Here is a 72089-nt window from a genome sequence, read left to right as displayed (position 1 = left end):
TGAAGTGTTTCTGGCAATATTATCTGCTCATATTCAGCAAAATGCTTCAGAACTCATTGGACGGAGCTTCACAGTGTAGATGGACAATGACCTGAAGCATACTGCGAAAGCAACCAAAGAGTTTTTTAAGGAAAAGAAGTGGAATGTTATAAAATGGCCAAGTCAATCACCTGACCTGAATCAGATTGAGCATGCATTTCACTTGCTGAAGACAAAACTGAAGGGAAAATGCCCCAAGAACAAGCAGGAACTGAAGACAGTTGCAGTAGAGGCCTGGCAGAGCATCACCAGGGATGAAACCCAGTGCCTGGTGATGTCTATGGGTTCCAGACTTCAGGCTGTAATTGACTGCAAAGGATTTGCAACCAAGCATTAAAAAGTGAAAGTTTGATGGATGATTGTTAATCTGTCCCATTACTTTTGGTCCCTTAAAAAGTGGGAGGCACATATACAAACTGTTGTAATTCCTACACAGTTCACCTAATTTGGATGTAAATACCCTCAAATTAAAGTTGAAAGTTTGCAGTTAAAGCACATCTTGTTTGTTTCATTTCAAATCCATTGTGGTGGTGTATAGAGCCAAAAAGACTAGAATTGTGTCAATGTCCCAATATTTATGGACCTGACTGTATGTGTGCACTGTATGTATTGTTTACTGTGTACACCACCAGAAAAGTAGTAGCAACTGCACTATGGGTGCACGGTACTGTGTACACCAACAGAAGAGTAATAACAACTATTACTGTGTACTGTATTGTGTAAACCACCAGAAAAGTAGTAGCAACTGCACTATGGGTGCACGGTATTGTGTACACCACCAGAAGTCTAATAGCAACTATGGGTGCACTGTATGTATTGTGTACTGTGTACACCACCAGAAAAGTAGTAGCAACTGTACTAGGGGTGCACGGTACTGTGTACTGTGTACACTGCCTGAAGTATATTAGAAACATTAAATATACTGCAGCTAACTGAATCACCTGCCTGACAGAAGTATATTAGAAAGAGTACACCAGGAACGGCCTGCAGTGAGATATAGTTAAACTGTATGCAGTGGATATATAAATATATATATACGAGACTATCTGTATATATATTAAATACACTGCAGCTAACTGAATCACCTGCCTGCCAGAAGTATATTAGAAACAGTACACCAGGAACGGCCTGCAGTGGGATATAGCTAAACTGTATGCAGTCTATATATATATATATATATATATATATATATATATATATATATATATATATATATATATATATATATATATGAGACTATCTGTATATATATATTAAATACACTGCAGCTAACTGAATCACCTGCCTGCCAGAAGTATATTAGAAACAGTACACCAGGAACGGCCTGCAGTGAGATATAGCTAAACTGTATGCAGTGGATATATAAATAAATATATATATATATATACAGTATATATATATATATATATATATATATATATATATATATATATATATGAGACTATCTGCATATATATATTAAATACACTGCAGCTAAAAGAATCACCTGCCTGCCAGAAGTATATTAGAAACAGTACACCAGGAACGGCCTGCAATGAGATATAGCTGAACTGTATGCAGTGGATATATATGTATATATACGAGACTATCTGTATATGTATATTAAATACACTGCAGCTAACTGAATCACCTGCCTGCCAGAAGTATATTACAAACAGTACATCAGGAACGGCCTGCCATGAGATATAGCTAAACTGTACGTAGTGGATATATATGTATATACACGAGACTATCTGTATATATGTATTAAATACACTGCAGCTAACTGAATCACCTGCCTGCCAGAAGTATATTAGAAACATTACACCAGGAATGGCCTGCAGTGAGATATAGCTAAACTGTATGCAGTGGATATATATATATCTACTTAAACCCCCGGAGGATTTGGCTGCCTAAAGACCAGAGGACTTTTTACAATTTGGCACTGCGGTGCTTTAACTGGTAATTGCGCGGTCATGCAATGTTGTACCCAAACAAAATTTGTGTCCTTTTTTTCCCACAATTATAGCTTTCTTTTGATGGTATTTGATTGCCTCTGTGATTTTTATTTTTTGCCATATATACGGAAAAAGACCGAAAATTTTGAAAAAAAAATGATATTTTCTACTTTTTGTTATAAGAAAAATCCAATAAACTCAATTTTAGTCATACATTTAGGCCAAAATGTATTCAGCCACATGTCTTTGGTAAAAAAAAGTCAATAAGTATATATTTATTGGTTTGCGCAAAAGTTATAGCGTCTACAAACTAGGGTACATTTTCTGGAATTTACACGGCTTTTAGTTTATGACTGCCTATCTCATTTCTTGAGGTGCTAAAATGGCAGGGCAGTACAAATCCCCCCCAAATGACCCTATTTTGGAAAGTATATACCCCAAGGAAATTGCTGAGAGGCATGTTGAGCCCATTGAATATTTACTTTTTTTGTCCCAAGTGATTGAATAATGACAAAAAAAAGTTTTACAAAAAGTTGTCACTAAATTATATATTGCTCACACATGCCATATATGTGGAATTGCACCCCAAAATACATTTTTCTGCTTCTCTTGAGTACGGGGATACCACATGTGTGGGACTTTTTGGGAGCCTAGCCATGTACGGGGCCCTGAAAACCAAGCACCATCTTCAGGATTTCTAAGGGCGTAAATTTTTTATTTCCCTCCTCACTACCTATCACAGTTTAGTTTATGACTGCCTATCTCATTTCTTGAGGTGCTAAAATGGCAGGGCAGTACAAATCCCCCCCAAATGACCCTATTTTGGAAAGTAGACACCCCAAGCTATTTGCTGAGAGGCATGTTGAGTCCATGGAATATTTTGTATTTTGCCACAAGTTGTGGGAAATTGACAAACTTTTTTGTTTTTGCACAAAGTTGTCACTAAATGATATATTGCTCACACATGCCATGGGCATATGTGGAATTACACCCCAAAATACATTTTGCTGCTTCTCCTCAGTACGGGGATACCACATGTGTGGGACTTTTTGGGAGCCTAGCCACGTACGGGGCCCCGAAAACCAAGCACCGCCTTCAGAATTTCTAAGGGCGTAAATTTTTGATTTCACTCCTCACTACCTATCACAGTTTTGAAGGCCATAAAATGCCAAGATGGCACAAACCCCCCTCAAACGACCCCATTTTGGAAAGTAGACACCCCAAGCTATTTGCTGAGAGGCATGGTGAGTATTTTGCAGCCTTCATTTGTTTTTGAAAATGAAGAAAGAAGAAAATTTTTTTTTTTCTTTTTTCAATTTTCAAAACTTTGTGACAAAAAGCAAATAGCTTGGGGTGTCTACTTTCCAAAATGGGGTCATTTTGGGGGGTTTGTGCCATCTGGGCATTTCATGGCCTCCGAAACTGTGATAGGCAGTGAGGAGTGAAATAGTTTATACCCTTAGAAAGCCTAAAGGCAGTGCTTGGTTTTCAGGGTCCCATACGCGACTAGGCTCTCAAAAAGTCTCACACATGTGGTATCCCCGTACTCAGGAGAAGCAACAGAATGTATTTTGGGGTGTAATTTCACATATGCCCATGGCATGTTTGAGCAATATATTATTTAGTGACAAAAAAAAATGTGTCTTTTTCCCGCAACTTATTGACTTATGTCAAAATATAAAATATTCCATGTACTCGACACACCTCTCAGCAAATAGCTTGGGATGTCTACTTTCCAAAATGGTATCATTTGGGGGGGTTTGAACTGTTCTGGAATTTTATGCACAACATTTAGAAGCTTATGTCACACATCACCCACTCTTCTAACCACTTGAAGACAAAGCCCTTTCTGACACTTTTTGTTTACATGAAAAAATAATTTTTTTTTGCAAGAAAATTACTTTGAACCCCGAACATTATATATTCTTTTAAAGCCCTACAGATTAAAATGGTGGGTGTTTCATTTTTTTTTTATCACACAGTATTTGCGCAGCGATTTTTCAAACGCATTTTTTTTGGAAAAAACACACTTTTTTCAATTTGAATGCACTAAATAAAAAGATGATCTTAGGTCGAGTACATGGATACCAAACACGAGATGCTTTAAAATTGCACACAAACGTGCAGTGGCGACAAACTACATACATTTTTAAAAGCCTTTAAAAGCCTTTACAGGTTGCCACTTTAGATTTACAAAGGAGGTCTACTGCTACAATTACTGCCCTCGATCTGACCTTTGAGGTGATACCTCACATGCATGGTGCAATTGCTGTTTACATATGACGCCAGACCGATGCTTGCGTTTGCCTTTGCGCGAGAGCAGGGGGGGACAGGGGTGCTTTTTTTTTTTTTTTTTTTTTTTTTTTTTTAACTTATTTTTAAACTGTTCCTTTCATTTTTTTAATCATTTTTATTGTTATCTCAGGGAATGTAAATATCCCCTATGATAGCATTAGGTAGTGACAGGTACTCTTTTTTGAAAAAATTGGGGTCTATTAGACCCTAGATCTCTCCTCTGCCCTCAAAGCATCTGACCACACCAAGATCGGTATGATAAAATGCTTTCCCAATTTCCCAATGGCGCTGTTTACATCCGGCAAAATCTAAATCATGAAATGCTCATTGTTCCGGTTTCTTAGGCCATAGAGATGATTGGAGCCATTCTAATCTCTGATCAGCACTATGGTCAGCTGGTGGAACCACCGGCTGCATTCTCAGGATCCCTGTTGGGACAGGAGAGCCAGAGAAAACCATGGAAGACGTGGGGGGGGACATTCCCTTCCGCTGCTTGTAAAAGCAGTCTAGATGCTAATTAGCCACTAGGATTGCTTTTACATGAAAGCCAACCACTGGCTGAAAAGAATGATACCAAGATGATAACTAAACCCCCAGGCATCATTCTGGTATAATCACTCAAAGTCCAGCAACATACCAGTATTTTGCTGGTCCTTGTTGGGCATATATTGTAATCTTTTTTTTTTTATGCAGCCTGTAGGCTGAACGAAAAAAAAGAGATTGATCGGTGGGTATGCCCACCATTAGAATACCTCCCTTCATCCACCCACTTCTAATGATGGGCATACATGCACCATTTTATTTTTAACTTTTATTTTAAATCACCTCCTACAGCATTGGAGTAACGGCTTTATGTATCGTGGGAACAAACGCTGTTGCTGTCAAGATAAATAAATCAGTGCTGCAGCTGAATGGCCTAAAAAATATAAGCCGAAGCATGGGGGCATCTGCCCCAAAAGTAAGGAGCAAATCGCTCCTCACCCCTGCTGCCCTCATGCTTCAGCATATATGCTCTTTTTTTTAACTGTGGTGGTGAAATCACCTCCGACAGAGCTGGAGCCTCAGCTTTATGTATCGTGGGAGCAAAAACTGTTGCTGTCAAGATAAATAAATCCGCGCTGCAACTGAATGGCGTACCTGCTAAGCAAATGATGGTTAACAATAAAACAAAATAATATTACAGTATAACAGTAATGCCCCGTACACACGGTCGGATTTTCCGATGGAAAATGTCCGATCGGAGCGTGTTGTCGGAAATTCCGACCGTGTGTGGGCTCCATCGGACATTTTCCATCGGATTTTCCGACACACAAAGTTGGAGAGCAGGAGATAAAATTTTCCGACAACAAAATCCGATTGCGTCAATTCCGACCGTGTGTGGCCTGTTCCGACGCACAAAGTGCCACGCATGCTCAGAAGAAATTCCAAGACGGAACAGCTCGTTCTGGTAAACTTAGCGTTCGCAATGGATACAGCACTTTCGTCACGCTGCAATGTTAAAAATGGTTTAATACAGCACACTCTCTTTTTCTTTATAATGTGACAAGAATTAAGTAGTTTTGCTGCTCATATTCACACACACTTCTCACAAAGTTTTATTTTTGTTTTTTTATTGGGATTCCCTGAATATATTGTTATTAGTTGTCACATCTGACAGAATTTTTTTTTTTTATTTAATTTTTTTGGGGATTTTAAGCCTTTTTTTTAATTTAATGTTTGGATTTTTTCAAAGGCTGATCTTTGTTCAATGTTATTTTTATTTTTACTCCAGAATATTTTTGTGTGTGTTTTGTGTGTGAAGTTACCCCAACACCATTGATATCTTTTATTATTTAATCTCAAGGAGATTGTTTGGTGTTGGTGTCCCTTGTTCATTTCACATTGTATATTTGAAAAAAAACTGTCCTTTTTGAAGTAAAACACATAGGAGAGTATAATTCAAAACAAAAATCCTTTATTAAGGGATCAGAACCAAACAAAGAGGAAGGCAACACTGGCTCAACATGAGAAATTAGCGAAGCCTGGGACCCCCACGGCAGACATCAATTCTTGAACATCAAAATTGGTGGCCTGAGGAGTCCATATGTAAGGGAGGGCAGTCTGGTCCAGAATTCGCAGAGATCCAGATAGAAGCAGATGACATCTGTGTCCCCAGGCTGTGGTACCACAAAAGGCTGCATTTTTTGGCCGACCAGACTGGATCCAGGGTCCTCACTTTCTGGTCTTCCTTTCACGCTTCCTTCCCGGCTGTGGCTGTGCAGTTGGAGATGTGGCAGGAGGAGGAGTACGACCTGGAGGAGGACTGTGAGGACCTGGAGGAGAGGGAGGACGAGGAGGAGGACCTGCAGGAGGAGGAGGAGGACCATCGCAAAGGTGTGTCTGAGCTGTCATTTGGCCCCTCATACCTTTGTTAAGAGCCTCCAATATGAGCGCCTCACACATGACTTGTTGTCCCTCCTCCATCCTCAGCATTTTATAGGCAATGACGGCAGCAATGTCATCCTCCACGGTCTGTCGTGCTCCCAGGACCTCTGTAGCCCTCCAAAAGAGTCCTCCGGTAGCCTCCTCTAGGGCACTCCTCCTACTGCCACTTTCTCTTTTCAGGGGGGGTGGAGGGACCTGCAGATCAGCCAGCCGGCTCGGCCCGGCCACCTCCTGGCTGAGACTTCCCTGTGTATGAAAAAGGGACATGGTTTTAGTTGTTGCTTCATCAATCACAATCCTAAATTAGTACTCCAAACTAACATCTAGTTAACATCATTGATTGGACAAGCAGAAATATTTAGAGGAATGCTATACCTGGCTCAATCTGGGCTCCTCCACATGTGGCCTGGAAGGCCCAGGTTGGGCGTCAGAAGCCTCAGCCGGGGGGGAAGGAAACGTGGAAGGAAGACTGGAGAGGGATGACCTGGGTTCAGTCTGGTTTGCCAGAAAATGCAGCCTGTCGTAGTACAACATCCTGGGGACATAGATGTCATCTGCTGCTCCTGATCTCTGTGAATCCAGGACCTTCTTGCGCTCCCTTAGATATGTGCTCCTCAGGCCACCAATGAAAATCTTTAAATAGGTGATGTCTGCCGTGGGGATCACCTGCTTCACAATTTCACACAATTGCACCAGTGCTGCCTTCCTCTTTGCTTGGTTCTTGAAATGGGGGTGTTTAATCTCCCACAGACAGGGCAGCTCCCTTAAGATATCTATGAATACTGACATGAAGTCATTGTCTTTCACTAAGATATCCATGTTCACTGCAAGACACAACACAAGACAAAGCCTAATGTCAGACAAAACTCTCCTAATCTTGTTACAATATAGGCTTCAATGTAGAAGCAGTATAGGCACAAGTTTGTCTCTTACCTTCGTTCTTACGATCGGAGCGTCCAATGCTCCTTCCTCCGCTCACAGATCGTACGTAATACGCACGCGTGTTACGCTTTATACACACTGCGCATGCGTGTAACTCCGCCTGCCCCTGACGTTCTTTCTAGTCTATTCCCCGCTCCTTTTCGTTCGGCGCAGTGGGTGAAGAGCACATGGCAGAGTTAGAGCAGGTGTGTGCTAATTATAGCAACGAGGAGGAGGAAAGCCCGGATCCGGACACGTCACGATCCAGAAGGAGACGTTTTAAGGCCACAAATATGTCCTTTGGGGAGATGTTGGAGATGGTCGACATCATGAAGAAGTCCGACTATGACGGAAAGTATGGGCCTTACCCCAACCCCAACATCAGAAAGGCAAAGATCATGGCGAAAGTGGTCAAAAGCCTTCACAAGAATTTCGGGGTACGAAGATCGAAAGATCAGCTCAGGAAGCGGTGGTCGGACCTGAAGTTAAGAGAGCCAGAGCAGTACCGAAAGATCCGGAGAGTGCTGCAAAAAAGTAAGTAGTTGTGCTGTGTTCCTATTCTTTCTGTCTTTATTCCGTTCGTATATAATAAATGTGCCCGCGCTAGTATAGTGTCACATATAAAATATATAAAAAATATTTTCACATATAAAACACATGTAATGTGATAAATAAAACCATACAGGTAAAATATAATGCAAATAACTATAAATGATAAACCACCAAGTGCATATAAAGTTGCAGTTGTGGTAGTAACTAATAAAAGTGCAACGTGCTAAAAATATAAATATCAAAACACTTTCCAGTGACAAATGAGTGTATATCCCAATTAATAAATACAAATCACAAAAAACGTGAATAAATAGTGTCCATAAAATGAATAAACATCATGCTTCTTCTGATGGGTGTATAAATCACAACACGTGAAAACTGTGCTCTCCCGTGACACCCCACATGTGCTTGCGCTCACCTTCAGTCCTGTGACACAGTAATTAAACGGTGTCAAAATAAGCATTGGGGCCACTCCTAGGCTCACTCAGGATACAATGATGCAAAGACACTCCTCCCAGGTGAAACTGCTAGGCTCACTCAGGTTACAATGGTGCAAAAACACTCCTCTCAGGTAAAACCAAGATCCAAAATCATAGAAAAAACAAACAGAGGGACTCCATAGTGCAATATAGCCAGGACATTTATTAAAGAATAAGCCCTCCAAGAGGGTACTCACATTGGATGGGTGCTAGAGTGCACCAGACTGTACAGGTAAAATAATAAGCAGCTGATCGTATGGCGTGCGGTATGGCATGTGCAATCCTCCTCCTCTGCTGACAGCTCCGTCCTACCCCTCTCCGACGCGTATTCGGCACAGGGGTTTCGTGCCTTCCTCTGGGGGATAAGAGCCTAGCAGTTTCACCTGGGAGGAGTGTCTTTGCATCATTGTATCCTGAGTGAGCCTAGGAGTGGCCCCAATGCTTATTTTGACACCGTTTAATTACTGTGTCACAGGACTGAAGGTGAGCGCAAGCACATGTGGGGTGTCACGGGAGAGCACAGTTTTCACGTGTTGTGATTTATACACCCATCAGAAGAAGCATGATGTTTATTCATTTTATGGACACTATTTATTCACGTTTTTTGTGATTTGTATTTATTAATTGGGATATACACTCATTTTTTCACTGGAAAGTGTTTTGATATTTATATTTTTAGCACGTTGCACTTTTATTAGTTACTACCACAACTGCACCTTTATATGCACTTGGTGGTTTATCATTTATAGTTATTTGCATTATATTTTACCTGTATGGTTTTATTTATCACATTACATGTGTTTTATATGTGAAAATATTTTTTATATATTTTATATGTGACACTATACTAGCGCGGGCACATTTATTATATACGAATGGAATAAAGACAGAAAGAATAGGAACACAGCACAACTACTTACTTTTTTGCAGCACTCTCCGGATCTTTCGGTACTTTTTATCTATCCACACGCAATGAAACGTGGTTCAGTGCTTGCAGCTTAAATAGTTTACTTCTTAGAGGCATTAGTCCATCTGTGGCTCGCAAAACACCTATATTTTGTTTATTCCGTTCGTGCTGCTCCATATGCTTTTCTTAATTGTACAGTTTAAAAGGGCAACTTTAATGTTCATGGGCCCATTATTCGTTCGTATCAAACATTTTTCTTTTGGCCTCTAAAACACCATTGTTTAGGCCATATGCATTTTCCCACATTTTTTTGGGGTTTGTTACTAGAATGAAATGCCAACTAGATTCTGTGTAAGGAGAGGACACTCAGCAGCTGTTTTCACATCTGGACACTGGAGCACTAGTGTGGGACACAAGAACACCATTTTTATTAGGGGGCCACACAGGTGCTCCAGTGCATACTATAGGGGGGTCTCAATCTGTGAATCTTGTACTAAACAGGTAAAGTATTGCAGCTTGACAAAGGCCAATAAAAAAAATACATCTTGGAACTTGGCTAAAATAGACAATTGTACCCCACTTCCAAGCAATGTTTCCTATTTCTAGTTCTGCCATCAAATATCTGTGTGCTAATTATACCATTTTTGTTTTACATAGGGGAGAAAAGACTCGGAGGACACCCCTCATCCGAGGAGACCATAGACCATCCACCTCTGGAAGAAGGGGAACTAACACCAACACAAGAAGTGCAGGAGGAAGAAGAAGATGTGGTGGAGATTGGCACCACAACAGGTGAGTGTCTGCGACCACAGGCTCAGGTAAAAGAGATGGATGGTGGCAGATTTTTGAGACCTGTTTTTGTTTTCTTTCTCTCTTTTTAGGTGATCGTGATGTTGTGGATCCAGAACGTTTCACATCAGAAAGTGCCTAGATCCTGATCGGGGAGATCATGGGGTGTAATGTCGAACTGCAAAACATACAGCAAAAAATTAATGATGTTATTAAAAAAAATAATAACATCATTGATGTTTTGGGGCGAATTTAAAACCCCACAAAATCACTTTTTGGATTGTGGTCCAATCTTTTAAATTTTTTTGCAATGTTTTGAAAAGCCAAATTTGGAGGATGCACACAGTGTGCCAACATGTGCTATCTGCCATCACGGGAGATCAATGGACGCGTTTTGGGGGTTCAACCCCTTCCTCAATTATAAAGTAGCGTTGAGGAAGGGCTTGCTCCCCCAAAACACGTCCCTTGATCCCCCTGATGGCAGATAGCACATGTTGACATTCGTAAATTGGTGTGCATCTTCCAAATTTGGCTTTTCCAGGGGTGATTTCCCCCCATCTGAACGCTATATCAAACCCAGTTCCTAAATACTGATGTCTGATATAGCCTTCAGGTTTTACCTAATGTGAACTTTGTAAGTTCAAGTTTTTTGGCTTTCTTGTTGGTTTTACACAGGCCTGTTTTATCTGAAATGGACATTTCGATTTTTGATAATGCTACTGCAAAAATTGTTATACAACAAACATGTTGGTTTGTTTTAAAAACCTTTGGTAAATGCACATGTGATTGTGCAGGTATAAAAAAGTTGCTTACTCAAGAATGTGTGGATTATTGTCTCAACACTACAATACAACACTTTTGGGGTGATGTAATTGCTGTTTTCTGCAAAAATGGGTGTTATTTCCTAAGGGCAAATCCTCTTTGCACTACAAGTGCAGTTTCAGTGCAGTTGCAAGTACATTTGTAGTGAAATGTGTTTTTGCATTTAGGAAATAACAGCCAACAGTGCTTTGTATAAGGTTACACAATCACGACATTTTCTGGACTCAACACATTTCTGTCAGGGTCAGCTAAAACAAACACAAGCAGTACATGTCCACCAAGAATTTCTTTTTTTTTTTTATTATAAAAAGGCTTCACAGATTGTGTGGCATATTGATAGCCCCCCTACCCGCAAAGAACTCCAGGTAGCGTAACCGGACATCACGGGCACTCAGGGAGGGCAAGCCAGGACGGCCACTTTCAAGCGCCGTCAGTGTGGTTTGATGTAGGTTTCCGGCCTCAGGCCCAAATGAGCCAGCATAGTTGGCCGAATGTTTCCTTAAAAAGTTATGGAGAACACAGCACGCCAGTATAATATGGTTCAGTTTATACTCCGCCATATGGATGGGTGTCATAAATAGTCGGAACCAGCTGGCCAGGATTCCAAATGTGTTCTCCACCACTCTTCGGGCTCTGGCCAGCCGGTAATTAAAAACCCTCTGTTCCGGGGTGAGGGTCCTCATTGGGAATGGCCGCATCAGGTGGTCCCCCAGCGCAAACGCTTCATCAGCAACGAACACAAATGGGAGTCCTACCACATTGTCCTCTGGAGCTGGCAAGTCCAAGCTGCCATTCTGGAGATGCCTGTAGAACTCCATCTGGGCGATGACTCCACCATCGGACATCCGGCCATTCTTCCCCACGTCCACATACAAGAAGTCGTAATTAGCCGACACCACCGCCAACATCACTATACTATTAAACCCCTTGTAATTATAATAGTACGACCCCGAGTTGGGTTGTGGGACGATGTGGATGTGTTTCCCATCAATTGCCCCTCCGCAGTTAGGAAAGTCCAACCGCTCGGCAAAGTGGGAGGCCACAGTCTGCCATTCCTGTGGCGTGGAAGGAAACTGTTGAGGAAAAAACAATAAACATTACTATTTTTACTCTGAAACATGGCAAGCAGATTATACACAAACATTATGGGGCAACCTCCAGATAGCATTTACTAAGGGAAATTTAACAACGCCAAAGTATAAGGTACACCTATCATATTCCCCCTCCCCCCCTCTCATGGGCCATTTCTAACATTATAGGGGGTGTGTGTAAATCTTGGACAGGTAACCCTCTTCACTTCATTGAGAGATGAATGCCTAAATAATGGGTATTACTTTGAACAGCCCCTCCTTAGTTACGCTATTGGCAGACCACTGGACAGGTAAGAAGTGTCATAATACAAAGATATAAATACACACTGTACACATTTGAGGACATTTGGACATTCTGCTGTTACCTATCAAGATAATAATAGGATACAAAAACTAAACAGTACCATTGGAAAGTATACAGGCAGGCCCTTGCACTACATGCTTTGGGGAATTCATCCATAAATCTGAGCACAAAAGAGATGGGTATAGTGTGTGTATGGGTTTGGCAAAGTCAGCAGATAGATGATTGAGGATAGAGAATTGGGATCAGCTGACTTAGCAGTTGGGGGAGGGAGGGTTACTAAAAATTATTTGGGGACACCACAAAAAAAAGCCTCTGCCACTCTGCCTGAATTTAAATCAAAAATAACATTTCCAAACATTTTAGGGGGTGTTTGGGGTAAAGCACTACTATGGAGCTGATAAAATACATTGTTAAGTGACTACATGAGGTGAATATAGGGCCAGGAGACACCATGCTGGGGAGGTTAGTGAAGGGCAAATATGTATGAAGGACATAAAATAATAATTACATAAAAATCCAGCATGCATGAGGACAAAGGGGACATTCACAGCATATTACAAGCATGGTAATTAGGTTATGAGGAAAGAAATACAATATATTAGCAAACATTCAATACAATAAAATGTGATATAAAAGGATAAAAATCTTACCTTCATATACTCCTTCTGCAGGACCTGGATGATGGCAGAACAGGTCTCTGGGATGATGATACCCAGAGCCTGGGGGGAGATGCCTGTCGAGAACTTCAAGTCCTACAGACTTCTCCCTGTCGCCAAATACCGCAGGGTAGCGACCAACCTCTGCTCCGGAGTGATGGCTTGCCTCATGCAGGTATCCTGCCTGCTGATATAGGGGGTCAGCGAAGCCAACAAACGGTGAAACACGGAGGTCCGTCATCCTGAGAAAGTTCCTGAAATCATCAGGATTATTCTCACGGATCTCACGGAGCAAAGGCATATGAGAGAACTGGTCACGCTGAAGCAACCAATTCTTGGTCCATGAACTCCTCCCCACCCTGTTCATGGACTGGACTTGTGTCAAGGTCAGGACCCCAACACCAAGCCCCCGCACAGCACAAACTCTACGAGGAGTACGCATACGAAACATGGCTAGAAAACGGTCGGCTGCTCAGAACGAAGTAACAGAACGCACTGAAGAACAGCAAGGCCTGTGAAGAGCGACCTGAAAAACAGTAACGAACGAACAAGACACTGAAGAGCAGATACAAACCCACAAGCACAAACTGAACGGCAGAAAACGATCTGAAAGCCACGAGTCTGAAAAAGCGCGAATCGTCTCTCACCAAGCTTTTACTAACACGAGATTAGCAAAAGGAGCCCAAAGGGTGCCGCGCTTGGTTCTGAACCGGCCTTTTCTAGTCTCGTCGTACGTGGTGTACGTGACCGCGTGGTTGGCGATCGGAAATTCCGACAACTTTGTGCGACCGTGTGTAGACAAACAAAGTTTGAGCCAACATCCGTTGGAAAAAATCCTAGGATTTTGTTGTCGGAATGTCCGAACAAAGTCCGACCGTGTGTACGCCCTATAAGACATACCATACCTGCAAAGCAAATACAAAAAAAACATAGTAAAAAATAAAACATTTTTTAACGCAATCTGTGCCTAAAATATACATATGCCGAAGCATGGGGGCATCCGCCCACAAAAGTTAGGAGCAAATCGCTCCTCCACCCCTGCTGCCCCCATGCTTCGGCATATATGCTCTTTTTTTTAACTGTGGTAGTGAAATCACTCCGACAGCACTGGAGTCTCAGCTTTATGTATCGTGGGAGCAAACACGGTTGCTGTCAAGAAAAATAAATCCGCGCTGCAGCTGAATGGCGTACCTGAAGACAAAAAAATGGTTAACAATAAAACACAGTAAACAAGCTAATACTCAACTAGTGTATGGTAACGTTCACCAATGCAAAGACCAGGTTTGTCAGGACAGCAGGGACAATAATAGCGGGTGTCACGCCTATATCCACGCTTGCTGCAGACACGACATCTTCTTTGGGGGGATCGTTGGGAAGGAAGGATCCAGTCCGTCCTGAAGCTCTGTATAGCACATGAGCATTCAGCAAAGCCAATTGAAATAAATAAACAGACACTTTTTTGTACCAGCGTCTGGCCTTACGGGCAACTAGGTACGGCGCCAACAACTGGTTTTTGAGGTCCACCCCTCCCATATTTTAATTATATTTGTGGACACAGAAGGGTTTCTCCACAACACCAGTCGCCATAGGAATTTGGACCGTCGTGTCTGCATGAAGGGAGGTAAGAACGAAAACATTCTTATTATCCCTCCACTTCACAGCGAGTAAATTATTACACTTGAAGCAGGCTCTCTCCCCCAGTCTAAGACGGAAATCTACAAGCCACTGGGTAAAGCCCCTGCGATTAGGTTGCATGGAACCACATGCTCCAATCTGATGATCAAACAAGTGACTAAAAAGTGGCACGCTCGTGTAATAATTGTCCACGTACAAATGGTACCCCTTTCCGAATAAGGGTGACACCAAGTCCCACACAATCTTGCCAGCGCTCCCTATGTAATCTGGGCAGTTCGGTGGCTCTACTTGACTACCATTTCCCTCATAAACCATAAAACTACATGTATAGCCTGTGGCCTTGTCACAGAGCTTATACACCTTGACCCCGTATCTGGCACGCTTGCTGGGAAGATACTGTTTGAAAGACAAGCAGCCAGAAAACTTAATCAGCGACTCATCAACGCAGACAACTTGATGGGGAGTAAACAAGTCTGCAAAACGTTGGTTGAAATGGTTTACGAGGGGCCGAATTTTGCAGAGCCGATCGTATCCAGGGTCTCCACAAGGACGATAGAGTTCATTGTTGTTGAAATGCATGAACTGCAAGATCTGCTCGTACCGTGCCCTGGTCATGGAGGCATAGATCACGGGCATATGGCAAGTTGGGTCAGTGGACCAATATGACCGCAACGTATTCATTTTAACTATGCCCATGTCAAGGGATAGGCCCAGAAAGGTCTTAAATTCGGAAACCGTAATTGGTTTCCAATCTCTGGCAAGGGAGGACTGGGGATTAGCGGCGATGTATTGACCAGCATACAAATTACTTTGGCCCACAATAGATCTAAAGAGATCTTCAGTGAAAAACAGCAAATAAAAATCAAGTGACGTAAAATCAACTGTTTCCACCTGAATGCCGGGTTGGCCAGTGAATGGGGGAAGTACGGGTGCTGCAGAAGTGGTGGGTTCCCAATTTGGATTGGCAAATGCAGCAGGAAGGGCACTATCTGCTCTACAGTAAACAGAAACTGAAGGCTGTTTGGCCTAGAGAAAGGGGGGAGGGGAAAAAATCTTCCCCAGGGACTTTTAAGGTGCTATTTAATAAACAGTATATTCAAAAAATTCTGTACAATCATATTGAGTAAAATTAATATTTATTTGTATTAAATCACATTAAAATATTCATGCCTCACTTCAAGAGTGAGACATGTTAGTAAGAACAATATGACATAAACAATGTCACCCAAAAAATTTTTTATCACAATTAGACAGTGCAACAAGAAGCAACTACTTAAAGGTGCCTAGACAATCTGCCGCTCTACAGGCCTGTCTTTGTCTTCTTGGTGGCAGTGGAACACTACTTGTGCTTATCACCTCACCAGCTTAAACTGCACTTATGGGACTCGCCACGTCACCACATGTTACTGCAGTGCTGGTTTGACTATGACCAGGGTGTACTAGGCCGCTGGTGCTTGCCAGTTCACCAGAAGGATGGGCGGCACTAGTACTTCTCTGCTCTATACAAGAGCCCTGCAGTTCTTGCACCTCAACAGCAGAAGAAGATCGGGGTCTGGTATGCCTGACTTTGGCAGGGACCACAACTCCGTTGTCAGAGCTATCTGTCATGGATCCGCTGTCGTCTACAGGATCGTATTCTGAGCCTGAATCTGAAAGATGAGTGACTTCCTCTTCACAATCTGTCATGCTCAGAAACATGTAGGCCTCTTCACTAATGTACCTTCGATTTGCCATTTTGGGCTCTAAATTTACTGGTACACTAGTGAGACTCACAGGTAAAAAAGCTCCTGACTGTTAGTGACTGATTCAAACACTACCAAAAAAACTGTTAGCGATCAGGCCTGACTCTGCAAACGCTGCAGTTATGTGTGTTGTGTTTTGTAAGTGACAGTGATCGATCAATACTGCACTTGGGTGGGCTGGGCTGAGCTGGGCAGAGGGGCAAAACGCAGGTGCTAACAGGTATCTGGGCTAATCACGCTAACACTGTGTTTTTGGGAACCCTAAACTGCTGGGAACACTAGTATAGATCTGATCAGATCAGATATTGATCCGTTCAGATACTATACCACTAAGGGCGGTGTATGCTGCATGCGTGGGTGTTAGCGGTACTGGCGCTAATCTGACGCTGGGGCGACGCAGACCCTAGCTGACCCTAAAAACCTAACTGATATCACCCGACCAGGGAGGCGATCAGGGAGTTAAACCTTTATTGGGTAGTAATTGGCGGTTATAAAAAACAAACTAACTAACCAGCATCACCCGTAACACTTATACAGTGATCACTTGTGAAAGGGTTAACTAGGGGGTAATCAGGGGGTTAAAACCTTTATTAGGTAGTATATGGGACATCCTGACACTATAAAAAGCTGATGGTGAACCTACAGTAAATACTTACCTGGCTAACTAGCGTCACCTGTGACACTAATACGGCGATCAGAAAAAAGATAGCTTAGTGACACTGGCGACTGGGGGTGAAAGGGTTAACTGGGGGGTGATCAAGGGGTTAAACCTTTATTAGGGGGGTTAGGGGGGTGCCCTAGACCTAAAAGGGCCTACCACTAACTGCCCTAACACTTATAACAGTCACAAATGACACCAATGCAGTAATCAGTAAAAAAATAGAAACTGCTATTGGTGTCACTGTGACAGGGGGTGCAGGGGGGGTGATCGGGGGGGGTTATGTGCCTATGTATGCTAGTGTCAGTGTTGTGTTGGTGCAGAATCACAGTAGATGTCTTCTCTCCAAGGAAGCCGGAACGAAAAGGCTTCACGAGGAGAGATGACATAACTTCCTCTGCTTCTGTTTACATTACAGAAGCATAGGAAGCTTCACATTTGCCAGGAGCAATCGTGAGGGAGAGGCCATGAATCAGTGGCCTCCTCCTCAGGACAGATCGCTCCTGGAATGATGCCGACCGCCTCGGGCACCAGGGGGGGCATGATCGCGCCCCCGCCTGCGGGAGGGGAGTAACGTACCCATACGTTACTCTGCCTGCCCGTGCCGTTCTGCCGCAGTATATCTGCGTGAGACAGTCAGCAAGTGGATATAGAAAGACTATTTGTATGTATATATTAAATACACTGCAGCTAACTGAATCACCTGCCTGCTTGAAGTATATTAGAAACAGTACAACAGGAATGGCCTGCAGTGAGATATAGCTAAACTGTATGCAGTGGATATATATATATATATATACATACGAGACTATCTGTATATATATATATATATATATATATATATATATATATATATATATATATATATATATGAAATACACTGCAGCTAACTGAATCACCTGCCTGCTGCCAGAAGTATATTAGAAAGAGTACACCAGGAACGGCCTGCAGTGAGATATAGCTAAACTGTTTGCAGTGGATATATATATATATATATATATATATATAAACAAGATTATCTGTATATATATATATTAAATACACTACAGCTAACTGAATCACCTGCCTGCCTGAAGTATATTAGAAACAGTACACCAGGAACGGACTGCAGTCAGATCTAGCTAAACTGGATACAGTGGCTATATATACAGTCAGGTCCATAAATATTGGGACATTGACACAATTCTAATCTTTTTGGCTCTATACACCACCACAATGGATTTGAAATGAAACGAACAAGATGTGCTTTAACTGCAGACTTTTGGCTTTAATTTTAGGGTATTTACATCCAAATCAGGTGACCGGTGTAGGAATTACAACAGTTTGCATATGTGCTTCCCACTTTTTAAGGGACCAAAAGTAATGGGACAGATTAACAATCATCCATCAAAACTTTCACTTTTTAATACTTGGTTGCAAATCCTTTGCAGTCAATTACAGCCTGAAGTCTGGAATGCATAGACATCACCAGACGCTGGGTTTCATCCCTGGTGATGCTCTGCCAGGCCTCCATTGCAACTGTCTTCAGTTCCTGCTTGTTCTTGGTGCGTTTTCCCTTCAGTTTTGTCTTCAGCAAGTGAAATGCATGCTCAATCAGATTTAGGTCAGGTGATTGACTTGGCCATTGCATAACATTCCACTTCTTTCCCTTAAAAACCTCTTTTGTTGCTTTCGCAGTATGCTTCGGGTGATTGTCCATCTGCACTGTTGTCACGTACCTGGTGGGTTTTGAGCCCAAACTGCAGAGAGAGGCCTCCCCTACAGCTCCCACTCATGGCCCTCTGGAATGGGGACAGAGGGCACAGGAGTGAGGAGTGGTATGAGTGCCTGGCAGGATCGTCAGACCCTCCAGAAGTCCAGGAATAATTAGGAACCAGGAAACTGGAACTGGAGAGGAGGCTGGAGACTGGAATGCTGACTGAAGCCAGGAACAACAGCAGGCAATTAGACTGGAGACTGGATGCTGGACTGGAACCAGGAACAACAGCAGGCAAGTAGACTGGAGACTGGATGCTGGACTGGAACCAGGAACAACAGCAGGTAAGCAGGCTGAAGACTGGAGTGCTGGACTGGAACCAGGAACACAGCAGGCAAGTAGGCTGGAGACTGGAATGCTGACTGGAACCAGGAACAACAGCAGGTAAGTAGACTGGAGACTGGATGCTGGATTGGAACCAGGAACAACAGCAGGTAAGCAGGCTGAAGACTGGAGTGCTGGACTGGAACCAGGAACACAGCAGGCAAGTAGGCTGGAGATTGGAATGCTGGACTGGAACCAGGAACACAGCAGGCAAATAGGCTGGAGACTGGAACGCTGACTGGAACCAGAAACAACAGCAGTTAAACAGGCAGATATCAGGGATCAGGCAGAAGGATTGTAAGACGGGCCAGTGATCGGTATCAGATGGACAGCAAAGGTACCAGGGATCAAACAGGAGGATAGTCTGGGCAAGCTGGAGGTCAGATGCAGGCAGATAGCTGGGTTGGTCACAAACAGATAGCCGGGTCAATAACAGGTAGTCTCAGATCAGATCAGGTTTAAACACACAGAACGCTGTAGAGCAGACAGCGGGGACTGAGTGTGACAGACAGCTTTAAATAGCCCACCTGGCGCCAACAGGGATGTGCGTGTGTGCGCCCGTGTGCGCCCGCGCATGCGCAATGGCGCCCGCAAATGCGCACCAATGAGCCTAAGATGCCGATTACTGGCAGGATCTTCCTGACATTGCCCCCCCAAGGGGGGGCCTCCGGCTGTCCCTTCGGGCAAATCTTTCGGGATGGGACCTTTTGAAGGATTGCAACAGACTCTCAGTGTGGATATTACCCTCAGGCTCCCAAGAATTTTCTTCGGGTCCAAACCCCTTCCATTTAATCAGGAATTGATCTTGATTATTTCTCCTCCTGAAGTCCAAGATAGACTCTACCTCGAATTCCTCCTCGCCATCTACCAGAACAGGATCAGGGGCATCCGTACTTCGACCTGGAAATGGGTTGAAAATGGAAGGTTTTAGTAATGATACATGGAATACCGGATGAACCTTCAGTGAGTCCGGAAGTTCTAGTTCATATGCCACCTCATTAATCTTCCTTCTGACAGGGAATGGCCCCAAGAACTTGGGACCCAATTTCTTTGAAGGGCAGGCCAACCTAAGATTCACTGTGGATAACCATACCCGGTCACCGGGTGCAAGTAACAGTTCGCCTCGTCTTTTCTTGTCAAAAGTTATTTTTTTGTATTCCTGGGTCCTGGTCATGGTTTCCTGTAGAATTTGGTTGTTGGAGGCAAAGAAATTACATTTTTCCTGAACTGCTGGTACTGTACATTCAGGAAGGGAATTGGGTAAAAATGAAAGATGGAAGCCATAATTGGCGAAAAATGGAGTTTGTTTGATAGCGGGGTGAATGGAGTTGTTGTAGGCGAATTCAGCCAATGGGAGCAAAGAAATCCAGTCATCTTGGGCAAAAGAGGAGAAACAGCGTAGGTATTGTTCGAGAGTTTGGTTTGTTCTCTCTGTTTGCCCATTGGTCTGGGGATGATAGGCAGAGGAGAACGACAGTTCAATATTCAGGGCTTTGCACAGAGAACTCCAGAATCGGGAGGTAAACAGTACCCCCCAATCTGAGACAATATTGGCTGGCACCCCATGGAGTCTGATGATTTCTTTAATGAATACTTGTGCTGTTTCTGAAGCTGAGGGAGTACCCTTCATTGGAACAAAATGGCCCCCCGCCGGAGGTAGCTCGACAATAAAATCTATAGATAACATCTTCCATGGCCTGTCTGGGACAGGCAGAGGTCTTAGTAGCCCCCATGCCTTAGTTTTGTAACCCTTGCTCCTAATGCAGGTTGTACAGGATTCCACAAATTTTTTGCAATCCTCACGTACCTGAGGCCGCCAAAAGGTACGCTGTACCAGGTCAGTGGTCTTGGTTATACCAAAATGCCCAGCCAGTGCGTGATCGTGACAGAGCTCCAATATGGACACTCGTGGGCTTTCAGGTATGTAAATTTTGTTTTCGCGCCAAAGCAACCCATCTCTGATCTGTAGTTCTGGCCCAATGGAAGATCCCAGTCCTGTGGAAGCTTGCTTAATTTGTGAGAGCAGTTCTCCCTGAAGCAGAAGAAAATTCCCCGGGGACAGGATAGTGTCCGGAGGTGAAATTTCTTGGGGTTTGTGGAACATCCGGGATAGGGAATCAGGTTTAGTGTTTTTGGAACCAGGGCAATAAGTGACGTGAAAGGGGAACCTGGAGAAGAAGAGGGCCCACCTGGCTTGTTGTGGCTTCAGTCTTTTTGCAGATCTCAGATACTCCAGGTTCTTATGATCAGTAAAAATTAGGACTGGATATGCGGCTCCTTCCAGAAGGTAGCGCCATTCTTTTGATGCAGATTTAATTGCTAACAACTCTCTGTCTCCTACGTCATAATTTCTCTCTGCCGCTGACAACTTGCGGGAGAAGAAGGCCACCGGGTGCAGCAGGGCCCTGGTTCCTTGTTTTTGGGACAGCACTGCTTCCACAGAAATTTCGGATGCGTCTACTTCAAGTACAAATGGTAGAGAGGAATCTGGATGTTTTAATATGGAGGCAGAAGTAAAGAGACCTTTGAGGGTCTCAAAGGCCTCTTGGGCTTCAGAAGACCAGTGAAAACGTGTTCCATGTTTGGTTAACTGGGTAATTGGAGTGATAATGACTGAGAACCCTTTAATAAATTTCTGATAGAAATTGGCGAATCCAACGAATTGTTGGATTCCCTTCTTGTCTGTTGGGATCGGCCAATCCAATATTGCAGCAATTTTCTGAAGGTTCATTTTAATGCCCCTACTGGAGATGATTAACCCCAAAAATGGTATACTTTCCCTCAAACTTACACTTTTCTGCCTTCGCATATAAGCCATGCTGTCAAAGTCGAGCCAACACACTTCTGACATGCCTGCGGTGAGATTCAAGGGAAAAAGAAAAGATTTTATATCGTCCAGGTAGACGATGACAAAAAAATCTAAAAAGTCCCACAAAACGTCATTGATGAAATACTGGAATGTGTCGGGAGCATTACACAACCCGAAGGCCATCACCAAGTACTTAAAATGCCCATAGCGGGTATGAAAAGCAGTTTTCCATTCGCCTCTGTCCCTGATACGGACCAAATTGTAGGCTCCACGGAGGTCAAGTTTAGTTTAGTTCCAAGTCTTTGAAATAGTTCTGGTACCAGAGGGAGAGGATAGTGTTTTTTTACTGTAATTTTATTTAATTCACGGTAGTCCACGCATGGTCGAAGAGTATGATCCTTTTTCTGTACAAAAAAGATGCCCGCACCTGGTGGGGATGTGGACGGGCGAATGAAGCCTTTCTTTAAGTTCTCGTCAATATATTACTTTAATGTCCCTTGTTCTACCTCTGTCAGGGGAAAAATCCTTCTGAATGGGATCTCAGCTCCGAGGAGCAGCTCGATAGGGCAGTCATAGGCCCGGTGGGGTGGTAAGGTCTCTGCCCCTTGTTTACCAAATATGTCTAGAAAGTCATGGTAAATTTATGGAATAGACTGACGTATACTGGTTTCTGTGTCCAGGCATAGTAAGGTAGTGGCCCTATGAGAGTCTTGTGACCTGCAAAACTGTTGACAATAGGGAGAAGAAAAAGTAACCTCTCCTGTGGCCCAGTTAATGTCAGGGTTGTGCGCTTGTAACCAAGGCATGCCGAGGAATATAGAGAACAAGGGTGAAGCAATAATGTCCATGCGCAGCAAATCTTGGTGAGAGTTAGAGATGGTAATGGGTATTGGAGCAGTCTCTTGAGTGACAAAAGAGGAATCCATGAAACAGCTGCAAGCTTCAGAATCAATAATGGCGGGTATTTGCAGAGTCCTTCCTGACAGAGAGGGCAAGGTGAGATGTGATCTTGGCCAGAGGAGCAACATAGTCAGAAGACAGGGAGAGATACTTACGGAGCTTAAGAGGGCAGTTCCTGACATAGTGTCTGGGTTCCCCACAGTACAGGCACAGATTATTCATCTGACGACATTGACGTTCCTCCTGGGTGAGGGAAGGCCGAAGGACCCCAAACTGCATGGGTTCAGGTGTGTTAAACGTGGAGGTAGGTGGTGCCGGTGGGGTATGACTTGGAATCTTTGGAAGCATCCAGGTTGGGCAAGAAAGTCCTTTAGCCCTCTCCGCCCTACGTTCCCTTAGGCGCCGATCGATCTGGATGGCCAAATCAATCAATGCATTCAGAGTCTGTGGTATGCCAACTCTAGCTAACTCATCTTTCAGGGGGTCAGAAAGTCCCATGCGGAACTGGTAGCGGAGAGCGGCATCATTCCAATTTGTGTCTGCGCTCCACCGTCTGAACTCAGCCACATAATCCTCTGCTGCCCTGCGTTCCTGCTGAAGGGTACGTAGTGCAGTTTCTGCAGTTGCTGAGAGCTGGGGATCTTCATATAACTGGGCCAATGCATCAAAGAAGGTGGTGAGGTTGGTCAGAGACACATCCTTTTATTCCAGAAGACGATGGGCCCAGGTTTGGGGATCACCTGTAAGCAAGGAAATCACAAAGCCCACCTTGGTGACCTCCAGGGAAAAGGTGCGTGGTTGGAGGGCGAAAAACAGTTCACAGGAATTGCGAAAGGCCCTGAATTTACTTCGACCTCTGGAGAATCTTTCAGGCATCGGAACTCTAGGCTTTGCGGGAAGCATCACCACGGTTGGAGAAGGCCCAGCTGAAGAAGCGGAAGCAGGAGGGGCTCCCTGGACCCCGGTAGGGTTAGACAGGGCTAATAACCGTTACCGGGTGTACCCTTGCTGAAGATTCTTGACTGCTTCAGTCAATCCCGCCAGGTGTACACATAGTTCCTCCATGGGAGAGGTTCTCTGCTCGGGCTCAGACATGGCTGTCTGCTACTGTCACGTACCTGGTGGGTTTTGAGCCCGAACTGCAGTTAAAGCACATCTTGTTCATTTAATTTCAAATCCATTGTGGTGGTGTATAGAGCCAAAAAGATTAGAATTGTGTCGATGTCCCAATATTTATGGACCTGACTGTAGACTGTATATATATATATATATATATATATATATATATATATATATACAAGACTCTCTTAGCTGAGGGCGCTGTGATTGGCCAAAGCATGCAGGTCATGGTGCATGCTCTGGCCAGTCATCATACAGCAATGCACTGCGCTCCCACAGTGCATTATGGGCCGTTATGTGCCGCTCGATTTTGGCGCGAACGGCCCATAATGTTCGGTTTTCGATGAATGGGTGAACAGCCAATGTTTGAGTCAAACTCATGTTTGACCCGAACAGAAAGCTCATCCCTAATGCTGAGCCAGCATGCCAACAATTAAGCTAGAAGGCCATTCTGGCCACAGGAGTGTACAGCCAGTACCCTGTAAATATGTCTTATTTGTAATGAAAAAGCTGCTCAGCTATTATTTTCTCCACAGTGGAGTTTTGCCTCTTTCGCCAGGACTACCTCCACCTAAGTGTGTGGAGGTTCCAGGTTAAAGGTTATAGCAGGTACTTTATGGTTAGTGATCAAAATACTGATCAAAAGAGAGGAGACTGTTAAGGAAATTTGTAAGTTCTGTATATAATTGTATTCTATTTTGTATGTATTGCACACTGCCCTCACGGTGCACACGGCACTAATAATGTTATCAGAACATGTTTGCATTCTTTTGAGTCCTGATCAGAATTAGCCTGCCTATGATACGCCCCTTGTTACCATAAACGTACAATTGTAATATTAATGTGATACCTACGTAACCATGTGTATATAAAAACCTTCAATTGCATCATAATAAAGCAGAACAGTTATTTGGCAAGATGCGGAGTGTATCTTTTGTGTCTGTTCCCTACTGCAGTAGTTATTATTAATTTGGAACCACTAATCAATATGAGGATAGGAGTTACCTATCTATAAAATGGCCAGGTCAGCACTATTATTAATCTATTTTTATATAAATCTATAAATACCACAACAATGAGATGTGTCTGTGATTCTGCGCAAAAACTATTCACTGGTAAAAAGTGAACAATAAATATTGTAAATAAGTGCATCTATAAGTGATATGCTCTATAAAAAACAAACAAACATCTAAAGTGACTTCAGTGCTAATATATACAGTGAAGTGACTAATGCATCAATATAAAGTGACTGAACAAAGTGCACGTGCGTTGATAGGAGATCTGGTGACTTTCGTGGTGTTTAGTCCCCACTCGGGGCTCCCAGAACTCTCACCTTGATGACACAATAAAAGTGCCTATTAGAATCCCTTGGATGTAGAACTCCTTCCACTTGGATCAGTGCTGGCGTTCTGGAGTGCTTGTAGATAAGCCATCAGCGATGTTCCCTCCAGTAAATAGGTTCCACATAGGGAGTAATTAAAAAAGGGGGACTCCAATAGTGTAATAAAGTATGACCAAAAGTTTTATTAAAACGTATAAATTGCTTACATTAAAAACAGCGCTGGGCAGCAGTGAAAAACAGCGGTTTCAATCCCACCGGACGTGACCGGAAACATAACACACGCGGACCGGAAGTGACGTAGCGGGGATTGAAACCGCTGTTTTTCACTGCTGCCCAGCGCTGTTTTTAATGTAAGCAATTTATACGTTTTAATAAAACTTTTGGTCATACTTTATTACACTATTGGAGTCCCCCTTTTTTAATTACTCCCTATGTGGAACCTATTTACTGGAGGGAACATCGCTGATGGCTTATCTACAAGCACTCCAGAACGCCAGCACTGATCCAAGTGGAAGGAGTTCTACATCCAAGGGATTCTAATAGGCACTTTTATTGTGTCATCAAGGTGAGAGTTCTGGGAGCCCCGAGTGGGGACTAAACACCACGAAAGTCACCAGATCTCCTATCAACGCACGTGCACTTTGTTCAGTCACTTTATATTGATGCATTAGTCACTTCACTGTATATATTAGCACTGAAGTCACTTTAGATGTTTGTTTGTTTTTTATAGAGCATATCACTTATAGATGCACTTATTTACAATATTTATTGTTCACTTTTTACCAGTGAATAGTTTTTGCGCAGAATCACAGACACATCTCATTGTTGTGGTATTTATAGATTAGTAGGTAGTGGAGCGGTGTTCACTATTAGATTTTGCAGCATTACACAAAACGTTCCTTATCACTTGAGTAGCGCAGAAGTCTATCGCAAGATAACACATATTTTTATATAAAGCTTTATTATTTCCATACTGGTGGGCATTTATATTCATGGTTAATGGTACATTACTGTCTTATGCCGCGTACACACGGTCGGACTTTTCAGCTACAAAAGTCCTACAGCCCATCCGACAGACTTTCGACAGACTTCGACGAACTTTTGGCTGACTTTCAACAGACTTTCTAAGGACCGGACTTGCCTACACACGATCACACAAAAGTCCGACGGATTTGTACGTGATGACACACACCGGACTAAAATAAGGAAGTTGATAGCCAGTAGCCAATAGCTGCCCTAGCGTCAGTTTTGTCCGTCGGACTAGCATACAGACGACTGGATTTCTGGGTCCGGCGGAGTTACAACGTAAAGATTTGAAGCATGTTCCAAATCTAAAGTCCATCAGATTTGCGGCTGAAAAAGTCAGCTGAAAGTCCGGGGAAGCCCACACACGATCGGATTGTCCACTGGACTTGGTCCGTCGGCATCCGTCTGACTTTTGTAGCCGAAAAGTCCGACCGTGTGTACGCGCCAAAAAAGTTATAGGCTGGTATGAAGAAATGCTGTAAATTAAGAATGCTTTTTAAAAAATATATATTTTAATTGTTTATTTTTATCAATTTATAAGATTCAAAGTGAGCGAACAGAAGAAAAATCAAAATCAAACCAATATTTGGTGTGACTACCCTTTGGCTTTAAATCAGCATCAATTATTCTAGGTACACTTTTTAGGTTGTTCCAAATAGCTTGAAGAACTAACCACAGATTTTCTGTGGATGTAGGCTGCCTCAAATCCTTCTGTCTCTTCATGTAATCCCACACAGACTCGATGTTGGGACCACGGCTCTGTGGGGGCAAAACCATCATTTCCAGGACTCCTTGTCTACTTTATGCTGAATATAGTTCTTAATTGCATTGGCTGTATGATTGGGGTCATTGTCCTGCTGCAGAATAAATTTGGGGCCAATCACACGTCTCCCTGATGGTATGGTATGATGGATAAGTATCTGCCTGTATTTCTCAGCATTGTGGACACCATTGATCTGGCAACATTGAAGACCGTAGACGCAGTAATCCGCCAAAGAAACTAAATACAGCAGATGAAAGACACATCATGCTTACTTCCCTTTGACATCGGAAGGTGTAGCCAGAATTGGACTTCATGGAAGAATTTCACCCAAAAAGCCATACCTCTGATGGGGAAACAAGGCTAAACAATTCAACTATGCACAAAAACATAGGCCCTGTTGTGCAAAAAATAGCAGCAGGTGCTCTAAACTGACGAGTCAAAATTTGGAATATTTGGTAGTAGCAGGAGGCTACAGTGAAGTTTGGTGGAGGATCCTTGCAAGTTTGGGGCTGCATTTCTACAAATGGAGTTGGAGATTTGGTCAGCTTCATAGGTGTCCTCAATGTTGAGGAATACTGTCAGATACTTATCCATCATGCTATACCATCAGGGAGGCATGTGATTGGCCCCAAAATAGGTTTTGAACAACCTACCTGCCAAGGGTCTTCAAAAGCTGTGTGCAAGTGTGCCAAGAAGAATTGATGCTGTTTTGAAAGCAAAGGGTGGTCGCACCAAATATAACTTTGATTTGGATTTCTCTTAAGTTAATTTACTTTCCATTTTGTTAATACATAAAAATAAACTATTAACACTTCTATTCCCAAAAGCATTCTTAAGTTACAGCATTTTCTTTATCGTACGTCACGGGACACAGAGCCATAGTATTAACTATATGGGTATATAGGCACCTTCAGGTGATGAACACTGGCACACCCAAGACAGGAAGTTCACTCCCTATAAAACCGCTCCACCTACCAGGAGTACCTCAGTTTCTTTGCCAGTGTCTAAGGTGTTGGTCACCAGTGAAGATGTGCTCTGAAGAGCTCCACTGGAGGGATCCTTACTGGATTTAAATAGCCTCCACAGAACGGATCCATCCAAAGTGCCACTGAGGCCAAGGTGGATAGTACCCAGGCCTCGTATAAGAAGAACAAGGTTTTACCTGTGACGCCTCTCCTTGCAGGGCTGGACCCCGGGACCCAGTACTTTGGTCATGCTCACATTACCTAAAGATTTTCCTGGCGGGGTGCTATACAGGTCCAAAGGAGTGAAACACCGATAAAAAGGGACCCGGTCCTTGAAGGTTTGCTAAATGTAGCCCGCCGTGATGGGTGAAGTTTGGATTTGTCTGTCATCAGCAGTATCCTGCGGCGAGGATAAGGTAAGGGAAGAAGCCTAGGAACTGTAAAAAGTCCACCTATGCTTTTCTTCCTTGGGTAAAATGTTGTCATGTCTTAAGCCCCCACTAGAGGGAGTAAATGCAAATATCTTAGTTCATCGTCTCTCACTTCAGCTCAGTGTCACAACATGTGTGTGGGCTTATCAGCAGCTTGTCTCAGCTGAGTTTCATCATGCAGGAAAGAGATTAGCCATATTGCACTTCTCCCCCCTGGAGGCACTAAGGGGTTGGGTAGTAAAACAATGGTTTGTGCTCTCCCCTGCAACCCCCCCTCCTGCGGGGGGGTGTGGCGGCTTCCGTTGTTCTGTTTGTTTCCTCACTCTGCGCAAGTAGTACCATTAGGCCTTGCCTCTCCTCCCCTCCCCTCTTGCTGGGTCTGCCGAGTGACAGACCCGAATGTTGCCCACGCGTGCGGGAACTTTCTGAATTTTAAACGGGGGGGTGACGTACGTAGGGGGTGGGGCCTGGGCACAACGCAGCCTGCAGGACATAGCGTCCATGAGGACACATGGCGCAGGAATGGGGAGGAAGTTGAATACAAAGAGCAGTGTAAGAGAACCATTAGTTTCCGCCCGGTGCGCACTCGTGCGCAAGCACGCGCACGTGCGCCTGCTAATGCCTGTGCACATCAATGCACATGCACGGCGGACTGAGTGCACGTGCAGTTGCACATCCAGAACGCCAATTGGCACCAGACAGCCTACTTAAGCAAGTGCCCTGACCCCAGACCATTGCTCACTGGTCTTCAGCTGTTCCTTGATATTTGAATCCTGCTATTATCCTGCCTGATACCTGTTGATGAATCTGACTTGCCTTGACCCTGCTTCTGGACTCTGTTTCTGTTCTGACTACCGGTTTCTGATCCTGGCTTCCCATTGGACCTTGCTTCTGCCTGCTGCCTTGTACCGTGCTGTCCGCCTGTTACCAGACCTGGCTATTCTTGTGACCCTGCTTCTGCCTGTTTCCTTGTACCGTGCTGCCCGCCTGTTACCAGACCCGGCTATCCTTGTGACCCTGCTCCTGCTTCCTGTGTTGCTCCTCACCATTCTCTGAGTGTCTGTGACTATGGTCCTGCGACCCACTGCAACCTCTTGCTACAAGTCTACCAGGAACCTGCTTCTTTAATCCCAGCTGATCCTTGGTGCATGACTACCTTTCCTGATCTGACGATTCTCCTGCTCTTCCAAGATCACATCCTCTGCTACAAGTCTCCGGGTCCACATCCGCAGGCACTCGTGTTCCTCCTGACCCTCGGTTCCTTCTGTTCCACTTCCAGCGGGATCTGGGCAAGGGATACAAGAGAGGCCGACCTCATCATTTCAGTCTCCTCCTAGGTACATGACAGTACCAGTCAGCCAGTGATGGAGTCTAAAAGGGAGGTCTATCTTCTGTCAACCCTCTGCCTGACTGTTAACGCACTCTTTCATGCGGTACAAGGGTTGCACATGGACTTTGTTCAACTCCACAACCAACTACAGTCTGCATCCAGTCCGGTCCCCACCTCTGAATATTCAAGAGTCAAGGATTCTGCTGCTCAAACCACGACTTGTAACCATGTTGAACTTTCTTATCCTGAGCCCAGAGTACCCCTACCTGAGCGCTTTTCTGATGACCGTAAAGGATTCAGGACTTTTTAGAATGCCTGTGAGCTTTATTTTTCTCTGCTGCCCCGTACTTTTTCTATCAAATAAGTTAATGTGGGATTTCTCATCTCCTTGCTTGTGGGAGAACCTCAGGCTTGGGCACACCAACTTCGGGAGCAACGCGATCCTGCCTCTGCAAATTCCTTCCTTGCCGCCATGGCTCAACTGTATGCTGATCCTTTCCGTCAACAGACTGCCAAAACTATTCTGAGTCACCTACAACAGGGCTCCAGGCCTGTGGAGGATTATGTCTTGGACTTTCCATTATGGAGCACTGATACCAAATGGAATAGCTCTGCATTAAGTTTTCAGTTCTGTCTCGGCTTATCAGAAGCTATCAAGGACGAACTGGCCAGAGTGGATACACCCACCTCCTTGGGTGACTCGATTCACCTTTATACTGATCAATCACCGTCTGCGCTAAAGACAGTCCAAGAGAGCCAGAAATCTCCATGCCTAAGGACACTGTTAACGACAAGAAGGTTGCACACGCTAGTTTCCAAGATCTCCTCTATCCAAACAGGAACTATCTCGTCGTCGCCATCTCAAACTCTGCCTTTACTGTGGTGATGAAGGACATTTTTTTTTGATGTTGCACCCGAAGACATCATAGGAGATCCTCTCCTCCACCTCATACGGTTGCTTCTCTAAACCCTGGGCAGAACCACACCTTGTTGCCAATCTCTCTCCAGTGTGCAGGAAAGACTCTCACAGTTTCCGCCATCGTGGACTCTGGGGCCTGTAGCTGTTTTGTGGACTCTTCTTTCGCAACCATGCATGAACTCCCCCTGTGTGCCAAGAAAAACAAAAGAAAGAAGGGCGGCGCCCTCTAAGTGCAGCGTGTTTTACGAAAAATGTATTACAAATGGATTAAAAACACACACATTTCAGCAGATAAATTCCAGCATATTTGGCAGTAAATTAGGTTCATCCGCATGTTCCCGAGTGATGTGGGTCTTACAGGCTGGTGGAGGGGATCCTATGTCCTAAGTCCTGTTGCTCTCCGTTGGTGCTGTGGGCACTCAGCGCTTCCGGGTGTCTGGGACGCAGAAGGTGGATGCTCCGTGATGCTCCAGGTTGTCGTAGTGTCCTTACTTCCAGGAACGGGGTCAGGTGGGCGGTGTTTCATGTTCGGAGCATGCGTGCTCCTTCAGGGCAGAGGGCAGCGAGGCTTCAAAAGAACTTTCTATCGTAGAAAGTTCTTTTGAGACCCACATCACTCGGGAACATGCGGATGAACCCAATTTACTGCCAAATATGCTGGAATTTATCTACTCAAATGTGAGTTTTTTTAATCCATTTGTAATAATTTTTTTGTAAAACACGCTGCACTTAGCAGGCACCATCCTTGAGTTTCTACCGCCTCATTTTCTGAGGTCAAACGTTCCCAAAGATCCAGGGAAAAGGCAATCTCTGTTTTGGGCGTTAGACCGATTACTGGCTCAGGGGGTGATCATGCAAATCCCTACAGAGCAGCAAGGTTTGGGGTTCTATTCAAACTTCTTCACGATACCAAAACTGAATGGCGATGTCAGACCCATTGTGATCTAAAAGATCTAAATAAATTCCTGAAGGTCCGCTCCTTTCACATGGAGTCGATCAGGTCGGTGGTGTCTATCCTACAAGGTGGAGAACCTCTGGCGTCTATCGACATCAGGGATGCATGTCTGCATGTTCCTATATTTCCCGCTCACCAAAGGTTTCTGTGGTTCGAGGTAGAACAGCGTAATTTTCAGTTTGTAGCCTTGCCCTTGGCTACCGCACCCTCTGAATTTACAAAGGTTCTGGCTCTACCTCTAGCCAGGCTAAGGGCGTAACAATCCTGGCATACCTGGACGATCTATTGCTAACCAGTCGGTGGCCCGTTTGGAGCAAAGCGTGCGCATTATAACCATTACAACCAAATACCTGGAAAATCTAGGTTGTATTTCTCAACCTAGAGAAGTCTTCCTTAAAAAAAAAAACACTAAAAAGGCTCGAGTACTTGGGTCTGATCATAGACACAGCCCAGAAAAAGGTGTTCTTGCCTCAGGCAAAGATCAACGCCATAAGAGAGCTGGTGCAGATGGTCAGGTCGAAAAGATGTCCCTCCATTCGCCTTTGCATGATGTTGTTAGGAAAGATGGTGGCTTCATTCGAAGTGGTTCCCTATGCCCAGTTCCATTTGAGACTGTTGCAAAACAGTATCCTGTCTACTTGGAACAAAACGGTTCAAGCTCTAGATTTGCCGCATTCCCCAAGGGTGTCCCAGAGCCTCAGTTGGTGGTTGGTAACCCAGAATCTGCTGAATGGAAAATCCTTCAGACCAGTTATCTGGAAGGTGGTAAAGACAGATGCCAGCCTTTCTGGTTGGGGAGCAGTGCTAGAAAAGACGACTGTCCAGGGACAGTGGTCAGGAACTGAAAGAACTTTGCCCATCAACATCCTAGAGATTTGGGCAGCGCGTCTGGCTCTGAAGGCCTGGACATTCAGATTACGGGGTTGCCCTGTCAGGATCCAATCCGACAATGCCACAGCTGTGGCTTATATCAATCACCAAGGGAGCACAAAGAGTCTCACAGCACAGAGGGAGGTGAACCATATTCTAACTTGGGCAGAAAGGAATGTTCCGTGCCTGGTGGCAGTTTTCATTCCGGGAGTAGAGAATTGGCAGGTGGACTACTTGAGCTGCCAGCAGTTGCTCCCGGGGGTATGGTCCCTTCACCCCGACATTTTTATGGCTCCAGGCGTAGATCTTCTGGTGTCCAGGTACAACATGAAGTTGGTCAAGGACAAGGGATCCACTCGTATGCGGAACAGATGCAGTGATAATCCCGTGGGATCAGTTCTCACTGGTTTATGCCTTCCCCCCTATTCAGTTGCTGCCACGACTTCTTTGCAGGATCAAACTGTAAAGAAAGCCGGTAATTCTTGTAGCCCCAGCATGGCCCAGAGGGTCCTGGTATGCAGAAATTGTAAAGATGGCGGTGGGGGATCCATGGTCCCTTCCACTACATCCGGACCTACTCTCACAGGGGCCGATATTCCATCCTACCCTACAAACTCTAAATTTAACGGCTTGGCTATTGAAACCCACAGTTATCTCTACCTTGCTTGATGCCAGGAAGCCAGCTTCCAGAATTATATATTATAGAGTCTGGAGGGCTTATGTTTCCTGGTGTGAGTCCAAGGGTTGGCACCCTCGGAAGTATAGCATAGGCAGAATTCTTGCCTTACTACAATTAGGGGTAGAGATGAAGCTGGCCTTGAGTACTATTAAGGGCCAAGTCTCTGCCTTATCAGTCTTATTTCAAAGACCGCTTGCTTCGCATTCTTTGGTCCGGGTTTTTATGCAAGGGGTGATGTGGCTTAATCTGCCAGTTAGATCACCTTTGAACCCTTGGGACTTGAACTTAGTTTTGTCAGTTTTGCAAAAACAGCCCTTTCAACCGATACAACATACTCCCTTAGTCCTTCTGACAAGGAAGTTAGTATTCTTGGTTGCTATATCCTCAGCAAGGGGAGTTTCGGACTTGGCTGCTCTTTATTGTAAAGATCCATATTTGATTATTCACAAGGACAGGGTCATGTTGCATCCTCGTCCAAGTTTTCTGCCTAAAGTGGTCTCAGGTTTTCACCTGAACCAAGATGTTGTCCTACCATCGTTTTTTCCAAAACCATGTTCTAGGGAAGAGAAGTCACTACATTGTCTTGATGTGGTGAGAGCGGTCAAGGTCTATTTAAAGACGACTGCTCAGATCTGGAAGACTGATGTCTTATTTGTGCTGCCAGAAGGTCCTAGGAAAGGACAGGCAGCGTTGAAATCCACTATTTCTAAGTGGATTCGGCAGGTTATAATTTAGGCGTATGGTTTAAAAGGTAAGATTCTGCCTTTTCAAGTCAAAGCACACTCTACCAGAGCAGTTAGTGCTTCTTGGGCAGTGCATCACTAGGCCTCGATGGCTCAGATCTGTAAGGCCGCAACTTGGTCTTCAGTACATATATTCACCAGGTTTTATCAGGTGGATGTAAAAAGGCATTAGGATATCGCCTTTGGGCGCAGTGTGCTGCAGGCAGCAGTATAGGTCCTCAAGTCTGTGGGCGCCCTGCTGGTTGTGTCTTCCTCCCCTCAAATAGCATTGCTATGGGACGTCCCATATAGTTAATACTATGGCTCTGTGTCCTGTGATGTTCGATAAAGAAAATAGGATTTTTATAACAGCTTACCTGTAAAATCCTTTTCTTGGAGTACATCACAGGACACAGAGGTCCCGCCCCTCTTTTGGGATTTGTGTATATTGCTTTGCTACAAAAACTGAGGTACTTCTGGTAGGAGGAGGGGTTATATAGGGAGTGAACTTCCTGTCTTGGGTGTGCCAGTGTCCATCCCCTGAAGGTGCCTATATACCCATATATTTAATACTATGGCTCTGTGTCCCATGATGTACTCCAAGAAAAAGGTTTTAAAGGTAAGCTGTTATCAAAATCCTGTTTTTCACTCCTGCCCAAAACTTTTGCCCAGTATTGTATATGCTGGTTGCAGTAGTCCCTCTGTCCCCAAATACTTTAATTAGATTGTGGGTTAATTTCCCAGGAAAGGAATTCCCCTTGTTCATAGAGGCCTTGTCCTGGGTGGAGGCACTGCAAACTCTATTATCAAACCCACTTTTCCACTTATCAACGTTCTGGTTCTGTATCTTGTTTGGGGAGGGTCATTTGTTATAACCTCTTCCCTCACTAAAAGGTGCTACAGCACCATTATATTTGCCCTGCAGGTAGGGGTAGAAGAGGATGGAAGGGAATAGCTTAACCTATTTTTGCACTGCTGTTGGCGTGCTGGTTGGAATGCAGGGGAGGGACTGGCTGCCACTCCTTTTGACTGCTTCTGATGCCAGATGTCGATACTTTAAGGCAATGCATCTGGGGATGCTTCCTTGTGGCTCAAAGTAAAAAAAAACAGCTCACAATAGATTAAAAAAAGGTTTTTTGCATCTCTGGCTGATAAAATAATAGTTCATATAGCCAAGAAGGAGTCAATATCGAAAAATAGCTAAATAAAATTGAAAATTGTTATGCAGTTGAATCAAGAAACATATACTGTTTATCATTTATCCATATTGATGCAGCAAAACTCATGCCATTTTGATGCCTGAAAATGCAATTTAAAATGGAAATACTATTCTTGTCTAGGTGACTGGTTCACACCTATGCTTTGCAGTTTAGTGTGAAGGGGACATTGTATGGGCCATTCACTGCAAATGCTGAGCAGAAGTCCCATTTACTCACCATGCTCAGATGCAGGTGCTGGACCCTTTAAATCCCTTTCCTACAACTCCATGAGTTTCTGGAAACTGTCAGGGAAGAGGATTCTCTCATTTTCTCCCTTACCAGCTGAGAAAGGCCACACCTGATGAAGCAGAGGTAGCGGAACAAGTGAGTTGCAGCCAGGTAGAAGGCCCTCCACTGTTAGAACTGACAGTCAGACCAGAATCCTAAAGCACACAGCTTCTACAAAGAACCCAACTACTGTAGGGAGTGGTACTTTGTTCTTGTGCCTTGGATCATTCAAACTGTTTGCCTGTGCTACCAGTGCAACACAGTCCTTCAGTGAAAGGACTGTTCTTCATGAGGATAAACACAAGTAGCTGTTAATGTTGTTTTATTCTGTTTTACTTAAGCGTTAAACCTCAACTAGACTTTCTCTTTTGCTATAGAGTCTTAAAGACTTTGGGTTAATTTACTAAATTAAAATAGACTTTGTGCTTTGCAAAGTGCAGTTACTCCAGAGCTTAGTAAATAAGCAGAAGCTCTGCTGCCTTCCATCCTCCAATCATGTGCAAGCAAAAATGCTGTTTTTTTTTTATTTCCCTTGTACGTGATTGGGTACTCTTTGCACAGTGACAGTTTACCTCATTTACTAAGCTCTGGAGCAAATGCACCTGCAGAGTGCAACTGCACTTTGCAAAGTGTACAGTCTATATGCCTTTACTAAATCAAACCCTTTGCAATGCAGTTATGTTACCCTGATTGAGCCACAGAGACATTCTGCTGAAAAGTCTTTGGAGTAAATGCATGCCCTTTGCCATTCTGAACCTGCTTTGCATTAATGATTCTACTTTTCACCTATTTAGTAAACTACAGGCTACAGTTACGCTCTGCATCATCATTTGACTGATTACTGATCCTTTTATTGCCATGCAAGCTGTAACAGACACAGAAAAATGTGAAACCATCCTCAAAGCAGTGGAAAGGCTGTCATATGACCATACAAGTGGGGTATGCCTGTACATATAAATCAACCTCTGGGTGTTACTGCACACCTTTCCGGCTATGTTTGTTTTTCATGCAGTTTTGTACCAAGAACCTTGCGTGACCTTAAAGTATATCTATACCTAAAAACAACAATGTTATACATTGCAGATTACCAGTTCTTAGATGCAGTAGTTACATTTTTTTTCTGCATGTTTTCCTTTATTTTCATCTGGCAAACCTGCCTGTAACACCTTTGGTCACTCCTCTATTGTATCTATGGGGCAGCCATGGTTGTTACATCAATGCCAAGGCTTGACTTCAAGTGCCATGGTTTGACTTCAAACATGTATAAAGAGAAAGCAAGCACTCACAAAATAAGCCTCCAGAAATGTTTTCTGAGGTTATCACACAAAAATTACAGAAAGTTGAATCAAGCATAATACACCAATGTTTTGCGGATGCAAAAGATCCAGTTTTCAAGGTGACAAGAAGCTCCTATAATTTTTGACTATATATTCCTTGTGCCAAATTGCACAAAGATGGAAAAGCTGCAAGTAAATAATTACAAAGAAAGTGTGCCAATCCCATCACTCTCTGTAATTTTTATACGTTTCTCTCATAAAAGTTTTTCCTTTGAGGTTTATTTCAGGAGTGCTTGCTTTCTTTTCATGCACGTTTATATATGGTATCAATGTTTGTCCTGCACTCTGCCACTGTGTCAGTAAATGTCTGGTGGTGGAGGAATTTGTCTGCAGTGGATTTCAAACATGGCTGCCTTTGCTTATCTCCAAGATTTGGTGGATTGATGGGAATAGTCGTTTACATAATTAAGATAAGGTCCTTTGTGCTTTCTTCTATGCTCACAGGAAGTGAAATAGACACCGAATTTCTAATGTGATCAACAGGTATTTGCTGTACTTACTGAAAATATTTAGTCTGAAATTCAAAAATGAATACAGCCACCTTATTGAATGACAGTGGTAAACTGCAATTTATTACTTTTTTTGTGTTGGGTTTAGATATGCTTTAATGACTAAGAATGTACAGAACAAGTTTAAGGAGGGCTTGTTCAGATTTGTTTTTCCTTTAAATATTAGAACAAAAATAAACACGCATGTTTCTTGCTTTGACATTTATTAAAATCTACATTTAAAAAATCACACATTAGTAAAAATGTAGCCGCTCTCATTCAATAAAAAATATGTAATGTTGTATGGAAACAGTACGGAAATGTTGAAATATTACTTTCTACAAAACTACTAAAAACTGTAAAGCTATCACAAAGTTTTGAATGAGCAATGGCAGAGGATCATGCTGTAAAGCATGCTGATGTCTTCCAGGTATCAGGATTAGACTTCATTGCTGTGACTTCCACGGTTGCTACTATTCTGCTTATTAAGGGAGAAACTTCCTTATGCAACGGAAGGACTAATGGGTGTACAGAAAGCACTAACGCAGCCACATCTGATCACATTGGTGTAAGTGTAGGCAATGCGAGCTCCATTAGCACAGATCATTTCAACAGTCTTCTGTCCAACTTTGAGCTCTGAGCAACATGAACATGAGTGCTCCATGTTTCTGGTAGCCACAGAGTACCTGAACAGTGAAAAGTAATATAATTAACAAAATTAAGTGCATGGCAGGGATAGGACAGATTCCATCAAACTCTTGTACTAAAAACTGCTATGCCCAACTAACCATTTTATTTTATACATTTAATAATCAGACCACATTTCTTAACATATAAGCGAAAGTATAACAAACATTCCGATAAAACAGAAACAAATTAAAGATTGCTGAGCTTTGAAGGCACTAAAACCCGTAATCTAATTATGTATCTGTGGAAACACCTAAAGCCCAACTCCCGGCAAAAACAATTTTTTCATGCAGTGAAATTGTGCTTGCACGAGTCAACTGCTCGTTTTGTCCAGAGGAGAGGAAAAAGCTATATACTCACCCAATCCTTCGCTCCACCGGCAAACTGCGCGCCCCCATGTTCCAGAGGTGGACAGTTACCAGAGTCCTCGTGTTAGAGGCGCTTAGAGGCAGAAAAACATTGCCAGCGCGTCCAGGAGCAGCAGCATTTGGCGGAACAAAACACCATGTGTAAACGTGTTAAGGCTAGGTGCATTAAGCGCTTGAGTGTTACTACATTTCAATGGCCAGAATAAATTATTATTATGGACAATGAAATAAATTATGCCCAAGAGCTTGATGTGCCTAAACGCATCTAGATGCACAATTTTTCTGTCAAAATGCTCCTGCCAGGAGGAAAGGCTTTTTAGGAGAACTGTGCAAACACACTTTGTGCATGGGGCCACGGGCTTACAGCTTTGGCTAAAAGATAAAACAAAAAACACGAAAGTATTATAACGGTGTACAGAGGTGGATTCAAAATGGGGTCAGGCCATCCCTTCAATTGACATTGATAAGGATAGAAGTAGGCACAGAGAAACTATTCCATTTGTATTGTCTGCATCAACCTGGGCTCATCATGCACCAACCATCTACAAGTAGATCCACTCTTGAAAAGTGACAGGCAAGTGCACAGCTTTGACCAATTGTTCTACCCCCTGGTTTACTGGGAAAACACGAGTGTTAAAGCTGGGCACTTGCACATATACCAGGCCTGAGGCTGCTGTTTGGATTGACTTGTGAATGATCCAGCTCTGACTGTGTAATTAGCTGTTTGCCTGCATTTTAGCCTTAAGGACCCATGCACTTTTATTTGTGGCAAAATTAATGGTCTAAATGCAATGCATGCTAACATACAACACAATGCACTATAATATGTGTACAGTAAGGCCTCAGCCTTAAGCACTCTAAGGGCCCCAGTGAACTCATTAAACACTAAAAAAGTAACCAAACATTGGACTTACATGGAAGTTCCCATGCAGGGGCCTCCACAGTATGTGAGTTCCACTGTCACATCACAGTCATTTTGTTTCAGAACAGTAACATTTCTCTGAACACCGCAGTCAGGCACTCTAGGTAATGATCCTGTTACATTGGGAGGTGGTGTGGTGGAGTCTGTTTAAAAATAGAACATTTTTATTTAACATTTCCATATAACATGGAAGGCGAGACTGTTATGTTGATTAAAGAGAACCCGTTACACCTTAAAATTGCAAGTAAAGACACAAAAAAACAAGTATTTTAAATGCTTACTTGTAGCATTTTTATTTTCTATTCTATAATTGTATATTCACTTGTAATATGGCCCTCATCTCCCTACATAGCTTTTAACCCTTTCATGACTAAGCCTATTTTTGAAATTTGGTGTTTACAAGTTAAAATCCGTATTTTTTGCTAGAAAATTACTTAGAACCCCCAAACATTATATATATTTTTTTAGCAGAGAATCTAGAGAATAAAATGGCGATTGTTGCAATATTTTTTATCATACGGTATTTGTGCAGCGGTGTTTTAAACGCAAATTTTTGGAAAAGTGACACTTTCATGAATTTTAAAAAATCCAAACAGTAAAGTTACCCCAATTTTTTTGTATAATGTGAAAGATGATGTTACGCCGAGTAAATAAATACCAAACATGTCACCCTTTATAATTGCACGCACTCGTGGAATGGCGACGAACTACGGTACCTATGAATTTCCATAGGCGACGCTTTAAAAAATTTTTACGGTTACCAGGTTTGAGCTACAGAGGAGGTCTAGGGCTAGAATTATTGCTCTCGCTCTGACGATCGCGGCGATACCTCACATGTGTGGTTTGAACACCGTTTACATATGCGGGCGCGACTTCCGTATGCGTTTTCTTCGCTGTGCGAGCTCGCGGGGACAGGGGCACTTTAAAAATTTTTTTTTTTTTTTTTTTTATTTATTTTATTTATTTTTGTACTTTAGAAATTGTGTTTAAAATTTTTTTTTTTTTTTTTTTACTTTTATTGCTGTCACAAGCAATGTAAACATCCCTTGTGACAGTAATAGGTGGTGACAGGTACTCTTTATGGAGGGAGGGGGGGGTCTAAAAGACCCCCCATCCCTCCTTTACACTTCAAAGTATTCAGATCGCCGAAAACGGCGATTCTGAATACTGTGTACTTTTTTAAATTAGGCGCCATTGGCAGCAGAGTAAACGGGAAGTGACGTCATGACGTCGCTTCCGCGTTTACAATGAGAAGGCTGGAACGAAGCCGCTCACAGCTTCGTTCCAGCCCGCCCCCAGCCGCCGAAGGCAGCCGAATGGACACCGGGCCTCCCGATCGCACGGGAGGCCCGGTAACAGCGGCGGGAGGCGGCGGGAGGGGGGGATGTCCCCTCCCGCTCCTCCGGTATAACAGCCGAGCAGCTTTTAGCTGCATCGGTTGTTTTACACGGGTAGCCGATCGCCCGCTGTAAACAACGGTACCGGGATGATGCCTGCAGCTGCGGGCATCATCCCGGTATAACCCTGGAAAGCCGAGTACGCATATCTGTGTACGGTCGGCGGGAAGGGGTTTAATATAGCATCCAGAGGATCAGTGAAGGGGACCACTATAGAGTGTACAGCTACCAGTCTGAGATGGTGGTGCCCAGCAGAAGAGCCAGGTATGCACGTACATAAGATGTGTATACATTCATAATCTTCCTAGAAAAATGCTGAATGCACATACCGTATAATCCTTTGGGAATATTGTTGTTGAATTAGTGATCCAATGACAGGGCCTCTTTATGTCCAGTTTATTGTAATATAAAAAGAAAAAACTATGGCTTCCTCTTGTTTGTTTCAGGAAGGTAACAAATATTGCCTAAACTATGACAAAACCACTTATATTTGTGTCACTGAAGCTGGAGTTTTGCATTAAAACATGAAAAAAAGTTTTGATGACATACCTTTTCCTCCAGGCACCTTAGGTGATGGTGTGATCCTGGTACTTTGGGAGGCGGAGTGCTGAGATCTGTTGAGAAAGAGAAAATCATGATTTAACATTTCCATATAATATGGAAGGTGAGATTGTTACATTACATAAAGAGAACCTGTCACCACCTTAAAATTGCAAGGAAAGGCACAGAAAAATCAAGTATTTTAAATGCTTAGGCCTCATTTACAAGGAGCAATCAGATCTGTGCTCTGCACAGGACCATGTTTACCCACACAGGGATGGAAAGGTGTTCCATGCATCCTATTCATGTATGTTGGGATGTAGCAACCGTGTCCCAATATGACATCAACATGGGTGTGTGTTCCAAACTCACTCAAGGTGCGTTTGGGGCCATGCACCCGCACCTCATCAGACGTAATGTTGTGTTAATGCAGCCGTTGCGTCCCAATAGACAACAATAGGACTGCTGGCACAGGGATGCATGCAGCAACAATTTTATACTTACTTGTAATATGACTCTAATCTCCCTACATTATTTTTATAGCATCCAGAGGAGCTGCCACCACCTTAAAATTGCAAGTAAAGGCACAGCAAAATCAAGTATTTAAATGCTTACTTGCAGTATTTTTATTTTCTATTAACAATTTTATGTTCACTTTTAATATGACTCTAATGTCCCTACATAATTTTATATAACATCCAGAGGAGAAGTGAAGAGGAACACTATAGAGTGTACAGCTACAAGTCTACTGAGACTGCTGACATCACATCCAAGATGGTGGTGTCCTGCAGCAGCCCCAGGCATGCACATACATAACCTTCCTAAAATATGTTGACTGCAGATACTATATTATTGTATGGCAATATTGTTGTTGAAATTAATGATGTGGTGACAGGGTCACTTTTATGTCCAGTTTATTGTTATATTAGAATAAAAAATGTTATGCCTCGTACACACAGTCGGATTTTCTAATGGGAAATATTCGATGTGAGCTTGTTGTCGGAAATTCCGACCGTGTGTATGCTCCATCGGACTGGTAAAACTAGCGTTCATAATGGAGATAGCACATTTGTCACGCTGCAAATTTTTAAATCTTTCAATGCAGCGCATCTTTTTTTTTTTCGCCAGATCGCCAGAATAATGTTTATTATTTTTTTTTATAGTTATCTCCTTTTTTTTTATCAAGATCTCCTGAATTCTTTTTTTTTTTTTTTTTTTTATAGTGATCTCCATAATATTTTTTGTCATTTTGTGTGTCAAGTTACCACAACACCATTAATATCTTGTTTTTTTTAACCTCAAAGAGCTTGGTTGGTGTTGGTGTCCCTTGTTAATTTGACATTGCATTTTTGAAATGTACCTGCCTACTCACACACAAACTGTCCTTTTTGAACTAAAACACATAGCCAAGTATTTGTAAAAAAAAAAAAAATAATAGTAATTTATTAGGGGTCATAACAAACTAAAGAGGAAGGCAATGCTGGAATAGATAACTCCTCTCCCATATTAGTGATCAGCAGGTGAACAGGATCACAGGATCACTGTCACTAAAAATGTACAAGTCGGATACAAAAAATATTAAAAAGGAGAGAATTAAACAATTGTTGCCAAAAACTTTTAGAATTTAGTCAAACCCGACTGCACTTTATTGCTCCAAATTTTTTAGAGGCTTTTTTCCTAAAACAACAAAAAGAAAAATATAGTTCTAGGGTCCTCTTTTTAAATGCGCACAATACTCTACATCGGTCTCTTAATAGATACCCATATATTGACAGCAACAGGGTGGAGTTTACTAAAGCTGTGGCCCTAAGACTGTACCTGAATAAACTTTTCCCATTAAGAAACCTTAGTTTGAGATATTTGGATTAACCTCTTTAGATCTTGAGATCACCCAAATCGTCCACTTCGCTCCTCCTAAGACATCCTGATTTCCAGCTCCCTTGTTACCTCCTCCCAGGTTCAACATCAGGACTTCTCCAGAACCTCTGGAAGTCCCCACCCCAATATGTCCAGCTCCTACCCTTTACACCACTAGGTGATCCCTAAAAACTTTTATTCCGAGAAGCCTACCCCTCCTCCACCTAAAATTTTACCTCAGCCAGCTCCATATCAGATAATTCCCAGCAGCTATTATTTTTGTATTTGTATTTTTGTACCACCCTCCTCCCCTTAAATCATAAACCCCTTGAGCAGGGCCCTTCTATTCATGCCCTGCATAAACTGCTGGCACTAAATCCTGTTGCCCAAACTACCCAACTCCTCCCCGAATCCCAACGGAAGTTTTAGTAAGGTGTAAGGGGATGTCAGGTTTGCTATAAAACCTTTCTTCAGGGGTGATCGGGGTACAACACAGTGTTCCTGCTATACCATGCCAAGGGCAAGATGAGATGTACAATAGACTCCCTGAGGTAGTGTACCCTGCTGAGTACCATTTATCCTGATGCTTTAAACAGTGCATCATTAGACATGTGATACCAGCACCAGTACCCTGGTCTCAGGTCTCAAGTATTTTTTAAGTTTGTTTAGGACCAGTTGGGACACTAACCTTGCCTTTTCCCATAGCACAACACCTTCCTTTCTCCAGCACTCAACAGTACCAGTCATCTGAGGCTGTCCGGACTCAAACCATGAGAACAAGATGGACTCCAGGGTGTAACCCAGTAGAGTCTGATAGGATAGCACCCAGATTGACCGTGATATCTGCACAATGTTCCATCCCTGCCATTAGGGATGAGAACAGTGTAAGTTAGATTTTGACAATCCTGAAACTGAGTCATTCACCAATCTATTACGACTCATTTGCAACCTGGATACTATCCCCACCTGCCTGTCCTTGCAAAGTGTAAATTGTCCCACTGAGAAAGAGTCGGTCACTTCTCCGAGGTCCTGGATGCTGGACAGAGCAAGTTGGCTTTCCTAACCCCTTCGCTGATATGTAGCACAAGACCTCCCAATGTGATCCTGAGTATCTCCAGTTCCATGGTGTTTTAAGGTACCCAGTGGCCCACCTCCAGGTCCAAAGGCAGTCTCCATTAAGCCTCTCTTTATCCTAAGTATGAGAAATAGTCTGAATACCCGGATTGAAAACCACCTGCCAAGGGGTACACTCGTTTCTTTATAGAGGCTGCACACCTTTTCCCTCCTTTATCAATTCGGTAATCATTCAATGTTATCCTTCACCCTACAAAATAAACTACCTACACTCTTCAGACAAGACTCACATGAATGACAGGGCATAGTGTAGCACTGGGGCGCTGGTCTTCCTGGCATGCAGGTCACAGACAACTAGTTAAGGTACACAAGGAGTCTAGGACAGGAAGGACACCTATGGGTATTAACTGAGGAGAATACAGCATGCCCACACATATAACCAAAGTGAGGGTCCTTGGAACAGCCAAGAGCTGGTAACACCCCACACAATCTTCCTGCACAACTGTTCTCCAGACTCACCCAAAACTATACAATACAAGGCCAGACCTATACACTCAACTTGTATGCCATCAGGCAGGCCCTCATACTACACATCTGAAGGTAAATCTAAAGGAAACTGAACAACAAAAACTGCATGTGTATCCAGCTCGAGGAACTGCTGCTACCAGACACAACTGGCCAACAGGCAAAGAAAAATCCCTTGCAGCACTGAGGCGCTGGGATCACTAAACAGTAGAGGGTACAATTCGAGCCGACCAGTGTGCCTTGAAACACCCAGATATTAGTGACAGATGTGCCACAGGCACATTAGACAATTGGTAACAAACAGCCATGTAGAAACAGACAAACAGGAAACTCTAGGAGCAAATAGCGTTGCATGGTGACACTGGGCAGAAAGCAGGCCTGAAATACACTTGGGGACACACAGACAGCTAAGGGACATTAACATACCTTAGCCTAACTTAGGCAATGAGCAGAGCTTGAACAGCTAGGCATGGCTGGGCATGTAACTAATTACAATAACAGCAGGGGGGGGGGGGTTAAGCAGTCTTAAACAAGTCTACACAAAAGTCAGCATAGCCACTGATTTTTGAGGATTGGATCCAGCAAAAAGAAAAAGATTTTTTGTATAAAGTTGTCTATAGAGGCTGTGATTTCATTTTGTTCTGAAAGCCATGAAACTCAATGATCTAATCTGAGGGATAAAACACCATTAAAATTTTAGTAATAAACATTCAATTTTTCCTCCTAGACACAAAATAAACCAATGGTTATATACCTGTAACAAGACATTAGCATATGAAACACAAACATACATTACATTACATACCATAAAGAAAGTCTTTCTTATTTGTTTTGGAACAGTGCACTTTTTTTAAAATACCAAAAATTGTTGAGCTCAACTTTAATTCCATGTGGATTTGGCTTTTTTTATGGTATACTATCAATTTCCCCAAAAAAATGTATTCACCATGGTGAGAAAAAAATTAGCAACGCGTAGAAAACCTTTTAGCGGTACCATTTATCTACAACTCATAATACCTCACCCAAAAGAACCTCTCGTAAAAACTGTCTCTCTGGAAAACAAACAAATTTTAGTAAATACACATTTCAATTTACTATTACAGATATTTATCTTGGCTTAGGTAATTTGCATGTCAATACAGTTTGCTTTGCAGCATCACTGACCTGGTCAGAAAGATAGGGGGGTCATTTGGGTGGGTTCTCAGCAGTTGAGACAGCAGACCTCAGAGATAGAAGACACAACATATATTCCATATTCCACACACACACACACACGCACACACACACACTCACACAATTAGCTAGGTTAAAGACGAACTCTAGACATCACACATATCAGCATGTTTTCTATAATGACCTGTACTTCTTCTTAAACCCATAACATCTGTTTTGTAAGGTTGTAATTCTTTCAGAGATCCATCCCATATCATTAGCCCCTTCTCAGACTGTATGGATGCATTCTCAGGATTTTGGAATGGGACCCATGACCTAAGTGGTCCATACTTCTTACACCTAGGCCACGTGGTGAAGCGTGCAGAGTACACTTCAAAATCACATCTTGTGGTCCTATATGGATTATGTTAAAAATGAAAAAAGGGATCTGACAGAGAGTAGAGTGTATGCTGGGGTCCAAAAAATAAGAGACCTGAAATCAAGAAAACACACAAAAAGGGGGGAAGGGACTCATTAATGAAACTAAGGTGCGTCCATGGTAGAAAAGTAGTAATAGGTCAAAGGTAACCTACCTAGGCGTAAAGGTGCAAATATATGCTGGTGGGTAATCTGGTAGGTTTGACAGACTGATGGAAGAACTGAAGACCAAGACTGCTGCAATATCAGGTTAGCCGAAGCAGAAATAGACATCAGGTATCAGGGAAAAAGAAGGCAAAACAAAAGCCCCAAATTAGTGCCAATCGTTCAGGAATGAATAAGTAAAAAGAGGGTGTACAGGGAATCAAATAAGGGGACTTCACTTACTTTGACAGCCGTCTTGGTGAGTATAAACCAAAGGGTCCTTGCCCTAACCTAGTCAGATACTAAATGAGCTGGGTTAGTTATAACCCAGCTAAAGCAACCATCAGCTGATTCCTGCCTGGATCAGCTGGATGGAGGTGTGTCTTGATCAGGTCCTGCCAATGGGCCCCCTGAGCATAGGCTGCTCCCCGCCTCCCCACCGCGCAGCACTGACAATGCTGAACGCATGCGTGCCAGCCAAGCTGGAACGCAATCGCAGACACACTCTAGACATCACACATATCAGCATGTTTTCTATAATGACCTGTACTTCTTCTTAAACCCATAACATCTGTTTTGTAAGGTTGTAATTCTTTCAGAGATCCATCCCATATCATTAGCCCCTTCTCAGACTGTATGGATGCATTCTCAGGATTTTGGAATGGGACCCATGACCTAAGTGGTCCATACTTCTTACACCTAGGCCACGTGGTGAAGCGTGCAGAGTACACTTCAAAATCACATCTTGTGGTCCTATATGGATTATGTTAAAAATGAAAAAAGGGATCTGACAGAGAGTAGAGTCCATAAATGTGCCGCATCCCAATAACATGAAAAAGAGAAGGAATTCCCATGAAGTGGGATTTTAAAGGCACTAACAGATAAATAATACAATGTAAAAGGCAATATGTATTTTTATTAACAAAAAGAGTTACAAATCAAGAGACAACAATCACATAATGCAAAATAGACAAGGATATGGATACAATAAAAAGACCGTCAATGAAGGTAAGTAGATCTCACTGAACCGACACATTTCAGAAATTCTTTCCTTCATCAGGGTTCATACAAAGAAAGTTACATCAAAGGGGTTACAGAATAAAAGACATGGTTAGTATTGAGTATCCCCACCCCTAAGGAGAACCGTAAGTAAAGATCACTTACTTATAATTCATTGACAATATGTAGGTATCCATATAATTAAAAAGCAGCTTCACGACTGGCTCCCCACAAGCATCCACTCAAAAGCCTAATTAGAACCCCCTGGGCTGTATGAAGGGATTGCCCGGGGGGGAGATGACCCAAATAAGCGCTACAAAACACCGCACCCTGATCCCAGGTGCAGTGCCTGTGTGTATGCTGGGGTCCAAAAAATAAGAGACCTGAAATCAAGAAAACACACAAAAAGGGGGGAAGGGACTCATTAATGAAACTAAGGTGCGTCCATGGTAGAAAAGTAGTAATAGGTCAAAGGTAACCTACCTAGGCGTAAAGGTGCAAATATATGCTGGTGGGTAATCTGGTAGGTATGACAGACTGATGGAAGAACTGAAGACCAAGACTGCTGCAATATCAGGTTAGCCGAAGCAGAAATAGACATCAGGTATCAGGGAAAAAGAAGGCAAAACAAAAGCCCCAAATTAGTGCCAATCGTTCAGGAATGAATAAGTAAAAAGAGGGTGTACAGGGAATCAAATAAGGGGACTTCACTTACTTTGACAGCCGTCTTGGTGAGTATAAACCAGAGGGTCCTTGTCCTAACCTAGTCAGATACTAAATGAGCTGGGTTAGTTATAACCCAGCTAAAGCAACCATCAGCAGGGAGCGGGGAGCAGCCTATGCTCAGGGGGCCCATTGGCAGGACCTGATCAAGACACACCTTCATCCAGCTGATCCAGGCCTGTTCCACACACACCCTGTTCACGGCCAGGCTTATCATTTAGAATCACTACGCTACAAGTCAGTCTACTGGGACCCTGCATATATCACTGCTATTTGACCAGATCAGGGCTACCCTGATCAGCGTGATTTTATGTCTTCGTATCCCAGCCTATAGTATCTTACTTGTTTTTCATTTGTCCCTTTTTGTGATCCCTTAAACTTGGGTGACTGGCCGAGACCTCTACCAACTTTATTACCATCACTATAATTCCATCTAGACATTTAGTGTGACACAGACTAGCGGCGTTCTATTACTTTGAACACCGCTGCTTCATTCCTGAAATTCTACACACACCCTGCTCTCGGCCAGGCTCATCATTTAGAATCATTACGTTACAAGTCAGTCTACTGGGACCCTGCATATATCACTGCCATTTGACCAGATCAGGGCAACCTTTATCAGCGTGATTTTATGTCTTTGAATCCCACAGTTTATTTTTATTATTATAGGGCCCTATATGTACCTTGTTATCAACCGCGGGCATATCACGCATTATTTCAGGTCACATTGCTCTATATTTCACCTGTATTATTCCGGCTTATTATAGAGAGCTTCATCCACTTCACCGGCATATTATAGAGAGTCTCATCATATTTATATATTTTGTTCACATATAGTTTCATTACATTCACTCTTCACATTTACTTTGCACGTTGTCTGAATATTTTTATCAATATATTTTCTCTTTTTTTAATGAGAAATATTTTTTACACATTTTTTCCTTTCACTTAATAGTAACCCCTTTTTTTGATACTTATCACCTTTCATATATACACGTTATGGAAGTACATTCATTATTATATACACGTTTATTGATAGGATTCACTATATATATATATATATATATATATATATATATATATATATATATATACACATATATATTTTTTGCCTACACATGTACATATACACATCTTTTTTCACATTCTTTGTCATCTATTTACATGTCACGGTTTTGAAAACATTTCTCAATCAGTTAACACACCAAATAGCCAGCAGATGCCAAGACCTCATTAAATTGGCTTCCAGCTGAGACTCAATGACCATCTAATTGGGCAATCATGTGATACTCCATTGAGCTATATAAGAGTTTGTCTTTTTAATATTTGTTAGCTATGAGTAAGCACTCAGTCCTGAGTGTGAAACGCGTCAGCTTACCTGTACTTTCTGCATGACAGTCTTGTTGTTTTGATGATCCCATTTTTTCAATAAAGTGAAGTTTTTTGACTACATCCAGTGTGCGGCATCCAAATCTTCTCCTCCATTCAAGCCTGCTTTGCCTAGCATTCAGCCAGCACCTGGAGCTCTTCTGCTCTGAAACTTCTACTTACACCTGGGTCAGTGTCAGCCTGAGCGGTGGAAACACTTTCTTTGCTTGTCTGCATCTAAGGATATATGCGCCGCCCATGGCTCAACTTGGCGGCGCCAACCTCAGCCACCTCAGCTCCCAGGACAGACCATCTCTGCAGTCCGTTCTGTTCATGGTGCTTGCTGTCGTTACCTGCTGGCATGTAAGTACATAGGGTTTATAGCCCTGGTTTGTCCTGTTGTACTTATTCTAACTTCGGGACTAACCTCCACGTCATGTATATGTTTTTTACAGATTTTATACATTATCCGCCCCTGAAGAAATGTTATATACACAGAAACGCGTCAGACTCTAGGGATGTAGCTCTGTGCCCCACTAGGCTCCCAAGACTTAGCTATGTGCCCTACTAAGATACTCATCTACCCATAGATATGTTATATTTTATACTTTTTTACTTCTCAGAACTGCTAACTGTCATGCATACCTACTGTTTCATATACAATTTTTATTAATGTATTGTTATGACATGCTGACTATACATAACTGCGAACACGACAGTACTATTTGTATTAATATGTCATTAATTACTCAATAATTTTCATTATGTATTACACCATTGTCATCAAATTAAATATTTATTTTGTATTCCAACAATAAAATTTGTTATACTTTTACCTACACGTGTCAACCACCTCATTTAAAGTCCCAAACTTCCTTTTTTTGCTCTATTGAACCCAGGATGGAGGCACATCTTTTGAAGTGCCTCATTTAAAGTCCCAATCCCCCATTATACTGCACATGACAAAATGGGGTCATTGTTGTTCTTGAACCCTAAACAATGTCTGCTGGTACTATATACTTATCCCAATTTAGATATGTTCATATGTATTACCTACATGGTCTGAAGATAATATTTGAGTCTGATTTCAGCAGCAGTCAGTTTTATTACATTTTGAAAAAGCAACATTGACATCTATGCATTCTTTTCACATTCCTAATAAATGATTTTCCTATGATTTAAATGCAATCTAATTTATTCATCGTTATGTTTTATCACATTGAATGTAAAACTTTCACAATTACAGTTACTTCAAATCTCAATATGTAACATAACATGGACACAATACATCTGAAATATCCAAACGTTATGGTTTAGAAACGAAAAAAGAAAATGTGAAAAGAAAGAAAAATGTGGTTGAAACTAAAAGTTCATTGCATACATTTAAAAATCTTCCACCACCTGCCTGCCACTAGTGACAGTGAACCGATTGCCTAAGAAAAGGCTGGGCAGTTGGAAAATGGGATCCTTAACAAAGCAGCTAATTATCTTTGCTGTCAATTTCCAGAACATCGGCTACAGTTTGTGGCCATACCTTTTTCTTACCTAAAGTTGCAAGGATTTTGTAATTGTAGCTTCATTTTGAGAGAAATTGGGCACAGCCATAGCGCAAATAACTATAACTACTAACTTTAAACATCTAGTCTATGCATAGACTTAAGGCTGATAAGAAATCAAATCGGAATGAATATTGATTCTTTTTGGAACATTTCAAGTTTCATGTTCTGTGCTTGCACAATTTTACATGTTTATATACTGTAGTTTGTTTTGATTAATTAGTAATCTAAAATCTGAAACTATTCATATTTTACTATGTATGTAGTGTAAATGCTCACCTAATCACAGATCACTAGCTGTTACCAATTTATAGTGAGGCAATGGTAAGGTTTTGTTAATTTCAGGATCACATGGAGATAATGTTACATAAAAAGTAGTCTAAAGGCTTTGGAGTAAGGCGTATCTGCAACCATGTGAAGGGGTTTGCTGAAGAATGCATTACACACACTGAAGGCGCACACAGTAGACTATGCTTGAATGATGCAGTATAGTAAAACAGCCGAACTTTAAAACCAACCTAAGACCTTTCAAGAAAGTAGCTTAAAGAATAGGAAATGTATAAAAAGTGACAAGCAGCATGAATTTTGTAATAATTTACATTTCTAATATGTATTATTGCACATCAGAGTGTTGCAGCCACATTTTTCAATGTATTCATATTTGTAGTTAATTGTTTTTCCATCAGGACACTTTAGTTTCACTGTTCTGATATTTGACTTCTGTATACCACAACACACACATGGCTTGTCTTTGCCTGAAGATAACATGGGATCTCTGCAAAGAAAGAAGTTGCTCAATAAAAATAAAGTTGCAGATACGTGCCAACAATCTGAAAAAGTTCAATGAAGCCTAAAGCACAGCTCCAGTCTCTGAAGTGAAAATTAAAAGTCAGCAGCTAAAAAAAAAAAAAAACTGTAGCTGCTGACTATTAATAAACAGCTACTCACCTGTCCTACGATCCAGCGCTGTGCTCACCCCAGTTGTGTTCTCCCCGTGTCCTCCCTCGCTGACACTGGCATCTTCACTATGGGCCCCTGGCTGTAACAGCTTGCTGCTTCACAACCAGATGCCCACTGCGCATGTGAGAGTGGCAACCCGCTCTGTGACTGGTTCCAAAGTCTTCTGGGATCTGTCATGTGTCCCAGAAGACTTCAGGACGGAAGGGGAAAGGAGAACTTCCTCTTCTGATCGCCTAAGGCAATCGAAGTGGAAGTGGGAGTGGGTATCTGTCAAAATCGGGTACATATCCTCCCATTCAAGTTGAATGACACTGGCAATTATTTAACCTGGAAGATTGAGGGTATCCTGTAAAAGAGAAAAGGGACTGCTGGGGACAACACCAGACAGGAGCTGAGTATTGCATCCAGAGCTGCTTTTTTTATTTGCAACACTAGCTTGGGTTCCTTTTATGCCCAGAGCTGGGCTAGTTTAACTCCAGGCAAAACGAATACACAGATAAAATTACAAACCTATATATGTGTATTTTATCTAATCAGTAGGTGATTGATATACCACCTAGTGGAGTTCCTAGCATATCTGACACCAGGGCAGATCATTTGTTAACACCCCCCCTCCCCTAGGCAAAAATATAGCCATTTGTACTAATTATAAAAGTAATCATGTATGCCGGGGGAGGGAGTGGATTTGGCCAGTGGAGGGAGGACAGAAGCAGAAACTTTGTGCAGGGAGAGTGAACTTAGCATATGAATCTGTTTGACAAGAAGTAGCTCAGGGATGCTATCTCCTGCATAGTTACCAACATTTAAAAATAGTTAGGGGAACGACACCTTGAGGGATTGGGCATGGCTTATAAAGTGAGTGACACTTCACAACGTATGCCTTGTAGTGTGTGCCCTTTACTAAGGGACCTTGCGGTATACTAAAAAGAAAGTGGTAAAACAATAAGCCCCAACATTGGTTTTAGTGGCAATAATAATCACCAGTATTGGTGTTGAGGAGAAGTGAGGAGACGTGCATGGTACGGGGGGGTTCTCTGCTGGATGTGGTGCCAGAATTAGAATCAGGCACAGTGATACCCATCCACTACCTTGATTTCTATGGAGCCATTCCATTATAGCAGCCACCATGCAGAAGTCCACATTAAAGCTTATTCTTTATTTGTATTTTTACAATAAAATTTTACTTGAAATACATCACCACTATTTATCTCTACTCTCCTAAACTATTGAACTCTCTCTATTATTTTGTACATGCAATCTCTATATTGGGGGAACTAAACTTCCATCTTACTTTCTAAATGTGTTTTTTTTTTACAATAACTATAGGATTTGCACTAAGCTTCTCTATATATTGACTAGTTGTATATGTATATCTGAAAAACATTTTAAAAGATTATTGCCTTCCTTAAAATTATTTTAAAATTATTTTAAAGTATATATATATTTTTTTTATTATTTTTTTTTTAATAACAAACACGCTAGAATAGAATTGCACAGAACAACCCTGACTCTCCTCTTCTGGGGTCCCTCGCCTGCACTGCACGTCTGCCTGTTCTCAGTGTGCCACCAAAGGAAGCCGATTCCTAAAGTGGTGTACCTTTGGGCTTGATCCTGAACCACACTGCCTGTATCCATAGACACAGACAGCGTGGCTTAGCCCTGTCCCGCAGTCAATGGCTCCTGCTGGCTTAACAAAGCCTGTGAGAGCAGGGAGAGCCACTACAGATGGGCGCAGTGATGGACTGAGTGAGAGCTCAGGTAAGTATAAGGGGGCATGAGGGGGCAATACTAATATCTAAACATTTTTTACCTTAAAGTGGTAGTAAACTTTGCCTTTTAACTTGTACCTATAGGTGAGCCTATAAGGCTTACCTGTAGCAGGGCTTTTTTTCTCAGAAAATAGGTGCAGGAACCCACCCTCCCCAGTCAACTCCCCGCCCCCAGCCCCACCCACTCCCGCCCACAATCCCACCCCTACTGCCCCCAATATCGCCATTCCTTGCTTGGGGAAGAGAAGTAATATAATGCCAAATAATGGGTGTGTTCAAGGCTCAGAACTGCATTTCACACACAATTCGAAGTTCAGGAAAGTGTAACACACAGAGCTGTGCAGTGGAGGAGTGTGTATCACTAAGTGATCATAAAAAATATTAGCATCTACATTCATAGCTCAACTCCCACCCCCTCCAGTCAGGGAGGTCCCCCTCCACATGTCACCCTCTCTCACCTTCCCTCCCCATCTGAAGCTCACTGTCTCCCACGGTAGGTACAGTGAATGTCTCAGAAACATGCGGTGCTTCAGAGGTATTCACACCTAAAGCAGTCGTTGACGTCACCAGCACATGTGCACCACGCTCTGAATTGACAATGGCTGCCTGGGGGCTCAAATTCTGTTTTTAATACAGGAGTTTACTACTGCTTTAGGCAATGCATTAAAGGGGTTGTAAAGGTTTTTTTTTTTTAAATAACAAACATGTCATATATACCTTGCACAAAGGGGCCCTCGATCCTCCTCTTCTGGGGTCCCCCAGCAGTACTCCTGGCTCCTCCTCTACTCGAGTGCCCCCATGGAGACCCACATTCCATGGGGGCACTCGTGCAGGCATGCTCCTGAGTCCTGCTGCTGCGTCCATTGACACAGACAGCAGGACTCGGCCCCGTCCCGCGTCACTGGCTTTGATTGACAGCAGTGGGAGCCAATGCTCTTGCTGCTATCAACTCAGCCAATGAGGGCCGAGCAGCTGGAGCTTCTCTGCTCGTCCCTGTAAAGATCGGGTTCAGGTAAGTAAAAGGGGGGCGCTGGGGGGCTGCTGCACTACAAAAGGTTTTTTATTACCTTAATGCATAGAATGCCTTAAGGTTACCCTCCCCTCAAACTTGTTCCCTCTACACCCCCCTCCCCCAATTCTCCAACCTCCCAGACCCTATCCCTATGTCCAGTCACAACTCTTACAGCCTAACTTATCACGCTTTTTGGTATCTCGTTAAAACGGTCCTTGGTGCTGTATATGGTAAATACCCCGACTATGGCACCTACCCTGCCGAGCAGCCATAAACCACTTATCAAAATCATCTCGCTTAACACAAAAGCACTCAATATTCCAGAAAAGCGCTCCCATCTCCTCCTCTCCATGCAACAAAATAAAGCAGATATAATATTTCTGCAGGAAACGCACTTCCGCACCGATGCTACGCCTAGGCTAACATACCGATATTATCCTACTGTGTACCACGCAACCAACCGAACGTCCAAATAAAAAAGGGCTCTCCATGCTCCTAGCAAAACATTGCCCTTTCCAACTCGCTGACACACACTCTGATGAGGAAGGTAGGTTCCACTTTCTGAAAGGCACCCCGATTCTAGGGGGCAACATTAATGTCCCTCTAAGCCCCCTCCGAGACACCTCCAACGGTGCGTCCTCCCTCCCTTACAAAGCCCTGCGCTCCATTAAATCACAGCTACGCAATCTCCTACTTCACGACTCCTAGAGGACATTAAACCCCAATGGTAGGGACTTTTTTTTTCTCAAACCCACACCAACAATATTTGAGAATCTATTTATCTCCCAGAAAGACTTACACCTTCTTCATAAAACATCCATTGACCTCATGTTCCTTTCAAACCATCACCCAATCTCAATGGCCATATCATTCCCAGAGGTTCACACACACCCTCCGACTTGGAAGTTAGACCCCTCTCTGCTCACTGATCCCTCAATCGCAGCTGAGGTTAAAGTATACATTAAACAGTACTTTGCAGAAAACAACCCTACAGAGACCTACCCTGTAATCACATGGGAGGCCCATAAATGCGTCATTAGAGGCATTCTCATTGCAGCCACAGCCAAACATAAACGTGAAAGACAAACACAGCTTTTAGAATTAACTACTCAAATTCAGCAGCTGGAGTGCGCCCATTAACAGACACAAGCATTAGACCCCTTCCAAAATCTTTAACAGACCAGAAATTAACTTCTAGAAATACTAGGCAAAGAATTAAAACGCAAATACATCCTGTCTCAGAAATCGTTCTACGAATACAGTAACAAAGCAGGAAAACTACTAGCCAGGGCCCTTCAAGCCAAGAGAGCTGCCATCGACTATACATTCTATGACAAGCTCATCAGAACGTAAACTGAATTCCAACCCTGACATTGCTAAGCACGAGTACTATATGCATCTGTACAACCTTCCCCCAGCGGATGCATCCACGCCAATATATCGAGGAAACAGTTCATCACTGACTTCATGAACCAATACAGACCATCACCAATCTCAAACACCATGGCAATGTATTTAGAATGCCCATTATCTGAAAAAGAAGCCAAGCTAGCAATCAAACAGATGAAACCGGGCAAGAGTCCGGGACCGGATGGGCTAACAGTGGGATATTACAAAATCTACATAGAACTCCTTATCCCCTCCTTTCTCTCTGCCTTTAACTCCTTTGCATCTCAACCAGCATCCCCTCGAGATTTATTAACAGCACATATCACAGTTATCCCAAAACCAGGGAAGGACCCCACCTTGGTCACCAACTATAGAACGATCTCATTAATAAACGTGGACCTGAAATGGTTTTCCAACATCTTAGCCAACCGATTACTTCCCTTGCTTCCTCATCTCTCTTGACCAAGTGGGTTTTGTACCAGGTAGAGGCAAGGGATAACACACTCAAAGTGATCAACATTCATCATTGGCTCACAACTAACCACCACCCAGGGTTTCTCCTTTCCCTCGACGCAGAGAAGGCATTCGATAGAGTGGCTTGGGACTATATGATGGAAGCTTTAAAGGCCATTGGTCTCCCTCATCGCATGCTAAACCTTATACTTACACTCTATTCCAATACCACAGAAAAAGTTTGTGTAAACGGCCACTTGTCGAATGCCCTCTCAATATTGAATGGAACCCATGCCCCTTGATCTTTGTCCTTACTCTTGAACCACTACTCCGATGCCTCAGAGCAAACCCCGATATCAAAGAAAATGAAATAACTCACCACACCTACAAACTAGTCGCATTTGCAGATGATATCCTTCTCTTTCTCACTGAACCACTTACAATGATCCCAAACTTACTCAAAGAATTCCAAACTTTCAATTTTTTAACCAACCTAAAAATACATTTTACGAAATCCCACACCCTCAATGTCACACTACCTATGAACACATGTGGACAATGGAAATCTAATTTCCTGTTTAAATGGGAAAAACACATGATTACGTACCTTGACATCCAGCTACTCTTCTCCCTCGCAGACCTATACTTCAAAAACTACCTACCGCTACTGCAAACCATAAAGCGCAATTTGAAGTCATGGTCCACTGGTCTCTTCTCTTGGTTTGGCAGGGCTGCAATTATAAAAATGAACATTCTACCTAGAATATTATACTTCCTACAAACCATTCCCATAAAACTTCCTCCTACCTTTTTCTCAACGTACCGGAAGTCCTCTACGGACTTCATATGGGGCGACGCACGGCCAAGACCGAGTTACTCTAGACTCACCATTCCCAAACTCAAAGGCGGCATAGGTCTCCCAGACCTCCAAAAATACCATAAAGCATGTCACTTAGCCAGGATAATTGAGTGGAACATCCACTCAAAGGTAAAGGCATGGGTTCAGCTAGAACACGCTATGTCCCCTTTTCCTTTATGTTGACTCCCCTGGATAGCATCCGGACACACCCCTTCGTCTTGCAAAGCCCACCCACTAATTCACCCAACATTAACCACCTTCCAGGAAGACTGCCATAAGCACAAACTATCTTCAACACCCGGCCCCATGAACCCACTCCGAAAAAACCCAGATTTCCCTCCAAGAGCCTCCACTTCCTTTCTCACAGACTCGTGGCCCTACTCTACAATCTGAGCAGAACAATTCTATGAGAGAGGCCGCCTTCTCACACAATCTCAACTAGCCTCCCAGATGACAAATCATACATTCCCATTTTGGTTACATGTGTAGTTTCAACACTTCCTCGAAAATCCTAACCCTAAACCTGACTGGTCCAGACAGAAGACAGAAGACCCCTTTTGAATCACTGTTCCTGAAACAGAACCCCCAAATTACTTAATTTCTGACACATATGCCCTAATATTTGGGGAAATCGACCCCAAATCTAACCTGGCCAGTCGCAAATGGGAGCAAGAACTCTGATCAGATCAAGAGTGGGGGAATATCTATACATGTATCCACAAGGGATCTGTAAATGTGTATGCCAAGAGAACGCTTTCAAAATATTTTGGAGATAGTACAGGACCCCCCCATAGATTTCATGCAATATTCCCATCAGTCTCCGCACAATGCTGGAGATGTGAGGGGGAGCTGGGATCATTTCTACACATCTGGTGGACCACTGACTATTAGGGCTGCTGAAATTAATCGCAGCATCGATGCATCGCGATTCGGGTGTCCCCGATGCGGCATCGATGCATGCGACCCGAAAAATCGATGTCTGGCCCCGCCCCCTCCCGGGAGAGCGCTCCGTGCATAAAGCTGTTTTTAGTGTGTGTATATTCCGGTCATGTGATTCTCAGCCGCGCCTCCCTCCTCTCAGTCTCTCCTGGTGTCAGCTCCGCCCACTGACTGGAGTTATCAGGTCAGAAGAGAGGCGGGCGGGGCTGACGTCAGGAGAGACGTGAGAGGAGGGAGGCGCGGCTGAGAGCCACATGACCGGAATACACACACACTAATAACAACTTTATGCACGGAGCGCTCTCCCGGGAGAATTCACTGCTGACCTGAGATGTGACAACCGGCGGAACACCGGCCGCACGAATGGAGATCGGGGGGAGATGGTGAGCAGGCAGATCGCCCTGCTCATTACAGGCTGCCACCGGCAGAGCAGCATGTAAGTACAGAGGGGGAGGGGGAGGGGGGTGCGCTGTGACACAAGTCCATATCATAGAATTGTCTTCTATGTGCATTCATCACACCACAACTCTGCATTATTGTCCACAGTCTGTGACCATCTCCTGTGCCATGTCCCATTGTCTGACCATCTCCTGTGCCATGTCTGCAGTCTGTGACCATCTCCTGTGCCATGTCCCAGTGTCTGACCATCTCCTGTGCCATGTCCCAGTGTCTGACCATCTCCTGTGCCATGTCCCAGTGTCTGACCATCTCCTGTGCCATGTCCCAGTGTCTGACCATCTCCTGTGCCATGTCCCAGTGTCTGACCATCTCCTGTGCCATGTCCCAGTGTCTGACCATCTCCTGTGCCATGTCCCAGTGTCTGACCATCTCCTGTGCCATGTCCCAGTGTCTGACCATCTCCTGTGCCATGTCCCAGTGTCTGACCATCTCCTGTGCCATGTCCCAGTGTCTGACCATCTCCTGTGCCATGTCCCAGTGTCTGACCATCTCCTGTGCCATGTCCGCAGTCTGTGACCATCTCCTGTGCCATGTCCGCAGTGTCTGACCATCTCCTGTGCCATGTCCCCAGTGTCTGACCATCTCCTGTGCCATGTCCCCAGTGTCTGACCATCTCCTGTGCCATGTCCCCAGTGTCTGACCATCTCCTGTGCCATGTCCGCAGTCTGTGACCATCTCCTGTGCCATGTCCGCAGTGTCTTACCATCTCCTGTGCCATGTCCGCAGTCTGTGACCATCTCCTGTGCCATGTCCCAGTGTCTGACCATCTCCTGTGCCATGTCTGCAGTCTGTGACCATCTCCTGTGCCATGTCCCAGTGTCTGACCATCTCCTGTGCCATGTCCCAGTGTCTGACAATCTCCTGTGCCATGTCCCAGTGTCTGACCATCTCCTGTGCCATGTCCCAGTGTCTGACCATCTCCTGTGCCATGTCCCAGTGTCTGACCATCTCCTGTGCCATGTCCGCAGTCTGTGACCATCTCCTGTGCCATGTCCGCAGTGTCTGACCATCTCCTGTGCCATGTCCGCAGTGTCTGACCATCTCCTGTGCCATGTCCGCAGTGTCTGACCATCTCCTGTGCCATGTCCCCAGTGTCTGACCATCTCCTGTGCCATGTCCCCAGTGTCTGACCATCTCCTGTGCCATGTCCCCAGTGTCTGACCATCTCCTGTGCCATGTCCCCAGTGTCTGACCATCTCCTGTGCCATGTCCCCAGTGTCTGACCTTCTCCTGTGCCATGTCCCCAGTGTCTGACCATCTCCTGTGCCATGTCCACAGTCTGTGACCATCTCCTGTGCCATGTCCTCAGTCTCTGACCATCTCCTGTGCCATGTCCGCAGTCTTTGACCATCTCCTGTGCCATGTCCGCAGTCTGTGACCATCTCCTGTGCCATGTCTGCAGTCTGTGACCATCTCCTGTGCCATGTCCGCAGTCTCTGACCATCTCCTGTAGCATGTCCGCAGTCTCTGACCATCTCCTGTAGCATGTCCGCAGTCTCTGACCATCTCCTGTAGCATGTCCACAGTCTCTGATCATCTCCTGTAGCATGTCCGCAGTCTCTGATCATCTCCTGTAGCATGTCCGCAGTCTCTGATCATCTCCTGTAGCATGTCCGCAGGCTCTGACCATCTCCTTTAGTATTTTGGAAGAGAGCCTGGAGCTCCTCTGCTGTCTCTTTTTTTCTTAAGAACAGATAGAATAAAAAAAATGGAGTTCTCCTGACTACTTTAATTTTTTTTGATGAAAACCATGAGCACCTGCGGACTTGCGCTGTAATCGTGATGCATCGCGGAATCGAATCGAATCGTTGACTTGATAATCGTAATCGAATCGAATCGTGAGGCCAGTGAAGATGCGCACCCCTACTGACTATAGCCGACTGGTTCAAGTGCATATAAAAAACTGCAGAAATGGAGGACCTCATTCACCAAGCGAAAGACACCCCCTCCAAATTTGGGAAAATATGGTTTTGCTGGCTACACTTCGTCACAACCGATGAATACAAGCAACTCATGAATTGACACACCCTCAAAGAGTTGTGGCGGGAGAGGAGGGTTAAATTCTTGACCCACCCTCCCCATTTTCCCCACCCTCATGATACGAGACCTCAGATTGCCCTCCCCCACCCGTCCCTAAAATATTCCTAGCCACTCCCTCTGGCCCCACCAGTGCCAGCAGTGAGTGCCCACCAGTGCTAGCAAACAGTGCCCACCAGTGCCAGCAATCAGTACCCATTAGTGATGCCAGTAAGTGCTGGCTATCACTGCTGCCCATCACTTCTGCCTATCAATACCAATCACTGCTGCCCATCAATGCCACCCATCAATGCCCATCAGTCCCGCCCAGCAGTGAACATCAGTGCCGCATATCTGTGCCCACCAATGCCACCCATCAGTGCCCACCAGTGCTGCCTATCTGTGCTTATCAGTGCCACATATCAGTGCCCATAAGTGCGGCATATTCGTGCCTCCTCATTAGTGCCACCTAATTAGTTCCCATAAGTGCTGCCTCATCAGTGCAGCCTATCAGTGCCCATCAGTGCCGCCTTATCAGTGCCCATCAGTGAGAAAAATTACTTATTTACAAATTTTACTGACAGAAACTAAGAAAAACTTTTTATTTTTTCAAAATTTTGATTTTTTTTTTTTTTTTTAGGAAAACATAAAAAACCCAGAAGTGATTAAATTCCACCAAAAGAAAGCTCCATTTGTGTGAAGAAAATGATAAAAATTTCACATGGTTACAGTGTTGCATGACCGCGCAATTGTCATTCAAAGTGTGATAGTGCTGAAAGCTGAAAAATGGCCTGGGCAGGAATGAAAGTGCCCTGTATTGAGGCCTCTCAGTGGCATGAGCGATAACATGGTAGCACAGGACTGAGTGGTACCAGGGCATGAGAGGATCTCCATGGGACAACGCTGGATCTGGCAAATGGGTGAGTATCTGAAATGAAAAAAGCTGCAGTGTCTGCATCCCTTTAAGGTGATTAACCCATGGGAGTTTCTCATAAAAATTTTCATTTCTATTTCAAGGGTGCCTAAAATCTGACTTGTAGCAAACTTCTAGGAAAATGAATGCATCAATTACACAAGGAGAGAATTACATTTTTGGAGGCTTAGTGTAGACCAGCTGTGTACACAACGCCTCCAGGTTTGCCATATTGCATTGAATTTTACAGAAAATTACAGTGCTGCAGATTAAAAAGGAAAGGTAATTTTTAATAACATTGAAATCCAACATCTCTTATGTAGCAATTGTATATGCTATATAAGTTTTTATTTACTATATTTTTTTCATGAAAGTGGAATAACCCTTTAAAATATTAAACTCGCGTACCTAAATTAAAGTGCAGACACTTTCATTTTGGTATACCCCTCAATAGTCACAAAGGATATTAATCCACATTGTGTGTACCAATGTAAGCAGACAATATAAGTTCACAGTGTGGCTAGTATGTAATAATTTATAATACTCACGGATTTGTAATGCAAACACCATCACAATATGGAACATTCTCTTGAAGCTGACAGCCATATTTGCTCAGCATTGTGATGTTATTCACTGCTCTGCAGGACTTGGGAGCTAAAACAAAATATATTTAATATTCAACTTGTTTTGTATTCATGTACTTATGGGGCATATATAAACAACAGTATATCCAACAATCCAGTGGCATAACTAGAACCTTCAGGGCCCCGGTGCAAGAAATCATGAAGGGCCCCCCTGACCCTCAGCCCTTCCCTCCGAGCCGATGGCGTAAATGCCAAGGCCCGGTCGCAAGTGTGACGTTTGTGACCCTGGTAGTTCTGCCACTGGCGTCTGATTTTTTTTTTTTATTGTTATTGTATTTTTCTACCATTTATTTATTTATTGTTTTACAATATTATTTTTAAAAAATATTTTATTTTTTTTTTTAAGAGTTGGGGGGCTTTGGTGAGATATCAAGGGTCTAAGCAGACCTCTGATGTTTCACCTTTGAGATCGAGAAAGGAGATTGAGAACACAGCCTCAGCTGCACAGAATGAATGGACAGGAATAGCTCTGTATAGAGCTGCCCCTTTATTCGCAAACCGAAGCATAGTAAATACAGTTTACTATGTTTCAGCTATGAATGGATTGAGTCCGTGATCGGTATGGATCACTGACTTTCCATGCAGATACCCTACAGCAGCTGGCAGGAGAGGGGAGGGGGGAACTCTGCTGAGCTGTGGGGACAAGGGGAGGGGCCAGGAGAGAGCACGGAGGGCCAGGAAAAAGTACAAGGGGGCTGGAGAGCACACAGGGGGGCAGCAGAAAGAAGCTGCATAGGAGGCGTGGTGGGTGCGGCTGCATATAGAGAAACTGATCTTTCCATTTCCCCCACTTCTCATCTCCTTTCAGCAGCTGCAGGAGGAAAATGGAGAGATTAGTTTCTCTGTATCAGTGTTTCTCAACATTTTACCAGTCAAGGCGCAACATATTGCCTCTTCACTGCCTGTCAAATGCCTCTGAAAAGCAATCGCTTTTCAGAGGAATGGTATTTTCTTGTTGGTATTATGAACCCAACCTAAAAAAAATCTGTTCTGTTCATAAAAAAAGGGGGTCAGGATTACAAGTAATGTGTATACATACACGCATTTAAACACACACGTACGCAAATACACACACATATACATATAAATACATACACACATACAAACATACACACATGCAAACACATAAACGCACACACATGAGCAAACACACAAACACACACATGTAAACATATACACATGCACACAAATAAACGCACACACACACATGCAGACACACACATGCACACACCCAAACATGCAGACACACACATATAAACACATACACATGCATACAAACCTATATAGATCGCCTTTTTAAAAATCTGCAGCTGCGGCACTATACCTTCACTCTCCATGCCTGGTACTGCACTGTAGGGGGAGGCAGAGAGCACAGCACACACTGTGCTAGACACGTCTCACTTGCTTTCACTTTCAGAGTAATTACAGCGTGACCGAGCTCCTGCACTGCCGATTTACGCATCGGCTGAGGATCAGGGAGCTCGGTCCAGGGAGCTCGGTCCCATATGCAGCCACCGCTGGGGGAGAGGGAGGCACACAGGCCCCCTGCAGCATGGGGCCCAGTCGCAATGGCGACTTTTGCGACCCCTATACTTCCACCCCTGCAACAATCATCAAACATTCAGTGCATGTGAATCTTCTAGATCAGTGTTTCTCACTTCCAGTCCTCAAGGCACACCAACATGTCATGTTTTCAGGGTTTCCATTATTTTGCACAGGTGATTTGATCAGTTTCTCTGCCTTGGTAATTATCACAGCCGTTTCATCTAAAGGAAATCCTGAAAACATGACCTGTTGGTGAACCTTGAGGACTGGAATTGAGAAACACATTTCTAGGTCCACGTGTTTTAAGTGGCAGTTGCTGATTTACCACCAGTAAATGTTTGGTGAAAATCACGATTGCTGCTTTTTAAATGGACCCCTAAGGGGTCTATTTATAAATGTTTTCATGCAAGATTTCCATATCTTTCACCTAAAAGTCACGCATTTTCTTAATTGGGTTCCATTGGGTACCAATTCTTTTGTAATTCTTTGTTATGCTGTGTACACACGGGCGGACTTTCTGACCGGACTGGTCCGACAGAACAAATCCGTCGGACAATCCGATCGTGTGTGGGCTTCATCGTACCTTCAGCAGACTTTTTCTGTTGAAGATCAGACGGACTTTAGATTTATAACATGTTTCAAATCTTTCCGACGGACTTGAGTCCCATCAAAAAATCTGTTCGTTTGTATGCTAGTCCAACGGACAAAAAACGATGCAAGGGCAGCTATTGGCTACTGGCTATGAACTTCCTTATTCTAGTCCGGTCGTACGTCATCATGTTAAATGACCAGACTTTCGAACGGACTTCAGGACTTTCGAAAAGACTTTGGTCCATTCATGTGTGCAAGTCTGGTAGTTCGCAAGTCCGTCGTAACTCAGTCGAAATCCGTCGGACGTTTGATGCTCAAAAGTCTGCCCGTGTGTACACGGCATAAGTCTTTTAACTTACACTTATCTGCCACCTTGCAAAGCTAGAAAAATGCTTCTTGATTCAGTTTACAGGTTACATCGGGAACCTTATGATGATAATAATAGCAATTAAGTTTCTATTGACCAGGCTGGGGGCAGAAGGTTAACACAGGAAGTTGCATTGCTGAGCCAGAAAATATGGGAGGCACCTGGCTGGCTAAGCAGGGAGGCAGAGGCGTGTGAGTCTTTGAAAGATAAACAGTAAGCCCCCATTCACACTTGAGCATTTTTCTGCATGTTTCCCTTCACCTGATTATATTCTACATGTATAATCCAATTCTTTCTAACTGTCTGTGTTCACACGTGTACGCTCAGTCACTCTACATTCAAAAAAGGAAATAAGCTTTTTTGTTTGCATACTGCCATTTTTACCCCGTGGACTTCAGAGAGTGTCTGCTAACAAGCAATACACATGTCTTTGCGTGTTTTTATGCCTGAAATATTCCTCTCCTCCTATAGAACTGCTATCCAGCCCAGGAAACAAACACCTGATGCTTGGTACATGCAAATACATATGCAAAGCATCTGGGAAAAAAAACATTTCAAAATCACTAGAAATATGCTCTGCTCAGGTGCAAATACAGGTCAAGTGTTTATGTATCTAATTTGTATGTTTTGCTCTTTGTTTTAAATACATCCTGTCACCATAATAATGTTTCAGAGAAGAGGTCTTCCTGTAAAAGAAGCATGCACATGCTTACCTTTTCTGCCTCTCTCACTGCTGAACGCTGCTAAGAAATGGTCTCTCAAAGTCTGCTAGGAAACTGACTTATCCAGGAGTGTCAATCTCATGAGTCCCCTGCAGTGCTCACTAGTGCCTCCTGCAGTGATGTGGAGGCCAGCACAAGGGACCTTTGAGAGTTGTAGGGTTTCCCAGCAGATTTTGAGAGACCATTTCTCAGCAGCGGAGCAGCATTCAGCACTATGGGCAGCAGGAAAAACAAGTATTTATGCTCTCTTTTCCAAGTAGACCTTCTCTTGGAAACTTTAGTATACTGATCAAGACTCTTATTTGCTCCCTTGTGGTTTGCTAACTATACTATTGAAACAGTTGTGTTATATCTGTCTGATGATAAGCACAAACATTCCTGTTGATTTTGTCATTAATCTTTTGATCTGGCAACTTCCTGTGCTCTTTGGCTTATGGAGATGCAGAGGAATCTGATGTAATCCATCAGAAATTAAGTAGGAAGCACTGACACCATCTGCTTCTCTTGCCATATTAAAGAGGAAGGTAGGAGTAAACTATATTTCTGGCACAAGAACAATTCTTTTCCTGTACTTTCCTGTTTTAAGATATAAATGGGGAAATTTGTGATTTCCAAAAACATATTAAATAGGTTTTTTACATATACTTTACCTATTGCGAAGAATGTTGCATAAACTGACAAAATGCCTGCCTTGATATTGTATAAACTAGGTAATAGGAACTCATTAACAGAAATTTAACAATAAACTTACGTATGCATTTAATGCAACAGCCATCTGCACTTAGTTGAAAGGTGCCCTGTTAACAGAAAAAAAAAACAACTTTATATTTGAGTATATGGCCTGCAAATAACCTTCAGCACACTAAAATAATATAAGCAGAGGAAACAGAATTAAAAGCTATGAGCAAACTAAGGAAGATACAGGGCATCTCTCCTTAGCCAAAACCTCAGCATGTACAGTAAGAGCAACATGGACACAGAAGGGATATTCTGATAATGAAAGTTCACTTTTGGGGGGCAGGAGGCGGAGCCTAGCGGAGCAGACATGCATTGTTAGAGCTCCACACCGCTGAGGAGAGAAGAGAAGGACAAAGCGGAGCCTGCAGGCTCAAAAGGTATCCATTTGAACCTTTTTGCCCCAGGGAACAAACTGTGAAAGTTTGGGCAGGAAATATGGTACTGGGAGGAAACCGTGGCAGAAATAAAAATCACCTCACAAAGAGCTCACAGGCACTCACTGCAGCTGAAGCAGTTCCAGTCACCTCACAAGATACAGCATCAGGGCGCTCTCACAGACAGAAAATGTCACAGCAAGACTCTCCATTTGAGTCAGATACAGAACAAATCCTCTCACAAACTTCTCCACAAGCCTCCTCAGTATCCCCAGTAATATTATTACAATTTGAAAAGATGCTTCATAAGGCTTTAAAACAAACCTCAGACCAAATAACAAACAGCCTAACCAAAGAAATAAGAGAGCTGGGAAACCGCACCTCAGCCTTAGAAATAAAAATGGATGAAATTGAAATTACAACCCAAGAAAATATAACAGAATTGGAACAATTAAAAAAAGAGAATTTAATACTTCAAACTAAGCTCGAAGATTACGAAAATAGAGCCAGACGTTCAAACTTGCGCATAAGGGGAATACCTGAAACTGTGACAGACCTGCAATCTACTATTACTGCTCTATTACAAGAACTAAAGCCAGATATCCCTATTGAACGTTTAGAACTGGACAGAGTACACAGAGCCCTCACAGCCAAAAAGAAAGATGGACCCCCACGTGATATAATCACAAAATTTCATTATTACAGAACGAAAGAACAAATACTAATTGCTGCAAGAGAAAAAAAGGAACTTAATTTTCAAGGACACAATTATCAAATTTTTGCTGACCTATCCCAACTTACTATTACTAAAAGACGATCCATGAAACCCCAACTAATGGAACTGCAACGCCACAACATTATGTATCAATGGGGCTTCCCCTTTTCAGTCAGATTTAACTACCAAGGTACAATTTACAGAAGCAGATCAGCAGATGAACTACAACAAACCCTTTTAAAATTAAATCTGACAGAACCCACAAGCAGCAACACTCCCACATGCAGAAGAATGGCATCATCTTCACCTTCAGGCAGCACCCAGAAAATTTCAGAACAAAATGGGAATCATCATTCTCACAAAAGAGGCCGTTATGCCACATCATCCATGGACCAAGAAGATTCAATGGACTGACATCCTAATTCCTGATATCTCTTCATTTATTATACTAAGAGATGGTTCTCTATAAAAAACCTATATTTATAACTGAATGTAACTGCATTCTGATAGTCACACACTGTGTGGGATCATGTTACATTCCAGTTATATTTCTTATTACTTCTGAATCATATAGCCATAGAATATATAAGTGAAATAAGGAAATTCTTGTTCAGTTATATATTTTCAGGTAATAACAATAGATTTATTACTTTTTAGGACAAATATGTTCAATAATCCAGAAGTAATGGAAGCTTTTTCTTTCTTTTCTTAAAACAAATATATTATTACCTAACTAGTTCCTAGAATTATGTTTTTGTTTATTCTAATCCGAAGCAATACAACCTCAATTTTATGAGTTAACATATCTAAACAGTTACATATGAATAAAATATGTAATTGTTTACTCTAAAAGGGTTAAAATCCCAAAATAATTCAAACTATCTTCATCAATACCAAAGTTATTAACAGTACCTTTCTAAATGAATTATTTACCCTAGGGCAAGACTAACCATATACAACCACCCTGGAATAAATAATTTCAACAAAAACTATATTCTGCACTCCAATTAATGAAACATCATTTTGATGTCTTTTGACATAGCACTTCTCTCCTGTAAGCGGAAGATCCATGTACCCCCATTAGCCCTCCTCATTCTCCCAACCATATTATGTGGGAGTGTGACAAAGGCACTTATTCCCCTGATGGAGATATTTATTCTCTTTCACGGGTAAATTGTGATTACTTGCAAAAAATAATTTATACAATGTATCATCTAATCTCATATGTTTTTTGTTTACTCTTTACTCCAGAATTCACTGGTTTCTTTTCTATCTATTCATCTCTTCAGTCCACACAGGTTGATCTGCGCAGTCAGCTCTGCATAACAAAAAGTAAGTCAAAACTATTTGATCTATTGCCATGGCACCACTGAATATACTTTCCCTGAATGTTCAGGGAATAAATGTCCCTCAAAAAAGGACCAAAGCCTTCCGTACTTTCCATAACAAGAAGGCTCACATAGTATGCCTCCAAGAAACACACTTCACCAAAGATTCTACTCCAAAATATATTTCTCCTTTTTATCAACAAATTTACACGGCTTCTGCCTGTACCAAGCAAAGGGGAACTCTAATTGCATTTCACCGATCCACACCATTCACCTTATCATCAGAAATTAAAGACCCAGAAGGTAGATACCTGATACTCATGGGTTATATAATGGATACAGCAATCACGGTGATTTCCTACTACGCTCCTAACAAACAACCTACACCATTCCTCTCACATATATTACAAGTGATTAATACACACAAAATAGGAACAGTGATAATGTGTGGGGATTCGAACCAGGTCCTCCTCCCATTTCTAGATAAATCACCTTTTACACCATCCAAAATAACCTCTAGATTACCTTTTTCTCAACTTCTTTCCAAATACAATCTGGTAGATTCATGGAGAGAAAGTAACCCAATAAAAAAGAAATTCACTTATTTCTCGCACCCTCATCAAACCTTCACCAGAATAGATCATATTTTTCTAACAATAGGAATGATACCAGAAATTATTGCATCAGATATAATTCCGATTCCGTGGTCTGACCATAATGCAGTATACACTACTATAGCCTCAGCCATACCAAAAGCGCATGACCCAACGTGGTACTTACCGGACATAATGCTCAAACACCCACTACATCAGATGGCCATTGAACAAGCTTTAAAGGAATACATATCAATTAATAATACAACAGACATCTCCCCAATAACACTGTGGGAAGCTCATAAGCCTGTCTTGCGTGGTACAATACAAAGACAAATGGCACTATTTAAACGGGAACGCAAAAATCTAGCAAAAAAAATAGAACTCAATTTTAATGCAGCCTACATATCATTTCAAGATAATCCATCTCAGAGTACAAAATCTCATCTGGAAAAATCTAGATTGGAATACGATCTATTTCTCACTGAGTCAGTTGATAAATCCCTCAAACGCTCCAAACACAATTTCTACATGAATACAAACAAACCAGGTACATATTTGGCTCGGGCATTAAATTCAACTAACAAATCTTTCAAACCAATACGTTTGAAATTATCAAAAAATGTTTACACTTGTAATCCAGTTAAAATAGTCCATAAATTTCACTCACATCTCGCAACTTTATACAAGACAAACAATGAATTTAATCCTACAGAGGCTGAATCCTTCTTCTCAAAAATAACCTTACCTGAGTTATCTCAGAATCAAAAAAGCAGTTTGGATGAGCCTATAACTATAGATGAAGTTGCTAACGCCATAAAAGACCTAAAACTTAACAAAAGATCAGGCCCAGACGGCTACTCGGCTTTATACTATAAAAAATTCTCAGAAATACTCTCTCCCATTCTCACTGAAACTTTTAACAAACTTCTAGATGGACATTCTTTTCGGCAAGAAACACTAATGGCAATTGTTTGTATGATCCCAAAACCCCTTTCTGATGATACTTCCTGTGTGAATTATCGGCCTATCTCTCTGTTAAACCTCGATATTAAATTATTAGCAAAACTAATAGCAAATGCCTCAATAGCATTATAGGAAAATTAATACATAGAAATCAAGTAGGCTTCATGCCAAATAGACAGGCAGGCGATAATATACTCAGGGCAGTGTTATTGGCACATATTGCTAAAAAACGGAAAATCCCTTTATGTTTTCTATCTCTCGATATTAAGAGGGCATTTGACACAGTATCCTGGCAATATATGCAATATTCATTACAAAAATGGGGTTTTGGACCCCACTTTTTAACATGGATCAAAGCATTATATAATAAACCCAAAGCCTATATAAAATATGCTGGATACAAATCTGAAGCCTTTAATATCGAAAGAGGTACCCGACAGGGTTGCCCATTATCTCCCTTATTATTTGCCCTTATACTCGAACCCATGGCCCAATACATCAGAACAAACCAAACTATAACTGGCATTGAAGTAGGAGGTATTACACACAAATTATGTATATTTGCAGACGATATATTACTTTTTCTATCATCACCACAGGTCTCTGGTCCTAACTTAATACCAGCTCTTGATGGATTTGCAGCCCTATCCGGCCTTATGATTAATCCTAAGAAATGCCTAGTGCTTAATATTTCACTCACAAACATGGAATTGATCCCGGCTAGGGCTGCACTCCCATTCACATGGGCAGAAAAATCAATCCCATATCTTGGAATTTATTTAACAGCATCTCATTCTGACTTATTCTCAACCAATTATCCTCCTGTATTAAGACAGATCACAAATCTAATAAAACAATGGTCGCAACTTCCTTTATCCTGGATGGGGAAGATTAATGCAATCAAAATGACTATTCTACCCAAATTGCTTTATCTATTCAGAGTCCTCCCTATTCCAATTCCTCCCTATTTTTTGAGAATAGTACAAAAAAGAGCAACTTCGTTTATATGGGGCTCTTCTAAACCACGTATACCTATACACACACTACATCTTCCCAAAAATAAAGGAGGCCTGGGATACCCTAATTTTACTAACTACTACAGAGCAGCACATTTGGCCAGTCTGTCCAAATACCATGCAAAACAGGAAATCCCATTATGGGTATTTATAGAGGCTTCAGAAAATGACCCTCTATTAATATCAAATTTATTATGGCTTGATCCTAAAGACCGCTTTAAAATTCATAATCCCATAACTAAACACTTCTTATCTCTCTGGGATAAACTAAAAACCAAATATCAGTTACAATCTCCACACAATCCTCTCCTTTCTTTTATCAGAAATCCGGCCTTTTATCCGGCATGGATCTACCCAAATTCTTTTAAAGCTTGGACAACATCAGGCATTCAGACACTAAATGACTTCATAGCATATAAATCATTCCTTTCATTCCCATCGCTTAGAGAAAAATATGATCTACCAAACTCTGAGATATTTAGATATCTCCAAATCAAA

The 72089-nt window shown here is 42.8% G+C and overlaps 1 long non-coding RNA gene across 1 annotated transcript; it reads right to left on the bottom strand.

Annotated features, from left to right (window-relative positions):
• Positions 1-50781: 50781 nt before the first annotated feature.
• On the bottom strand, positions 50782-65930 carry LOC141112981 (uncharacterized). Its single transcript, XR_012236684.1, has 3 exons — positions 65853-65930; positions 62541-62646; positions 50782-51998 (listed from the first exon to the last, which is right to left on the bottom strand). It is a non-coding gene; the product is annotated as an uncharacterized lncRNA (long non-coding RNA).
• Positions 65931-72089: the final 6159 nt, after the last annotated feature.

This window comes from Aquarana catesbeiana, linkage group LG11, assembly GCF_042186555.1.
Source record: "Aquarana catesbeiana isolate 2022-GZ linkage group LG11, ASM4218655v1, whole genome shotgun sequence".
NCBI classification, from domain to species: domain Eukaryota; kingdom Metazoa; phylum Chordata; class Amphibia; order Anura; family Ranidae; genus Aquarana; species Aquarana catesbeiana.
Note: the sequence above shows the minus strand (reverse complement) of the source record. Positions and strands in the feature narration are given on the sequence as shown.